The following is a 72,089-nucleotide window of genomic DNA, read 5'->3' on the forward strand; positions in this document are numbered from 1 at the left end:
TTTACAAATAAAGGGCCTGCAATGGCAAAGAAAACCATAGCAAACTTTCATTCTTCAGCTTTGACATTCCTTCTTGAGATGTCTAAATTTGAATGAGATCTATACATAATCCTTGTGTTTCTAGGTCACAGATTGAAGTAAGACTAAAGTGACTGATGGCCCGTATGAAACCTTTGTGCAATAAGAAAGCGGTGCCATTTTTCAAGACACTTTACTTCCATCATAAGATGCAGATTTTTTTTTTTTAATCTGTGGCAGCCTTCAGTAAATCAAATTTAGAATGACAGGGCTGCATGTAGCATTTGACTTTAAGTCATCAGGCAGAATCACAAGAAAGGTAACCTCTTTCCTTTCCTGTGGGGGTGATTTTTGTGCATTTCTTGGAAGTCACTAAAGGACTTCAACCTCAATCTCCTTTCCATCCCAGATTTGACCATGACACTCCCACTCATTTGCTTATAGCCAGTGAAGGTAGCTCTTGGTTCCTAGAAAGCCAAAATATGCTTGATCTTACATCTATTATCCAGCAAAGGGAAATTTTTGTAATAGAACGGATGTGAGGATCAAAAAAGAATCCACAGGAAATGTGGCATTTTATCATTAAAGGTTATTAAGCTACATTTTGCCAAACCAACATGACAGCTTTGAATCAGGCTTATTGTGATTTTTCTATTGATTAAATATTGGTAAGTGAATGAAATTAAGAAATGTCTACAGTACAAAATAATTTATAATTGACATCCAATTTCCTTAATTCAAGACATTTATTCCCTTCATATTCATGAAGGTCTGGTATCTGTAAGATTACTGATCACTTCCTTTCTTCTTAAACCTTTGTTACCCCCTTTTCCCTTCAGGCCACCAATCTCTCTTACTTTTCCTTGTTTATCTCAATTCTCTACTTCAGTTTTATCCTATATGTACATTTCCCTACCATTCTATTTTTGCATCTCTTCTCAAAATATATATTGTCCCAGGGCTGCCTTTACCATCTGCATAACCTCAACTAATTGCTTTACGACTCCAAGTTTGCATCCCTCCCTGAAATGCAAGTTTATAATTCTTACTGGACAGTTCCATCTAGATGTTGCATAAGCATCTCTGATTCAAGCCCGATTTCTCCCCTGATCAATACTCCTCTTCATCTGTATTGCTTATCTCAGTGGTTAGCAGTAAGCAAATGAAAATCTTATGTTTACCCTGGTGACCTCTCTCTCATTGCCACTCACCTTCCATATTCGGTTATGCCCATGTTCTGTTGAATGTCCTTATTGTCTTTTTCCATCCCCTTAGTTCCATCCCCAATGACAAATAGTTCAAGCATTCATATTTCCTAATCTAGACTATGAAAATATTAAATAACCACAACCTTTCTTATTTGTCCCCATAATTCTGCTAAAGTGATTTTTCCAAGACATACAACTTATTATATTATTTCTCTGATAAAGCCATTAAAACCTCCTTAAAGGATGCTTGGGAGGCTCAGTCAGTAAAGTATCTGACTTTGGCTCAGGTCATGAGTTTGGCTCTCATTCATGAGTTCGAGCCCCGCATTGGGCTCTGTGCTGACAGCTCAGAGCCTGCAGCCTGCTTCGGATTCTGTGTCTCCATCTCTTTCTGCCTCTCTCTCTCTCTCTCTCTCTCTCTCTCTCTCTCTCTCTCTCTCAAAAAACTCCTTAAAATGATATAAATATCTGTGATCTGGTCCCTGACTGTCTTCCTAGAATGATATCTCCTATCAGTTTGTGCCAAATCACTGTTATGTGTACACATGCAAATGCAACATTATGATGCAGTTTGTTAAACCACGTGATGATTTTAGTTTCCAAGAACATTATTTTAATCTCTATGCCATTTATATTGTTTATTTTCTGTCTCTTTTACTCACACAAAACTCCCTCCACAAAAGTGAACTCACTTATGAATATTAAATCTTAAATAAAATACCACCAAATTAAAGCAAGGAATGTGTTAAACAGTAACAACAGTGAAAAAGGAGGCATTGATACCAAGAGGAAAATAAAGATGGCTTATATTTTTAAAAACAATTAACATCATATAATAGGTCAAAAGAAAAATACAGGTGTAATTCTAAAAGACATTTGATAAGATTTAATATTCTTTATTAGCAAATAAATTGGCAAATATATTACTGTTACCTATATATTTCATTACTATTTCACCTACTAACCTGTAACTTAAAAAAGGCATATATTTTTCATTATCTCTGTGTTTATCTAGTAGATAGCTGTCACTTAATATTTCTGAGGTAGCTAATAAGTACATGGGAAGACACCCAACATCATTAATCATCAGGGGAATTCAAATCAAAATCACAATGAGATAGAACCTCACATCTATTAGAATCTATCACCAAAAAGAAAACAAATAACAAGTGTTTTCAAGGATGTGAAAAAAAAGGCAACCCTCATGCACTGTTGTTGAGAATGTAAATCGGTGCAGCCATTATGGCAAACAGTATGGAGGTTCCTCAAAAATTAAAAATAGATATACCACCTTTGGGTGTTTATCCAAAGAAAATGAAAACACTAATGAAAAGATATATGCATCCTTATGTTTATTATAGCATTATTTGCAATAGCCAAGGTATTTAAACAACCTAAATGTCCACTGATGAATGAATAGATAAAGAAAATATGGTAAATATACACAATGGAATAGTATTTAGCCATTAATAAGAAGGAACTCTCACCATTTGCAACAACATGAATGGACTTTGAGGGTATTACACCAAGTGAAATAAGTCAGACAAAAATTACAAATACCATGTTTTCTTATTTATATGTAGAATCTAAAATTTTTTTTTTTTAAATGAACCACAGGTTGGTGGTTGCCTAAGGCAGAGCTAGGGGAGGACACAACTGACTGGTGAAAGGGGTGAAAGGTGCAATTTTTTAGTTATAAAATGAATAAGTCATGAGGATATAATGCACAGCATAGTTACTATAGCTAATAATACTGTATTGCTTATTTGAAATAAGCTAAGACAGTGGATCTTGAAAGTTCTTACCACAAGAAAAAAAAATGTGTCACTATGTATGATGACAAACTTACTGTGGTAATCATTTTGCAGCATACAATTATTAAATCACTACATTGTACACCTGAAACAAACAATGGTGTCAATTACACAATCAATCAATCAACCAATCAATAGTATTTCTGGTGAATAAATACCTAACAAAATGTTAATTGAATTTATGATTCAATTTATTAGAAACAAATATAATTTTAACAAGGCTTGCCACATACTTTTCATATTACACACTAAAATACATTCTAGAGAAAGAATTTAAATGTCATAATTAAAAAACAATAAATGCACACACGATGAATATGTGCCATTAAAATGGGGAAGATGTTAGGGTGCTTGGGTGGCTCAGTCAGTTAAGCATCTAACTCTTGATTTCAGCTCAGGTCATGATTTCATGAGTTTGAACCCTGCATCGGGCTCTGTGCTGACAGTGCAGAGCATGCTTGGGATTCTATCTCTACCTCTATCTCTGCCCCTATCCTACTTGCTCTCTCTCTCAAAATAAATAAATAAACTTAAAAAAAAATTTTTTAGTCGGGAAGATGTTTATAAGCATAAAGGTAATGGAAGAAGTCACAAAAGAGAGGAATATTATATTTGACCATGTGAAAGCTCAAGGTATAATTACTAAAAAAAACAAAACAAACAAGAACACAAAAGGAAAAACAAAAAATAAAAAGTATGTAAAACTAAGGAAAAATATTTTCTCTGCAAATACTAAAAAGGCTAGATACCTTGCATATATAAATCATTCAAACAAATAATAAAAGCTGGACAAATACTCAAAGATAACAATAGAAAATTCACAAAAGAAGTATTTTAAGAAAATAAAATGTGAAAAGTTCAACTGCAATGATCATTGGTTTAATTAATATTTCTTGAAAACCGGCACGTTCCAGACCTGTGATGACAACATTATGTCAGTATTCCACTGCTGTGAAACTGGCATTAAGCAGACCAACAAAAACCTATGTAGTATTCCAAGCGACAATAAGAAACAGAAAGCATTGACTTTTGAAGAGAGATGGATTGTTATCCAACATGGTGTAAACAGGGTAGACATCCCGAATAAGGTGTGTGCCTGTTATCAATTTCTTGCCTCTCAGCTCTAAGTCCATCATCCTTTGCTCTCCACTGTGCTACTCTACCTCATCCCAGTCTGTTCCTTCCTTGGGTGCTCTGCCTCAGACTGAAAAGTAGACAGATATTGCTTTTTTATTATTATTATTTCACATTTATATAGCGTGATATCCTTTATTTATCTCTCATTCTTAAAGCAAATGACAAATCTACTTTTCAAGGATGGAATCTTGCTGTTACTGAGAATATCTTCAATGTTATACTTCGACTCCAAAAACAGAAATGTTCCATACAATAGCAGCAAATACTGTGGTTTTTAAGGTGATTGCACTAATGCAGGTGCACTCATTTGCTTATGCTTGCCATAAAATGAAATTACTGCCTGTGACATCTTGTGATTCAAAAAGTTGGAGACTCAAGCCATTTACATGACTTCTGGTGATAACTCTTTTAAGGCTGTCCAAAAGCAAATTAACTGATATATGATGCTATTTACTGAAAGAGAAAAAGAAAAGCAAGAAGAAAAAGAAACATCCTTCACTGTCTTTCATTCATTGCATCAATTATGTACACAAAGCAGCATCTTTATCATTTGGTCTCTCCAGACAAAATACATTTTCTCTCTGTAGTTCATTCTGACCACTTCAAATGTTGCTATCATCAACATCTCTTGCTTCTCTCTATATCTCACATATCTGCTTCTGAATGGGGCAAATCATCAGGCAAAGAAGCCAACCAACTGTGTCATCTCAATGACTCCTTGTAGATGCTTTTGAAACATCTTAACTATTTCAAGGCATTAGCATTTCTTCATCTTCCTTGTAATTCTCAAGGTCGCTCTTGATGGAGTCCTATGCATTAGTACAAAAAGCAGCTTAAGATCTTCTAGCTTTCTCTTCTCATTTTATATTCCCAGGACTCCATATCAAAATATCTAAGAGGTCTGGGGCACCTGGGTGACTTAGTTAAGTGTCCTTCTCTTGATCTCAGCTCAGGTCTTGATCTCAGGATTGGTCCTGATTTCCAAGCCTCATGTTGGGCTCTGTGCTGGGCATGAAGCCTACTTAAAAATTACATACATACATACATACATACATACATACATACATACATAAAGTCTATGAAGTCTAAGCAATTAATAAGGATAGACATATTGAGTTTTCTCAGCTTATTCTTGTGACCAAACTGTATAGGATGAAGCTGTTTATTGTCCTAACTTTCTGCAGGGCAGATGATAAGATCATCACATTGGAACTGGTTGCTTAACATCTTCCAACTATTTTTTTATTGTAAGTATAGGCCTGACGCTTAGGCCTTCCTGAATATTTTCATCTGTACACTCCTTGATGTACTGCCTCAGAGGGAGTGGAGGGGCACTCACTGGCTCTGGTTCACCCATTGTGGAACAGCCTAAACCCCAGCTCTCCTCCCCAGGGAGGCCAAGGCCCCTACCAACATCTGACTCTGGCCTTCTCCTCCAAAAAGAAGCGACTGGTGCTTTTTAAAAATTCCTTTCTTTTACTCACATTCCACTGGTGCTTTTTAAAAATTCCTTTCTTTTACTCACATTCCACCTCTAGTCTATCAGTAAATCATGTTGGCTTTCCCTGCAAAATCATTCTCAGTTTAATCCATTTTCTTCCATTTCCACTGCTATAAACCTACAAGAAGCCATTATCATCTCATGGCCTGTTACTGAAATAAACCTCTACCTGGTCTCTGCTTTCATCCTTGTCCTCCACCTCCTGATTCATTCTTTATATGGCAGTTGATGAGGGAGTATCCCCCATCCCAACCCTGCCATGGAATATGTGTGATATTCCTCGGACACTCCTGGCTACCCAAGAACAAAGAAAAGGGGTTTAGTTGCTTGCCAGGGTGATGTGGGAAACTTAGGCAAATGAAAAATTAATTCCCTTACTGCTGATAGCCCATTGACAAGTCCTTGAAACCAGCAGAGTGACCTCTCTCTAAAAGCCCAGTTGCCTCAATGAGGACACTTTGCTAGGGGCAAAAGAGAATCTTAGCTTAACAGTATCCCAACCTCGAGGATCCTGTAAGTCTACTTCCTTTATCTCAACTGCCCCGAGATATAGGCTGGCAATCATACTCCAAGCTTATGGCCCCCTGATATACTTCTGAAGGGTCTCATGACTGAGGTTTTATTAAATGGTAATAAACGGCATTTCCCTACCAACAGCTAGCCCCTCAAGGTCCTAGAAACCTTGCTTCTAAAATACCTTAAAGACTTACTCTATCTCTGACCCCCTCCCAATCTGGGGGTTTATAATGAGTTACCTGTCATGACCCCAGTGCAGCGCTTCCTGCCCATGGGTCCTGACCCCGTGCTTTAATGAAAGCACCTTTTTGCACCAAAGACGTATTTAAGAATTCTTTCTTGGCTGTCGGCTCCAGACCACCCCACCATCACCCCAAAACTTCATCTGCAGTTATACCTCAAATTAGTTAATATCGTGCTATTCCACTTTCAACAGTTTCTCTTATTTTATAGGATAAATCAAGCCTTTCTTCTTTCCTTCATCTACCATGCTTTCTTCTTCAAACTTAGGTCTGAGCATAATGACCAAAGCCCAGAATAAAAATATTTTATTGCAACTTAAATCAGTTAGGCATTTTATTCAAATTATAGCAGCATTTTTTTTATGGAATTCTAAATATCCAAACAATAAAGCTTCATGAGATCAAGAATGAGAGGTAAATTTGAAAAGGCTTGTTAAAAGTGTCAGCCATTAAATTTCTGAATAATCACATTTTATAGTAATCAAATTATTAACTTGGAATTATTTCAATAATTGCAAAGAATTTCAATAATTATTTGAACTTTAAGAAGATACAGTATGTATCAGGGCAGGTAGTGCTGGGAATAGGAAAGTGATATGTGCTCAAGAGTAGACAGTGCATTGTTCCAAAATATCACTTTCTCAGTGTATATTTGCCTTCTTTTTGGCCTTTCCCCTTTTTCTCTTTAGTTCTTTTCCTCATATATTTTTTCCTTTTCTTTGTTACTTAATGACAGGATTGTGACAATAGAGTCTCAAGCTTTTGTCACTAAATTTAGTCACTCCTCCAATAGTTAAGGCTTCCTTACTCTGTGCCAAGCACTGCCTGGGAGCAGGGCCCACGTGGTTTATAAGCACTCTTTTGAATGATGTCAGGCACATACGGACCACCATAGTCATCAATTCATTCATGAATTAATTTGATCAGTAATAATTGCTGATTATAGAAGTCTCTTTAAACTTAAAAAATAATTGCTAATTCTGCATTAATAATTATTATTATTTTTTATTTTAAAGAGATTTCTGTCTACATGAAAGTAGCTTAATAAATCTTGTTGCTATGACCAAGCATCATCTCTTATTGGTTTTCAGTTTACCTGCAGAACTGGAAGTTTCAGATGAAAGTAAGGAGTAGCAATTTATGATCACGGGGAATGGGGCACCACCAGGTAGGAGGTTTATAGTCTTAGGGTCAGGGGGCACCATGGGTATACAAAGAAAAACGAATGGCATGCAATTGTTGGGTTAATGCCAATAGGAGAGGCAAAAGAGTGTCAGCTCTCACTCATCCTAGTCCTCCACCTCTCCTTTATTCCTCCAACTATCTATCTTTATCTCGACCTCTATGCAATTCCATGTCTCTCATTTTTCTCTTCTGTCAGCCCAAGGCAAAGCTTGGAATTATTGTCAACTCACCTAGATATCTTCTTGTTTAACATTTATTGTATTGCTTTTTTTTAAATTTTTAACCTTTATTATTGAAAGACAGAGAGACACAGAGCATGAGCAGGGGAGGGGTAGAGAGAGGGCAAGACACAGAATCTGAAGTAGGCTCCAGGCTCTGAGCTGTCAGCACAGAGCCCGACACGGGGCTCAAACTCACAAACTGTGAGATCATGACCTGAGCTGAAGGCAGTCGCCTAACCCACTGAGCCACCCAGGTGCCCCTATTTTATTGCTTTTTAACTTCAGGCAATTAACCAAAGGGCAATTTACAAAAAAATATAAAGACTATAGAAACAATAGGGCAAATTCCTACTGTCACAATTTTTTTTTTTCATTTTCTTCTAGGCTTTTTGCACTCGATTTCCCTTTCCTTTCTATAATGCGAATTCTCTCCCTGCAACTTTCTTGTCAAAGCATTACACAAGTGTAAAAATAAACAAATTGTTTAAAGATTGCAAGTCTCAACTCCAGATGTACAATTTGGCATCCAGACTGAGGTAAATTCAACCCTGGGAAGCAGTCATGTTTTAAACTTCTTTGTATCTCATGTTAGGGAGTTAGGAGTTTATAATCTTTTCTAGAAGGAACTTCAAAAGAAGCTTTGTATAGAACCAAATTATCTTAGCAATATGGAACATAGTGGGGTGCCCGGGGTGGCTTAGTAGGTTAAGCATCTGACTCTTGATTTCAGCTCAGGTCATGGGGACTGGGACTCTCAGATCATGGGATTGGGATTTTCTCTCTCTCCTTCTCTCTCTGCCCCTCTCCCACTCTCTCTTTCTCTCAAAATAAATAAATAAACATTTTTAAAAAGAATAAGGAATATAGGTATGTCACTTAACTCCTCAGTTTTTTCATACTTAAATAAATAGGGTTTGGACTTCATAATTAATATAATAGTCACAGGTTGGGGAAGAAAATTATTCTTATTCCCTCAGCGTTCTTCTAGCTAGTCTGAGAATTGACATGAGACAGATTAACAGCAATAAAGAACAAAATTTAATTATATGTACACAGAGGCCTAATAATGGAATTGAGACCTAAAGAAATGGCCAAGGCATGCAGTTTTGATATATTTTAGACCAAGAAACAATAAATCTGTGAGAAATTGACAGAGTAAAGGTAATTTATGTTGGGAGCTTGGATTGGCAAAAAATCTAAATAGCATTTGAGCTGCAGTAGTAAATTAGTACAAGTACGTGGTTTATCAATACGAGCTTCTCAACTCTGAATTCTCCATCTACGTGATAAGGATGTCTCTTTATCTCTGGTACTGGAATAGTTCCTTTGACATGGAGACAAAGGGGCTTTCTGGAGACAAAGAGGCTGTCAGAGTGTTCTTTCTTCTTGTACCGGCTGTTTCTTCAGTATCTTTTAATTCAGAATAATCAATATGCCAAGTGGTGCCCTTGGGGGCTGCTCGCCTGTGGCCTCTACATACATGATGCTCTCATCATCTACTAAGATGAAAACTGACTCCACACAGCATTGCCCAGATCAGCCTTAAAAGCAACAGTCAACCCTGGACAACATTATAAAAAGGGAGCTATTTATATGTAGTGTTTTGTTTTGTTTTTTAACCAGTACTCTCTGTATCATTTCAGCTGTGTATAAATCTTTCCCTCTAATATCTGACATTTAGGGGTTTTGTATTACAAGGGATAAAACATGAAACCACTTTACAATATAACCTAATATCCTCTATAAAGAAGCCAACAATATTCACTTACACTAACAGTTTTGGTACTATGTTTCCTCTACATTTTACATTTATTTGCATTTTATTTCTTCCTTCTCTCCTTTTCTATGTCACTAGACATTAATTGAACCGATGCTATAAGACAGAGAGTATGGTATGTGCTGTGAACACGAGGATAAATGAAATGGTTTCTGCCCTAATACTGCTTGTATCCTTTAAGAAAGACAGGGTTATCAGTTAATGATAATAAAATGTGAAGGAAAGACTGAGTTGGGGGTGTGTTTAGAAACATAGAGGGTGGGGTTTACTAACTATCTAGGAATCCTGGAGAGGTTTCACAAAGAACACCACATTTAATACTGAAGGGTATGAGAGACATTGTTTACCCGTCAAAGAAAGATTGTGTTCTAAGGAGTTAAGGAAGCATTGCCATCAGGGATAAATAAAACAGACTTTGATGAGTTTAAAGCAAAGTTTTTTTTTAATTTTTTTTAACGTTTATTTATTTTTGAGACAGAGAGAGACAGAGCATGAACGGGGGAGGGGCAGAGAGAGAGGGAGACACAGAATCGGAAGCAGGCTCCAGGCTCTGAGCCATCAGCCCAGAGCCCGACGCAGGGCTGGAACTCACCGACCGTGAGATCGTGACCTGAGCTGAACTCGGACGCTTAACCGACTGAGCCACCCAGGCACTCCTAAAACAAAGTTTTTAATACTTGCTGCCAAAGGGACTGCCTGCTGGTCTCCCAACATTATAGGGCCAAATATAAGTTGGATGTATATATCCTTGGTTGAAGAAATCTTAAAAATTTGAAGGTAGAAATTACTATGAGAAATTTGAGGAGTAATCAATCGCTTGGGGCAGTGATTAGGCAGACTAATTAAGGAAAGGACTGATAAAAAAGGCCAGAGTCACTAGGCTCAACCCCTCCCCGGGGACTCAAACCATTTGCACAAGAATAGGTAAAATGGTCGGGGGTGGAGAACATAAGTTTCCAGGACTCCTTGACCACAGAAGTCCCAGGAACTGTGGTCTCCAAGCCCATTGGGGAAGCCCTGACTAGAACTATAATTAGACTGATTGGTTGATAAGATTATGAAAATAAGAATGTTTAAGCAAGTTTTATATAAGGAAGCTGTGTCTCCTTTGCGTGCATGTATTAAGGGAATGGATATTCTGTCATACTGGGGAACAATCCCCTGACCTAGTATTGTAAAACCAAAACTTGTTGAAGTCCTAAAGAAAGACACATTTAGGAATGTAAGGTTTGATGGAATTAAGGTAAATGTTTGCAGAAGAATTGACAAGTTTGAACTGGCTTTATGTGAAGTGGTTGTATATCTTCTACCTTATTATATTATGGAGATGGAGACTGTATCTGACTGGAGAATATTCCCCCGTCTAGTATTATAAAACAGAAGACATGTAAATTAGCCCTTCAAATGATGTTTATTGGACATGCTAAATGAAAATGAGTAAGATTACCCAAGCCCACACAGTGTGGAATAATACCTGGAACAAGGGTAGATACAAATTCTCTGTGTGATAGCTTTATATGGAACCTCGACATTAATTTAGAACAAATGCCCATGAGCACCTTCCAGGGATGGCCACTGGGCTTTGAATTAGAGAATTTCCACTTGAGTGGCATTTACTACCTTGCTATCAGGCATTAATGGAAGCTACCCCAATGACTGAAAACGAAAGCAATTTTGAAATCTGAAATAGCCATGTCTAGGATGATGTTGGAGAAACGCTCTAATGGGGATGGCAGTACCCAGAAAGTTCCATAATAATATGGAAATCGTTTATATGTAATCTTGCTGTGAGGAGAATGCAAGAGAGATACTCGTGGGCAGGAAGCTTCTTTTCTCCAGGATGGACTCTGGAATTGTGTGAGACGAACTTCTGGATTCTTTTCTTGCTTAGGCAATGTCTATAAGAGCTCTGGACTGACAAAGAGCTTCTTTGTTTGTGGCTGGCAGTTCCCAAGTGAATGAACAACAACATCTTGTTTGTAAATCCACCACTCTGATTGAAGAAGGTAAGAAAGGTCAGCTTGGTGTGCTGTTTTCCTAGTGGTGATAGAAGAACTGAACACTGGGAAAAGACCATATGTTTGGGTTTTTACTGACTCATGGGCAGTGGTCAGTGGGATGGCCATATGGCTGGGCAGAGGGGCAATGGAAACCTGGCCTATTAAAGGGATGACCTTACGGAGCATGGCTCTATGGAAATTAGTGGAGTGTGTTAAAGCAGGACATGTGGATGCCCATTAGAAGAACTACTTTCTAGGTTTGGAAAGTGACTGGAATTGACAGAAGATATACAACACGCTCCCCTGAGGCAGCAATGTGGGTCCTTGAAATAAGTGGATATGGGGGTATGGCAGTAGTACAGAGATGGGCTAAATCTAATTAGAGTCCTCTTGCTTCCCTGAGACACCACATGGCAATAAGAACTGTTCTGTCTGCTAACAAGAGAGGCAGAGACTGCAGATGGCTATGTGGCAGATACCCTTGTGGGAAGGCCCTGATCATAGCTGGCGAATCAGACTGCTACTGGTAGCCTTGAGGGCTACAAATGGATTTTGACAGGAATAGATACTGGCTCAGCGTTGGGCTTTGCTGACCCAGTGGACAGAAAGAACCAAACAAAAGATATCACACCAGATGTAATGGCCAACTGTCATTTCCTTAGACCAAAGACCACACGTTACAGTCCATGAAATCCAACAATAGACAGAGAGCTATCCTCCACAGAGTGGTAGTTAGAGAATTGGAGTGAGCAATTAAAACACTGCTTTTCTAAAATAAGAGATACCAACAAAGTGCTGGTTTACACACCTTCACAAGTTGTGCGCTCACTAAAAAGTACCCCACCGTATTTGATTTTTTTTTCTGGTAGATCTGGGGAGGTACGGGTGGGGAAGGATGCTAGTATGACAATGCAAATCTTTCCAAAGCTGGGAGGACTCCAGTATAACAATCATAGTTTTTAAATCTTCTTCCCCACATCACCTCAACATTTTCCCCCACTACCTCATGTATTGGTCACAGGACCAGGGTTGCAACCACAAATGTTGGAAACAGGGATGATTCATAAGAAAGAAATGAGTATGTGGGTTATGTAATGAGGGAAATTCATTATTACATTAACACCTTGGAAGAGGTTCAGAGCAAGAGATGATATTTTCCTTTATCAGACGCCTGAAAGGGTAAGCCATATTATGACTGAGACCACTTTTGCTTTTGGAACCTGACAAGGTGGAATGGAAGCCTGCAAACCTGAGTGGTCTTGCCCTAGGCATTTCCATAAGATATGATGATGAACTGGAATAGTGATTAATGACTGAATGAGATTCTAGTAATATGCCAGTATCTTTTGGGTTTTATGACTGTTTTTGCTCTAAGGGATCTTTTCTCAAAGACTAGGAGGTGGACTGTGGTATTCTGATTTATAATAAGAAATATGTATTTGATATTCAACCTCTCCCTGGCACAGGTCTGCTCAAACCCTTGGAATTTCTGAAGGGATGAGAGAAATACATGTATCTTGTTGTGTTAATGAGGTGACTTTGGGACTACACCTAAGGATAGGGGCTACTGCTAATGGAGTTATGTGATTAAAAGGTTGGAACTTTCAGTCTCACACCCAACCTCCAGGAAGGGAGAAGGGTTAGTGAATGGCCATTGCTTTTATCAACCATCCCTATGTAACAAAGCCTCCACGAAACCCCAAAAAGACAGGGTTCAGAGAGCTTCTCAGTTGATGAGCTTGTGGCACAGAGAGCATGGAAACTCCCTGTCCTTCCCTCATACCTTGCCCTATGCAGCTCTTACATATGACTGTTCCTGAGTTATATCCTTCTATAATAAACCAGCGATATGATGAGTAAAATGTTCCCCTGAATTCTGTGAGCTGTTGTAGCAAATAAATTGAATCTGTGGAGGGAGTCCTTGGAACATTCAATCTACAACTGGTGGTCAGAGAAAGGTGTTAACATGGGCTTGCATTCAGCATTTGAAGTGAAAGGTAGTCTTGTGTCACTGAGTCCATAATCTGTGGAATCTGATGCAATCTCCTGTAGATAGGGTCAGAATGGAGTTGAATTGTAGGACACATAGCTAATGTTCAAGAATTGCTTATTGGTGTGAAAACCCCACCACCATATTGGAATTGGGTGCAGAACATTCAAACTGCTTAGATGTTGGTCACTGCATTAGATTTTCCCTGAAATATTTCCCCACCCCAACCCTGCCAATCTCTCTCTCTCTCTCTTTCTCTCTCTCTCTCTCTCTCTCTCTCTCACACACACACACACTTGCACACAAACACATCTCTCATTCTTTTAACCCTTACTTACTTGCTATTACTATTATTGCTAAATTATATAATAAAATGTTTTGTTTGTTAATTGTCTTTCCCACCAAAAGTACCATGAGGAGATCATCTCTGTTTTAGTTCACATTACATCCTGAGCACCTTGGCTTATGACCAGTTTTTGAAAGAATGAATGAGGGAATGAATGGATGAATAAATTTATTGCATTCAAATCTCCTTCCATGACTTTCTAAAGATCATGGAAAAAGTAGGTTTATATTTGCACAAAACTAATAAAAACGGTTCTCCATTTTGCCTTTAAATTACCTTTATATACGTTCAATAATAAGCCCCAGCTTTAGTAAATATGCACTGAAATACAGGACTTGTACATATACTCCTGTGATAAGATAACTGAAATACAAATGCACAGAAAAGTAGAAGTCTCACTAGCTTTTTTATTATGCATCTTCTCAACCAATAGATCCTAAAGCTACCAGATTATACATAGTTTGGGAAGTATTTTTAATACTAAGGAAAGATCCTCACACAAAATGGTGGCAAACAACTAATGATTAATATTTTTAGATACCATATAATGAAGTCATATGAATAAACCATAGGTAGTTAAATTATTATTCAACTTAGTCACCCTTCCACATGATTTTTGTCTTTTTATTTTAACCTAAATATAGCTAAAAATGCTAGACTGACCAATTTTTGGTTCAGTTGTTTGTTTCTAACCAAGATAGTCATTGCATCCATATGTGAATGAATGAATGAATAAAAATGGATCCCAGTTTCCATTTTGTATTGATACATCAATCCAAAATTAATCCTAGATCTCCAAAGCAGTCTCTTATGTGTTTTGTCAGGACCACTAAAAATGTGTGGAGTAGATAAAATAAAAACTAACGTCTACTAACAACCTACTTTGCACCAATCATTATAATAGACCACTCTTATTTTACAATGTAAATAAATGAAATGAAATGAAAGTAAATGAAATGAAAGTACAATGTAAGTATAAACTTATTAATGATAAAGTGAAGCTCAGAAAATTATGTAATTTGCTCAAGTTGTTCAAAAGTTGTTATTTTAAAAGAGTTCTAATTCCAGAGGTCTTTCCTCTTTATAAGGTTATCATGATTTGTCAGAAGGGAAAATAGTGCACAAACTAGAGAAATGACTTATCCTGAATGACAAGAAGGGTCAGTAATAAAATGAACAGACATTTGCTTTTCCCCATTGAGTTTAATTCTTTACCCATATGTGTACAAAAATTTCATACTTAGCTATCTTATATAGGACATAAACTTTGAATAGTTTTTCTAATAGCATTCTCCTATAAATGCAATGACCCACATTTATAAGATGGTTGGGGTTATGTATTCATCCTATGTCACAGGAAAAGTCAAAGGTAACTAAAACTTGTAGAATTTAGTTTCATCTTTATATTCTAAAACTCAGAGCTAAGTAGCCCCCTAACAAAGCACATTCTCTCACCATCCTCAGATTCTAGCAAAGAGGAAAGTTAGTATTTGTAGAGCAAGGGAATTTTAATTGAGCATTTTTTTTTTTTTTTTAGGATGGTCCAGCAAGGGACAGAATGGTTGGCTTTACTTGAATATTACTAAAGAGTGTCCCTGGTAATACTAAGCATTACCAAATCAATCTGCCATCATGGTTATAGCCAAAGATAAAAAATACAAAAGTCATCTGAGATGGAAGAGATCAGAAAAAGATCAATTCTTCCTCAATCCCAAGATGTGCAGAGGCATACCTCTCTAATTACCTCACAAGGGACTCAGAACCATTAACCATCTTCCCCTCCAAACACTGCCCCCTCACTCCCTGTTCTGCCCTCACCAAACAGGTAGGAACAAAGGGAAAAGACAAGATGTAAGCACAACCTTTGCTCCTATGGCATTATCATTGTAAACAGTATGAGAAGAGAAGATTCTCAACTATGCTTTAAAAAACTTAACAAATATTTTGAAAAGAATTCAATGTCACTGTAATGCTGTTTTTATTTTACATGCAGTTTCAAATTAGGAATCTCTTCTGCTAAATATAGTTTCATAAGTGGAAAATGATCAGTTCTTACTAACTTTCCAGAGGATCCAAAGGAATTTTATACTGAAATAAAGATAACATGAATACATCTCTATAGATGATTAGAGCTAATATTGGAATCATAACAAGGAAAATATTAGTCAAATGTTTCATCAAATTTATTGTTTAAATAATTCTAGTGGTAATACATGGAGGTTTAGGGAAGAATATAAATTTTATTTTCTTCAAAAAGAATAAAAAATTATTTCCTTCAAGTTGTATACTGAATTTATTTTGCTATTTCATTTTTTTCTAGGAAGATTATTTAAAAGACTATTTTTATTTTTATTTAATATTTATTTGTTTGCTTATTTATTGATTTATATTTGGGAGAGAGAGAGAGCACATGAGTTGGGGAGAGCGGCAGATGGACAGTGAAAGAGAGAGAGAGAGGGAGAGAGAGAGAGTCCCAAGCAGGCTCCACGTTCAGTATAGAACCTGAAGTGGGGCTCCATCCACCACCCTGGGATCATGACATGAGCTAAAATCAAGAGTCAGATGCTCAACCAACTGAACCACCCAGGCACTGCAAAGATATATTTATTTTTAAAGGATAAGATTAAGGTCATTAAATATTCAAAATTATAAATAGCTAAGATACTTTTTTTTTAAGTATTCTTTTTTTTTAAATTTATTTATTTTGAGAGTGAGAGAGACACTAAAATACTTCTTTGTGGTACACATCAAAATCAAATTTTTAAAAAAATTTTTAATGTTTATTTGAGAGATAGAGAGACAGAGCATGAGTGAGGGAGGGTTTGAGAGACAGGGAGACACAGAATCCCAAGCAAGCCCCAGGCTCTGAGCTGTCAGCACAGAGCCCGATGCGGCTTGAACTCATAAACCATGAGATCATGACCTGAGCCAAAGTCAGATGCTTAACCAACTGAGCCACCCAGGCGCCCTTCAAAATCAAAATTCTTATAGTAAAACACAATTCTGTCAACTAAACAAATAACCTTGGGAGAAAAACAAAAGCATTAAAAAAAAAATAGGCAACAACATCATAAAACCTTCACAAAGAAGCTGACATATTTTAGAGTTAGTTATAATTTGCTGTTATATTTGTGGTAACAAATATACTTTCATGGGTCATGTAGAGTTTTAACAATGAAATTAAAAGATGTTCTTTAAAAGCAACTAGATTTCATAAATGTTTTCACATTTGGGACAGTATAATCTGAACACTGAAGGTTTTGATACCACATTTATGAGTGAAATGCACAACACAGTAATTATATTAAAAATATCTGACTTGCAGAAGTGATGATCCACTCCAGTTCAAAATCCCAATATTACAATGCCCCCCAAAACATAGTTATTCTGTTGAGTTCAATTTTTTGTTATACAAACTGTGCTTTTATTTAAAGAGAATTGCAGAGGGAAAAAATGAAAGCAGAAAGAAAAAGAACATGGGAAAGGAAGAAAAAAAATAGCCAGAACTAAACATTTCTTTTATTGAAATGAAAACATTTTTTAAATGAGTTGCCATGATGATGGGTCACAGATGAACAGTGAACCGTGAAACCATCCCAACAGGATCTTAAAATATTCAAATTTAAAATGGTGGTACCAGAAATTTTTTTGTTTTTAATTAGGAAAGCCAACCTAGATGCAAAATTCATATTGCAAAATTCTTTTTAATTTTTGATTTCCCTATCCCCTGCACTACTGGCACTGATGGTTTTTCCTAAGGTGAGACAGTGGTTTGTTGAAAGATTTTGTTTGCTCTGGAAAAATTCTAAACTGAAAGAGCTGAGTGAGAGCAGCAGCGGCTCCCCTGGCATTACCTTGGGTTATAAAGTGAAGGAGACATTAATGCAAGCCCTGAAAGGTGCTGGAAGCAGAGTAGTCATTAATAAAAATTATATCCAGAAAGTGACAGAAGGTGCTTTATTTTCCAGCCTGAGACAGGAGAATAGTTAAAAGGAAGAGGTGGTGAATTAATTATTTGCAAATGCTAGATGCTATATGTCATGTTAAGTATTTTAACGTTATGTTTTTGATCACAAGATATCTCATAACCTTCATTAATGTTGAAGTCATAGTGAGAAAATAACTTTTTTATTATTTTTTATGTTTATTGATTTATTCTTGAGAGAGAGAGAGCATGAACAGGGGAGGGGTAGACAGAGAGGGAGAGAGAGAGAAAAAGAGAGAGAGAGAGAGAGAGAACAGGGGAGGGGCAGAAAGAGAATCCCAAGCAGGCCCCGTGTTGTCAGTGCAGAGCCCAACGGGGTACTCAAACTCAGGAACTGTGAGATCTTGACATGAGCTGAAGTCAGATGCTTAACTGACTGAGCCACCCAGGCACCCCAGAGGAAATAACTTTTTCAACGTTTTTATTTATTTTTGGGACAGAGAGAGACAGAGCATGAACAGGGGAGGGGCAGAGAGAGAGGGAGACACAGAATCGGAAACAGGCTCCAGGCTCTGAGCCATCAGCTCAGAGCCTGATGCGGGGCTCGAACTCACGGACCGCGAGATCGTGACCTGGCTGAAGTCGGACGCTTAACCGACTGCGCCACCCAGGCGCCCCGGAAATAACTTTTTTAAATTGTGGCAAAATATACATAACATAAAACTTACCACTTAGTCATTTTTAGGTATACAATTCGGCAGCATTAAATTACATTCACATTGTTGTACAATCAGCACCAGTATCCAGATCCACAACTTTTTTCAGTTTTTTTGCAAGCTGAAACTTTATAACCATTAAACAATAACTCTCTATTCCTCCTTCTCCCGGCTTTTCCAACCATCATCCTATTTTTTGTCTTTTATGTATTTGACCACTCAATGTACCTCCTATAAATGGAATCATACAACATCTGTCCTTTTGTGTCTGGCCTATTTCACTCAGAATGTTGTCCTCAAGGTTCATCCATGTTGTAGCATCTATCAGAATTTCATTCTTTTTTAAGGTTATAGTCATTTTGTTTATCCATTCATCCATGAGTGGATATTTGGTTGCTTCTTCTCCCTTCTGGTATTGTGAATAATGCTGCCATGAACATTAATACACAAATATTTGTTCTAGTCTCTGCTTTCAGTTATTTTGGGTTTATACCCAGAAGTAGAATTGATGGATTGTATGATAACAATATATTTATCCTCTTAATTTTCAACTTAAATTGGAGGTAACTGTAGATTTTCCTTGGTTGAGAAAAGATCAGCTCATGAATATCCATTCGCTAGTCATAAGTCTCACAAATGGACTTTTAAAATATCAATGAATAGTACAGACAAGACTTCTTTATATGCCAGGTCTGTGCTCACTGTCTGATTTTTACCGGACAGAAATTATTAGGAGCATTTCCTTTTTCCACATCACTCTCCTATTTTTTCCCAAATACTTGACTCTCCATTTATTTATTTATTTATAATTTTTGAGATAGAGTGCAAGCAGGGAGGGGCAGAGAGAGAGGGAGAAAGAGAATTCCAGAGCCTGATGTGGGCTCGAATCCACAAACTGTGTAAGATCATGACCTGAGCTGTAATCAAGAGCTGGATGCTTAACCAACTGAGCCACCAAGGCACCCCTTGACTCCTCTTTAATAGCAGCTACAATCCAAAAGAAAATGCTCAAAAAAAAAACAAAAAACTTTCCATTGTGATGATATTCCATTTACCTACCTAACAGTACAGAAGATGATATAGATCTATTTTTCTGAGACAATACCATCTATCATTCCATTAATGATGATTCAGTTACATTGTAACTGAAGAGGTCTGTCATCAACATACTCATGAACCAATAATGTCTGCAGTTCTCTGTCTAAATATTAAATAATAGCTCCACATGTTTACCTATTTGTATAATAGGTGAATTTTGTTACAGGATTGGAAATTAGATAATGAGTCGGTATACTTCAAGGCACAGAATTTTTCCAAAGTTATAAGTATCCCAAAGCTAGGTAAGGTACATCAAGGTTTTTAAATATCTTTTATTTGTCTTCAAGATTTAAGTTCTAAGGTCTTTTATCTATTCCATTAATGAGAAATAAAAATTCCTTTTGAGCTAGTTTTCAAAGATTTTAACTGTCTTTTATATCCCTTCTGATCTCTATGACCCAACAATATATTAAAATAATGTTTTTAGTTTCCTTATTAGTGTAAAAATAATGCATAGTAGTTTTAGAAAATTTGGAAAATAGAAAAGTGTAAAGAATCACATTGATAAATTATACACAATTTTAGAGTGCAGAAAAGCTCTCAACGAGCAATAAACCTCCAAAGGGAAAACTGATCTTTATGGGTGAAAAGTTGTTAAAAGGAACAGTGTTTTGGATTAATTGAATGCACTTGAGTCTCTTTGTTTATAGTATATATTTGTAAATTTCTCATTTCTTCCTGCTTCCTGCCTTTATCCACTGGTGCCCTGATAAAAAGCAGTCATTATAAGCCACGATATTCTTTTTTTAAAGTTTATTGATTGATTTTGAGAGAAAGAGGGAAAACATGAGTGGGGAAGGGGCAGAGAGGGAGAGAGAGAGAGAGAGAGAGAGAGAGAGAGAGAGAATTCCAAGCAGGCTCTATGCTCAGTGCAAGCCTGACGCAGGGGCTTGATCTCATGACTATGAGATCATGACCTGAACCAAAATCAAGAGTCCGTCGCTTAATCGACTGAGCCACCCACGCACTCCTATACACCACAATATTCTTTAAAAACTATCTTTATCATGTATATTCAACATCAAGAAATACATTGCTTAAAATGTCTTTTATTAAAATGGTTGGCTAGTTCATGATGAGCAGTGGCCATAAACTAGAGGCGAGTTTCAGAACACGTTCAGTGCAATGACATTCTGTTGGTAAATGGCATCATCTCCATACTAGCAGCATTTACAGATTCACTAATGTGAGAAAGAATCAAATTACAACAGAGCCAAGAATCAAGAAGTCATGGAAAGTTAAGAGTGTCAGACCAAAGTGTCCTAATAAATGGGTCAAGTAGTTAAAGATTAAGTGAGCTAATCTTTAAAGCTGGGAACTAAGATAAAAAATGAAATCATATAAGGATATTTAACCTGAGGCTTCCATTTAGTAGATGTAAAATTGGATTTGAATTGGATCAGAGAGAAATACTCTTAGGGTAATGGTATTACATCAGGCAGAAGTCACTGTAAATAGAGAGACTGCCCTAGCCAAAAGCACAATCCAATGCCAGTTTGACAGGGAGTTCCCACAGAAACTCAAACATGAACAGAAATTGCCAAGTTATTACACCCAGACAACACCAGCTGATTATGCTTTTCTCACATGCAAAATGGTTGAGAAATAAATACTGAATGCAAAAACTCTTTAAAATGTTGATAAGTAGCCACTTAATCTCTTGTTTAGCTTAAAGTGACTTTTTTCCCTGAGACGTGTGTGTTTATAGATATGCAATCTCATGATTCTGACTGGTAAAAATGTCCTAAATCCACTGACAGATCCAAAAACCCATTGCAGTTTGGTCAGGGGATCCTAATGTGAATGTGTATTTCCTACACACATTCTTAAATTTATTAAGGAGGAGCAAAATCACATGCTCTAGCTTTTCTTTCAATATGTAAGAAGGCTTCAGTGAATGTTTTGAGTGAATAGTGAGATTAAAGAACAGTACAGAGAAGATATGGAACCATCAAGGTGTTTAGTTGCAAACTACAGAAACTAAATTTTTTCTAAGGAGAAAAGGGATTCATTGCAAGAGTACCAAGCAGCTCACAAAATTAACTAATGGCTGGAGACTTAAAGGTCAGGAAACAAGCCCCATCAAAGCAAGTTGATTCACGGGCAGAGGACACCTTGGGAACATCCTAGTTATTCTGGTTAGAAAACCACCATTATTGCTGTTCACAAATAGCCTCCAGGGTGTCGCTTCCCATACATTTTGCATAACTGTCCCCAAATTCTCTAAATTCCAGATATGAGGATCCAATTGATGATTCCCAGGCTTAAACTGACAAAGGGGGGTTGGCGAGAATTTGAAATATCCATCCCAACTTGCGTTTCCACAGTGAGAACCAAGGTCTTTAAAAATTCCCTCAAAATAGTCTTGGATGTTCATGGCCAAAAATGACAATAAGAGAAATAGTTATATTTATGTGTCCATATTATGTCCCAGACTTTGTTTTGAGTCTTTCATATGCACTACATTTTGAATCCTCATTATAACTTTTTTATGTCTCTGTGAAGTAATTATTATCTGCATTTGTTAGAAAACAAAACTGATCATAGAATTTGACTTACCCAAGTTCATATACCAAGTACACATTGTACCTGGGATAAGAAGCCAGGCAGGCTGGATTCAAGGTCTGCATACTAAGAACTAATCTATATTACTACATGCCCCAAAATGCTTTCAAACATCTCCTTTCCCAGCTGGTTGTAATGCCTAAAGTTTCAAAGCATAGTTTTTATCCTTTGGGCTGTAATCTTCTAATAAGAATTTTTAGTGATCCTTTATTAATATATCAAAACATATGGTTCATCTATACTATGAAATATTTCTTAACATCTCAAGAAATAAAGAGGGGGCAGCTGAGTGGTTCAGTTGATTGATCAACTTTGACTCAGGTTCATGAGTTTGAGCCCTATATCGGGCTCATTGCTGTCAGCATAGATCCTACTTTGGATCCTCTGTCACCCTCTCTTTCTTCCCCTCCCCTTCTTGTTCTCTCTCTCTCTCTCAAAAATAAATACTTAAAAAAAAATAAAGGAGAATACCATCAGTGGTATTATAATAGTGTTGTATGGTGACAGATGAGAGTTATACTGGTGGTGAACACCACATAACATACAGAGTTGTTGAATCACTAGGTTGTATACCTGAAATGAATGTACTATTGTGTGCCAATTATGCTTCAATTAAAAATAAATTAAAAAATAAAGAGGTAAAACTCATACTTCAAGACATATGGTTTTTTGTTTTCTTTTGTTTTTATGGTTAAGTTTTTAATCAAAGAGTATTGGGGTGTTTGGGTGACTCAGTCAGTTGAGCATCCAATGCTTGATTTCAGCTCAAGTCATGATCATAGGGTCGTGGCATTGAGCCCTGTGTGGAGCTGCATGCTGAACATGGAAACTGCTTAAGATTCTCTCTCTCCACCTCTGCCCCTCTATCCTGCTCTCACTTTTTCTCTCTCTCTCTCTCAAATTAAAGAAAAAAGTATTATATTTTGATGGTGATATTAAGAAAATAAGACTTATGTATATAAAAACATATTTATATGTAAATATAAAAACATTTATATATATAAAGGAGGCCAGAAAGATGAACATGAAACTATTGATATGGGAGTGGGGGTGAACGGGTAGATGTTCATTTTTACTTTATGTAGTTCCATGCAGTATGAATCATTTTCAAAAGGGCAAATTTGTTTATAGCTTTTATAATTTAAAAACTAAAATATATAACATAAATATATAATATAAATGTACATACATATATACATATACAATAGTTTATATTTCTATGAAGGGAAGCACTTTTTCTAGGATGTGATAATACATGAGAGACCAGGTAGAAGACACCCAAGATTGGTTGGTGAGTCAAAGAAAAAGAACAACAGTTTCAGAGTCAGACAGACTTGCATTTTTAATTTGGGTCCTGGAATTTTCTAAATGGTATTAGACTTCAGAAGTCATTTTGTTTTTTGGTTTTTCTATTTGTACAATGATAATAAGAAACAAACCTACCTTGCTGGAATGTTTTAAGGATTATAATTAGCATGTGTAAAGAGCCTGGCAGGTATCAGGTGCCAGTAGATGTTAAAAAGGCCACCAAACACTTACTCTAAAGACGCATTAGTGCCTGAAGCTCAGCAAGCTGAGACACGTTGATAAAATGTGGTGGGGAGAGAGACCAAGTTCTGGAAGGGAAAAAAAAAAAAAAGAAAGAAAAAGGCCTGTTGTATTTTTGGAGAAGATCTTCGGTTTCAACTTTATCTTTGAAAAACAGCTTGCTCAAGGCCATGCCTGGTTTCTATGACTTCCCTTTCATTTAAGCTGTATACTCCCTTGGGCCCAACGGCCAGCATACTAATAGGGTGGGATCTCCCTGGAACCCAGATGCAAATTTCTGTCCCCTGCCTTCCTCCTCTATCTCCTCCTTCTCTTTTGTTCTTTATATTAATTTTGTACAGTGGGATAGCAGCTACCACACTCATTTTATTAATGAATTTAGGGAAACATGTTTGGGATCTAATCCTTTCTTGGCAAGACTGTGGAGAATGAATATTTTTAAACATTAAAACTCTTCTCTACCTTAACCAAGTAACGGTGGTTAACATCATCAGTAATAAAACATATCAATATCATGTACTCTCTGATATAAAAGGATGAGAAGAGCATTTCCCCTCTGTAGTAGTTAACCCTAAAGTCCATAACCCCAAGCTAATCATGAGCAAACATCAGAAAAACCCAAGTTGAAGAGCATCCTACCAAAGAGCTGACCAGTGCTCCTCAAAACCATCAAGATCAAGCAAGACAAGGAGCAACTGAGAAACTGTCACAGATTGCAGGAGACCGAGAAGCCATGACGACTAAATGCAACATGGATCCTGGATCAAACCCTGGAACAGAAACAGGACAGGACACTAGTGATAATGTCTGGAGTTTAGTTAATATTTTACCAGTGGTCATTTCCTGGTTGTAGTCAGTATACTATGATTATGTTAAATATTAACATTAGAAGAAGCAGGATGAAAGGTAATAAGGAACTCTCTGTTATCTTTGCAAGTCTTTTGTAAACATAAAATCATTCAATATAAATGATTTAAAAATCTTTTCTGATTCCTAATGTTGATAGGATATCACCATTTTGATGACTTTATTATTTAAATAGTATCTTCATTTTTACAATTTATTGTACTTTGATACAGATGTTTCAAATTTTTCTAAGAAAAAAAAAACCTGCCCCATACATTTGTCACCTTGATAGCTCTTTAATAACCTAGATTTCTCATCTCTTTATGATTTATAAAGTGCCTTCATATATGCTCTCTCACCTAGTCTTTACAACAGCTGCTTAAGATGGATGAGAATTCCCACTGCCACATTAAGGACGAAAAAAAAAAAAATAGTGACAGAGACAGTTTAAGAGATCCATTTTTTTGGTATATGAGTTAGTGACAAAGCCTTGTCAAGAACCTGGATCAGTGCAATTCAATAACACTTAAAAAATTACCTGATAAGCAAAGAATCTTAATAGACATTACTTCAGGTAGTAATTACAAATGGCCAAAAAGACATGAAAAGATGTTCAACATTGTTCATCCTGAGGAAAATGCAAAACAAAACCACAATGACATACCGCTTCATACCTGCTAGATCAAAAAGTCAGATAACAGCAAATGTTGGTGAGGATGTAGAGAAATCAGAACCCTCATACACTGCTGGTAGAAATATCAAATGGTACAGCCACTTTGGAAAACAGTCTTGAAGTCCCTCAAACTAATCATGGAATTATCATGTGACCTAGAAATGCCACCCCTCAAAGTATACCCCAAAAGAAATGAAAACATGTTTACACCAAAAACTAGTACATGACTGTTCATAGCAGCATTATTCAGAATAGCCATAAGTTGGAAACAATCAAAATCTCTGTCGGTGGAAAAACAGATAAACAAAATATGGGATAGCCATACAATGGAATATGAATTGGTCATGGGAAGGAATGAAGTACTGAAATATGCTGTAGCATAAGTGAACCTTGAAAATATTGTGCTAAGAAAAGAAGCCAGTCACAAAAGTCTTCACACTATGATTCCACTCATATGAAAGTCTAGAATAGGGAAATCAATAGAGACAGAAAGTAGATTGGTGGTTGCTTGGAGCTGGAAACAGAGTGTGGAGATAAAAGAGTGATTGCTAAAAGTGTATGGGATTCTTTCTGAGGTGATAAATTGTTCTAAAATTGTGGTGATGGTTGTTTGGTGAATATACTAAAAACTATTAAATTGTACACTTTTCTGGGGGAGGGGGAGAGCACACACACACATGAGAGTGAGCAGGGGAGAGGGAGGGGGCAGAGAGAGAGGGAGAGAGAAAGAACCCCAAGCGGGCTCCACAATCAGCAAGGAGACTGATTCAGGACTGCATCCCACCACACTGGGATCATGACCTGAGCCAAAACCAACAGTCAGACATTTAACCAACTGAGCCACCTAGGCACCCCAAGTTGTACACTTTAAATCAGTGAATTGTGTGGAATATGAATTATATTGCAATGAAGCTGTTTAAATAAATTAAAAGTTTAAAAAAGGTCAGGCCAGACATAAAAAAATGAATAAAATGTCTGTCTTCTCTTACGAGGTTCAAATCTAGTAGAGGAGAGGAAAGATAATAGCAAATACTCATGTTAAAGCTGTTGCCCTGGACCTAATTCTTAAACCAGGATTTTTTTTTCCCCCACCACATAATATAAGTCATCCAGTTAGGTAGGTCAGGCACTTTTCAAACCAGGGAAGCACTTTACATACTATATGTAAGATCCATTTCTTCAATCTAACACCAGACCAAGAGAACAGTAAAAGGAGGAGACACTAGTCATGCACTTAATGAAAAGCTTATCAACAATAATCTTGGAACTTTTACATCTGCATCCCACCTTTGCTATAGGCAAGATCTCTCACTCTGAACATTCGGGAAATGTGAATAGCAAAGAGTGACCCACTCAAAAGGGGGATGTGTTTATAGAATGTCAATGATGGCTCAACACTTTTACGTGATAACAATCAGATTTGAAGATTCTTTGTGCCTGACCATACGTTGATGATGAGATTTGTCCATTTAATATGTGGGGGGAGGGGGGGAGGAGTAATTCATGTTAGTGATCCCCAATCTTTCCAGAGAAAAACTACATTAAGTAAACATGTAAACAAATTTAAAAATATGTAATATGGACTATAAATGTATATATAGCATTCCCCAAAGAATAGAGATGTAGCTTCCATATCTTTTGACTTGGAAAGTACCTAAGACCCATTTTTTTCTCAGTCTATGAAGTTTGAAGTTCATGTTGATTTTAATATTCTACAAAAAAGTCACTACATCTTAAGGACAAAGTTTGGGGGCATCTACTGAATAACTATATGCAAATACAAAACATTCTCTGTCATCTAAATCTATCCTGGTTGGGAAAAAGAGTGCTCCAAGTAAGAAGTTTGATATCTATCTTAATTTGATAGCACTTTCTAAATTGAAATAAATTGTAGAATAAAATACAATAAGCAAAAAACAGAGCTAAAATAAAAAATCCTTTCTTTGATATTTCAGATGTTTTTTTGATATTTTCAGTACCTTGAGACCAGTGTGAACATAAATTATCTTACATAAAAAAACCAAAATGGAATAGCTGAAAGAAGGGAAATTTAGGATATTTCTCAAACCTTTATTTGGCCTTCTCTGCCTTCTACCTGCTGTGTAACAGTGAGCAAGTTGTATAAACTCTATGGGCCTCAAATTTATCATTTCTATAGAGTTCTTTTCTAACCTGGCAAAATTTCATTTACTGTTTTTGCTAGTGATCATCACTTCATAGACTCTCTAGCTATTATGTATTATGCAAAGCTGGTCATATGAGGGGGTATGGAATCAAATTGTCTAAGAAGTACATGGTCTCCTAGGAAGATTTTGACTAATATTCCTCTATTTCCTGGGATTCAGAGTTAAGGAGATTTATTGTTATAAACGAAGGTGTCTGTGAGAATTGCCAAGAACAAGAAATGATAAGGAGACTCGTGGGGCACCTTGGTGGCTCAGTCAGTTAAGCATCCTCTCGATTTCGTCTCAGGTCATGATCTCACAGTTTGTGAGTTCAAGCCTCGAGTTGGGCCCCTCAATGACAGCTTGGAGACTGTTTGGGATTCTCTCTCTCTCTCTCTCTCTCTCTCTCTCCTCCTGCTTGTACAAGCTCCTTCTCTCTCTCAAAATAAATAAACTTAAAAAAAAAAAGGAAATGATAAGGAGACTCATAAGGTAAAATTACATTGAAGAAAAGAGGAAGTAAGATCTAAGTTGGAACAGACATTTTTAACCTGGGGCCTCAGGAATAGAATTCATGTTCATACATTTGAATAGGGAAAAATGCATTTAACTGATTTTAGTATTTCCATTGTAAATATACAATGCGGTTTTATGATTTTGTGACCAATAGAAATCACAGATAGTTTTCTCTCATATTATACTTTTTCTAAATATCTTAAAATGAGTAACAATTAATAACACTCATTACTCTTATTTTTAAATTATATTAGTTAGTAGAAATGCCACTGAATCTGCTTGCTTTGTGAATTATAAAGAAGTGTATACATCAGACTTTTGGATTTTATTATATTTTGATTATATATTTATTATATTTTATTATATTTTGATCAACAAATTTCAGTGTAACTAGTTTCCTTAGTAATTCTATGTATTTTATTTTGTACCTTTAAGAAATATTTTGAGAAGAGATCCAGAGGCTTCAACAAGCTGTTCAAAGTGTCCATAGCACTAAGACATGTTACGCACCCCTGGCTTAAAAGCCTAAGCTCTTGGACAGCTACTTTGGGTATGCTGGGGCTCACTCCTCTGGTCCTATAACCCAACTCAGTGGTAGTGTTCTAGGAAATAATACTGAACACAGTCATGCAGGCTATGAGAAACCCATAGAGGAGAGCACAGGGCCCCCCAGCAATAGCCTTAAAAAGGTGGAAAGAGCCTTTATGGGAATGAGAAGAACGTTTTCTTTTTTTTTTTTTAATTTTTTTTTTCCAACGTTTATTTATTTTTAAGACAGAGAGAGACAGAGCATGAACGGGGGAGGGGCAGAGAGAGAGGGAGACACAGAATCGGAAACAGGCTCCAGGCTCTGAGCCATCAGCCCAGAGCCCGACGCGGGGCTCGAACTCCCGGACCGCGAGATCGTGACCTGGCTGAAGTCGGACGCTTAACCGACTGCGCCACCCAGGCGCCCCGAACGTTTTCTTTATTAGATACCATGTGGTAGCAAAAAATGTTCCAATCTGCACTTGGGAAGAGAAGCTGAACTGACCGTCTCATTAGATGAAAAAAAGCCCACGGTCTCTTTTGGGAAATAAAACATTAGAGAAGCGCCACAAGGCAGTCACTGGACTTCATATCAGTGTGGCAGTTGGGTGCCTGAGTAACAATTTAAATATTTTAACTCAGTAGAGAAAGTTATAATTGTGAAATAGAGAAATATATCCAATTGTGGTGGGACCCAATGCAGTGGATAAATAGGCACCTAACTGAGTCGAGAATACAGAAAATGCTGAAAACCTTTTAGCACTTTCGTCTTCCAATGTCCTCCTGTTGTGGATCCACATAAACGGAGAGAGAGAATATTTAAGAGCAGTAGTGGTCCTGTTTCAATCAGTTTTTGCTAACAAAAACAACAAAACTCAAATTAAAGTTCTTAATAATAACTGTTATCCCATTTTACATGTATTCAGGAATTAAGATAAAGAAATTATGTCACTTTTCTAAAGCCGCACAGCAAGTTAAGGATCAACCTAGGATGAGGACAGGGCTTACGCATTAAAGAGAGTTGTCTCCAGTCATTTACACTAATCCTAATCTCCAGCCTGTTCTCTTTGTGGTTAAACCCTGTCAGGAGAGACTTTTCTAAAAGCTGTCATGACATATGGGGCGCCTGGGTGGCGCAGTCGGTTAAGCCTCCGACTTCAGCCAGGTCACGATCTCGCGGTCCGGGTCACGATCTCGGGGTCCGTGAGTTCAAGCCCCGCGTCAGGCTCTGGGCTCATGGCTCAGAGCCTGGAGCCTGTTTCCGATTCTGTGTCTCCCTCTCTCTCTGCCCCTCCCCTGTTCATGCTCTGTCTCTCTCTGTCCCAAAAATAAATAAAAACGTTGAAAAGAAAATTAAAAAAAAAAAAAAGCTGTTATGACATTTAAGGTCACGCTACTTTGGGCCTTGTTTCCATATACGCCTGATCTTTGGTCTTTCCATGTGTCATGGTTTGAGCTCGACCCTCAGTTTTGCTCAAGCCGCAGAGATCCTGATGATGAGCCCTTACTGACTAGAATATTAAGAGCAAATAGCAATAGTGTAGTCTAACTGTTGGGAATTCTATATATCCACAAATGCAGTTTGTTAGGGTAAGGTTGTCCCTATCTCCCTCCCTCACACCACCTGGACTGCCTTCTGAGTTTTCTTCCTCCTTCAAAATTTCTTCTAATTTAATTAACTCAACTGATATTTATGGATTGTCCACTGTGTGCTTGGCACAGTATTGACTCTGGAAAACAAATAATGGGTTAAGGAGACAATAGCTTTTGTCCTCAGGGAGCAACAGGGCCGTGGGGGAGATAGCCATTTTTAAAATGTAATAAAAAAAAACAAACACTACGGAAGCATAGCACACAAAACCCACTATAAGAAGTGCCATGAAAGAGAAGATCACAATTTAATGAGATCTACTGGTGAGAACCTGGGCTCAAATGGGAGATTGAGGAAGGCTTTGTTGAGAAAGTAACTTTTTATCTGAGAACTGAAGGCTGATAAGTGTGAGGTATGGGGAAAAAATATGTGAAAAGGATGTTCCATTTAGAGCAGTTTGAGCAAAGAGCTAAAAGAAAAAAATAACTATTTTCCCAGATTGTATGTGATTCAGCTTATTTCAGTGCAAAGGTTCAGAAGATGGGCAACAGTTCTGAACTCCTCAATGGCCAATACTCCAATATAGCTACTATATTATCATTTTTAAATAGTTTAAAGCCACATTGCTTTATGGTATTGTTTAGCTCTTCTCACAATTTATACTTTGTTACTTGGTTTTTTACAACCTGGTGTATAGTTCATCAACATAAATACTTTGCATTAATGATTTGCTTGAGTTCTCATGAATGCTCTTTGGGCCTCTCAAAAACCAGAAATCGAAGTGTGGAATAGACACATGTATTCCCATAGCTAAGTATGTGAACCCACTCCTGCTGTACCAGCCTATAAGGAACAATGGACATGGCCACTTCCCAAATCTCTGGATTGTAGATTTATAAGATGTCAAAATCACTTAGTCCTAATATCTCATGTTCTCTTGTAGACAAACAGAGCAGAAAAACAAAAACAAAACAAAAAATAAACTTGCTGCTTTCTTTCGTAAACATTTGTTGTGACATACGATTTGGCCTAGCAGTCATTTGCACTTATATTCTGAATAGAATCTTTTGACAATGGGACTCACCAAAGGAATTTTATTTTACTGCTAGCCCTAAGTTCTCAAAGTTCTCGATACTGCTACAAGAACAATTTCAGGATAGAGTCAAGAACTATCATGGTATTTTTTAATTGCTTGGCATCTTATGCTAATCATTCTATCTGTATTATTAATAAAGCCTATTTTTTTTAATTTTTAAAAAGTTTATTCATTTTTCAGAGACAGCGCATGAGCAGGGGAGGGGCAGAGAGAGGGAGACACAGAATCTGAAACAGGCTCCAGGCTCTGAGCTGTCAGCGCAGAGCCCGCCGCGGGGCTTGAATTCACAAACTGCAAGATCCTGACCTGAGCCAAAGTCGGACGCTCAACCAGCTGAGCCACCCACGTGCCCCAAACCTATTTATTTTTTAATGTCCTCATCAATATCATTTTATGTGCTAGTGGTCTTAGCCCAAGACCAAATAAATTGCTGCCTTATGTATGTTCCCTAATACTTTTATAACCACTATTATATTACCTGTTTTTATACAATCATTTGCTTATATTTCTGGAAGTTAATAGACCCATTCTATATTCTTTTAGTTCTATGTCTCCTACAGAGCCTAGCTCAGTGCCTGCCATACAATAAGCACTGAAGAAGTAAATAAGATTCTAGACACTTCTGTGCAATAGATCATTTCCTTCACCTGGCTTCTTCCAATCTACATTGTATGTTATTCAAACTAGCATTCAGAATAATCTGATTACAGAGCATAATTCTCCCCAAGAAGTGGGGGTGTTTTCATCAGTCTTGCCCATTTTTTTTCTTGCAATGTCATTGGAGTGAGTTGAACAGACAGCCTGATTCCACACAGAGAGCAGTCTTATCAACCTCCCACAGCCTGTGAAGCCCTCAGTGTGCCTCTGTCCTTTTCCACAAACATGAAGCTCAAATTCCCTGTGGTGGCCATCGTCTTGGAGGTTGCCATGATTATTTTATTTGGATACTTTGTCGAGTATGAAACGGAGCAGATCAATCTCCAGCAACCCAACACCACCAACTCAACAAAAGTGGACAGATTTCTTGAGTTACATTCTCGTGAGTAGGCAATCTACTTCTTATTATACATTTTGGGGTTTTTAGAATGTGAACCCATTTGGGGGACTTAGAATGTGAACTCTTTGAATTCTGTAACCACTTGAGTGCCACATTGGAACACCCTATAGAACTTATGATACTTATGAGTGCTGAGGGTATTATTATAAGTTTGTGCTGAAGTATCTGGCCCATGGCAATGGTCTCTGTAGTTAATGTGTTTGGACAGAATCTGAGACTATTAAAATATCAGCACAAGAAGGCAAAAATTAAAATAATTGGTCAATCTTTTGCGTTAACTATATCTGCTAAATGACATTAATTTTCCCTTAAATTGATCCCTAGTTTTGTAAGGTATAAAAATATCACCCACCACCCCACAAAAATACATTCACAACAACAGAGTCAAAAGTAATTTTCAAGGAGAGAGTAGAAGCAAAGTGAAGTATTGAGAAGGGAACATGGATTTCATGTGGGGGCCCTAAGGTATAAGAAGTGGTATTATCAATGGTATAGGAAGTAAATGGATGTACTCTGGGTTTTATAATGCTCTAAAAGGAAAGTAATTTGTTCCTTAGCAATGGGAAGCAAGTGTGAGCACCTAACATATTTTGAAAGCAGAATCCTTCCTCCGGAATGGTTGCTGATGAAAAGAAGGTATATAGTTTCAAGTTTGACAGGGAAGGCTATGAAATAGTTAATATAACGTTAATAACTACTGTTAACTGACTGCCTATTATGAGCCAGGCATATTCATTACATCATTAACCAGGCAGGGAGGTGATAATATATCCCTATTATATACATTGTATTTTTTTAATAAGGCACACATAAATTTTATATTAATTTATTAATGATTAAATCTATTAATTTATTAAATGTTTAAAATAGTAGCAATGCTTATTAAAGTTCTATAGTATATGTCTAAGCTTTTTAAAGACTATATGACATTCATTCCCTCATTGCTACATTTTTTGAGGAAGTTTATATAACGGGGAGTATTCTCATGCAGACATTATGACCTACCACTGCTAAATGACTCAGCCATATTACCGCCGGATAAAATACTTTGTGGAATAGCCCTAAAAGCTACATGATTATGGTTAAACATACATATTTTTTGTTCTACATTTTCTACATTTTTCCTTACATTTCAAATTGACTCACACAAAACTTAGGTGACAGCGTAAGTCATTAGAGAGAAGATTATTTAACATTCACTTATTAAGAAATGTTCAAGTCAGACCCTTGGGGGTACCTGCCTCATACTGTGTGAATTGCACCAAGTGGGGGGATTCCAGTATGGGGAAGGCTCTGCTTCTGCATGAGGAAGTCAACGTGTGTTACAACAGTTCTCAGATGCGGTGTGGCAAAAGTTATGAGTTTTTCACAAATAGGTGAAGCAGAATATTAATTTATATTTTAAGTAAAGTCAATTAGATATGAGTTTATTCATTGCTTGCATCCTGCTATGCTTTTCTGCCTAGTGGGGCAATACATGGTGTCACACAGCCCATCCCAAGGCACAGCCACGGAAGTCTGTGGCACATCTGAATATCATGTTTCATGTCCTGAATGATTCCATAGACACTCATTTGAGAAACAAGCTGCACTCTATGATTTTTTGGCCTTCATGGCTCCTAGCAAAGTATTGGTCACACTGCTGAAGCAAATAATTTGACAAGGAGTGAAGTTCTACTGTGACTGTCTGCTAATCCTTGTTAACATACAGACAGAGCAGAGAAAAGGAGAGTTTAAGGAGAAGGCCCTTTGAGGCCTGTCAGCATTTTATTAGAGATTCTGCAGACACACATCTTTAATATCTATGGGACATTAAAGCCATGTCCATGATCGTTTTCTACTCTGTTACATTAAAATCCATTGGTCTCTCTTGCACTTTTTTTTTTTTTATAATTTTTTTTTTGTTTTGAGAGACAGAGAGAGACATAGCATGAGTGGGGGAGGGGCAGAGAGAGGGAGACACAGAATCTGAAGCAGCCTCCAGGCTCTGAGCTGTCAGCACAGAGCCCGACGCGGGGCTCAAACTCACGAACTCTGAGATCATGACCTGAGCTGAAGTCAGACGCTTAACCTTAACCGACTGAGCCACCCAGGTGCCCCTCTCTTGCACTTTCAGTAGAGCTTTTACCAAGGTGAGATCTTGTTATAGTGTGCATCAATCATTTGAAAAATACTCATTCACAGTTATGCAAATATTCCAAACATGGACATACTTCATCATATAATAACAGAAGAGGATACTTGTTAATATTACCAACAGTCTCACCAGAAAACCCTTGAGAACTATCAGGAAGCTGATAAGCTCATAGTGGCAGACACAAACTCTGAAATTCTAAATTTTTTTTAAGTCAAAATGTATCCCTGGCAACAAATACTGTCGATTCTTTTCACTGAAAGGACAGCCTCCCCTCATTCATTTTTTAGACGATGTCAATACCTGTCTGAAAAACCATAGTTTATGTCAGTCTTTATTTCAAGTAAAAATAGAGTTCCATAAAAAAAAATTGCTCATTCAGTTGGTACTCAAACAATAACAAAAGTGCCATTTTTCTGAGATGACCACATGTCTCAGCAGTGCTTTATGTACAATTGCATTTCAGCACACTCTCATACAGAATAGGAAAAGGACACGTAGAAGGAGTTCAGTAGTGAAATTAATAATTTTTGCTGCTTCATAAAAGAATTCCTAATTAAAACCTGCATTTTTGGGGTGCCTGCGTGGCTCAGTCAGTTGAGCATCTGATTCTTGATTTCACCTCAGGTCATGATGCCAGGATCAGGGTCAAGTCCTCCACCCCCCTCCCACCCCTGTCAGGCTCCACTGAGTGTATGGCCTGCTTAGGATTCTGTCTCTCTCTTTCCCTCTCCCTCTCTCCCCCTCTTCCCTGCTCCCCTACTTGCACACTCTCTCTCTTAGAAAGAAAGAAAGAAAGAAAGAAAGAAAGAAAGAAAGAAACCTACTTTTTTTCCTGCAAGTGAGTGGTCATTAAGAATACCATGAGGTGGGTGATGGGTATTGAGGAGGGCACTTTTGGGATGAGCACTGGGTGTTGCATGGAAACCAACTTGACAATAAATTTCATATATTGAAAAAAAAAAAAGAATACCATGAGAAGGGGTGCCTGGGTAGCTCAGTCAGAGTCTGACTTCAGCTCAGGTCATGATCTCAGAGCTCATGAGTTCAAGCCCCACATCAGGCTCTGTGCTGACAGCTCAGAGCCTGGAGGCTGCTTCAGATTCTGTGTCTCCCTCTCTCTCTGTCCCACTCATGCTCTGTCTCTCTTTGTCTATCAAAAACAAATAAACATTAAAATTTTTAAAAAAAAATAAAAAAGAATCCCACGACAACCAGCACACTTTGATGCCACTGCTTTCACCCAGGCTAAAGTGCCTGTAGTTTTACGTATATTTATTTCACCTTCTCTGGAAATATTAGCGCACACACACACAAAAAACAAATTACACTGTAGAATTATCATGAAAATAGTTTTCACCTCTCAGATTCCCTAAAAGTGTCTCCAAAACCCCCAGATGTCTGCAGATCACGCTTTGAGAACCACTGAAGATATAGGTAAACTGACAAAGGATGTACACAGCACTAGACATTATTTTATGAATTTCAATACCAGTAATGGATTAAGTACAATGATTTATTTTTAAAAATCTACATTTAAGAATTTGTTTCTATATTTACTCAGATACTATTCAGTTCATTTATTACCAAAAGATTCAGCAAATCTAGATATGTTATAGGCAAAGAGTAACTAATTTGTGCAGTGTAAATGATTCCTAAAGAATTGCTTGCTGTTACTCTAAGTGTTACCTGGAATTGTTACTATTCCTGAATTAACATACTGTCTGTAGTTTGTAACCTAACAGTAAGATATCAGCCTCCAGTAGAACCCTATGTGTTGCCTTTGATTGAATAGTTTTTGTGTACTGGAAAGGACTGGAAGCGATGGGCACAAATAAAACCCAAACCCTAGAAGTTAAATACCATTCCCCACTCAGAGGCGCACTGGAGAAATTGTTGGTTCAAGGTCAGGGCGAAGAAAGACAAGGTAAGCCAAGGGTGTAACAGCTAATGGGAGGATGCCAAAAGAACACAGGATCCTGTTTGAAGCAGCACCAACTAGACAAGTTGGAGATAAATAGAGAGTTAAAAATAATAATCAGATGGTAATAGTAACTCATTGAAATAAAGATAAAGGAGCCAATGAACCCATAGAAATATTCCCCAAAGCAGGCAAGGGGAGAAAGAGGAAACTCTTCCTCACAAAAGAATGCCAACTAATTAATACAAAAGGAATAATAGATATAGAAAATTATAATTTTAAAATTAAAAATGTAGTAATTGATTCCAGCAAGACTCTTCAAGGAATGCAAGAACCACTACGTAAAGTTACTGGAGAACACACATTTGAAAGAATTGCCCCACAGACTACTTATCCTTTACAGGGCATAAGGTACATTTATGGTGAAGAGATCTGGCAGAACAGTCTTAACCACGTGGTCAAATTTACCATCACCAATAATAGGACAAAATTTATGCGCCACCAGGTGTGGTACAATGGGAAGTACACAGCACTATCTGTAGAATATTCTTCCCAGAATATTTAGTCTCATTCTAATTATGGCGAAACAGTCAAACAAATCCAAATTGTGGGACATTCTATGTAAAAGACAGAACACCACCACCAATAAAAAGCATGTGGGAGAACCGATCAAAATTAAAGAAAAATAAAGACACATGACAAAAAAAACAAAAAAAAAATGAATGACAGTTGAATGTATAATGAGTTAAAAATCCTATAAAAGAACAATTTGGGTATAGTTGGGGAAATTTGAATATAGATACTGTATTAGATAATATTATTGTATTGATGTCTTACTTCTTGGATGTGAGGATGGTGTTATGGTTATTTAGGAAACTCATTCTAAAGAGGTTGGGGACAAAATGTCATCCTACTTTCAAATGGCTTAGGAAAATGTGTATATATATCTTATGAGAGAGAGAGAGAACAAATATAGAAAATAGGAACAACTGATAAATCTAGGTGAATAGTACATAGATGTTCATTGTACTATTTTTCTAAATATTTGAAATATGTGAAATTAAAATATTTGGGAGGTGGGGAGTAAAGATGCCACCCTAAGGATACCTTCTTCTCAGAAAACATGAGTTCAGAATATAATCCCAGTGGTTCCAAGGACTGGAACTCTAGAAGAGCAAAAAAGTTACATGCCTGGCAAACACCATGCCAGCCCTTAACCATTAAAAAACAAAACAAAACAAGAAAGCCACCAGTTCTAATTGGCCAGCTGAACAATTTTCACCACTTGATCGAGAAAAACAATTTTTCTGAATAAGGTCCTGATGGTCCCAGTCAGACAAATTCTCAATGGTCCTTACCAGTGATCCATTTATTCCTGCTTATCTGAGGCATTTCCTGAAAAGGTACAGGTGCCAGACTTTCTGCTGGGGTCTGTTAGCCACATCATGATTACTGCCTTCACACTTGGATTCACTTTCTCTTGAAAGAGTGCCTAATTGGCAGTGCTTGCTCAATACTCTATTTGAATAAATGGCATGCGAGCACATAGAATCACAAAACAAACACATAAGCAAAGAAAATAAAATAAGGGAGGGTATTCACCATGTTATAGCTGTGACCAGTAACACTGTGCAGACGATCTGGTTCTTGAAGGGTGTATAGAAGTTTGTCAGGTAAAGAAGTGTTGGGTTTGGGATGGAGAGGACATTCGAGGCAACAGCCATATGTAGGAAATAGAAGGAAAGGAGGGGTCTGATTCATTCATTTGGTGCTAGTGGTGGTAGAAAGTGAGTTGGAATCATCGGTTGTATTTTAAACATGTTGAGTTATCAGAGCTTGCAAGATATCCTAACACAAGATAAAGGTGGATGTAAAACAGAACAAAAATATCAGACATTGTCACATTTACTGGGGAGACAAAAATCACACTCTACTAAGAATATGTGATTCAGACAAGTCTTGGCAATTCTTAAAACCTGTTGGAAGACTTTACAAAAGTTCAATCTCCTTTTCTTCTACAGAGAATACTTTTTTCCTTTGATGGCCTTCTTACAACATAGAACTAATCTCATGGCCCTCCCTCCAGTCCCCACCCACAAAATCTTAGAGCAGGATAAAAGGTAATACATAATCCTAATTGTTTATAGCTCTTTCTTATCCATACTTTTTATACAGAATCATGATGTCAAGAGTTTTCACAACTTTGTGAGCTCTCTATAGCAACTTAAATAATAGATGAGGTTCTTAAGCCCCCTTGTGGCGAAAAGCAAGAATAAGCTTTGAGGGGAAAAAAACCATCTGAGCACACAGTTAATATATATGGTCACTTAATACTTCAAAAACCAAACAGGTTCATGTTAGTTGACCACTGCCCATCAACAGGTCTTGTAAAGCCCCAATCCCAAAGTTGTCTGGGTATATATGAGATGAGGGTGGTCAGCCAAAACGCTGGCATAGGTGAAATAGTCATCAATCTGCCTTATCCAACTAGGACTGCACAGCATTCTTCTCTCTGGTGCAGGCTACTCCAGGAAAAGGCTGTGACCTTGACAAGAATATTTTCCAGAGAGAATTGAGAGCTTAAGACTCTCATGTAGCAGGACTCCCTACATCTAGGGAAATGGAAAAATAAGTTATCCATTTCTAAAGGAGGTATCTGAGCAGCGTATCACAGCATATCCTACAGCAGACAAACCTGAGTGTCATCGTCTCCCAACCTCAAACACACTGTCTCCTGAACCTAATGGTAGGACAGAGGTAGAAAGAGCCAAAGGGTAGTAACATGTATCTGAGAGCCTGGAAGGCCAACACTCTGCCTTCATTATTTTTCTGTTAATCCCTACAGTGCTCAATGCATAGAGGAATTGGTGGAGTCAGGCCTGGATTCAAATTTTAAGCCCACCCTTCAGACGAATTAATTGGATTCTAACATCAGTTTCCTCTGAGATATGTTTTTTAGGAATGTCCTCTCTCATGCCTATTTTCACTTAAACCCCTGGCCACAATGATTAATATTAATCCAACATTTAAATGTTTTCTTTTTGTCTCTCTGTTTTTATATTTGTGCCCAATTTGACCTCAGTTTGCTTTGTGTATCTATTAGGTTGAACCACAAGAAATTGCCAATACTTTAATCATTTTCATTGATAATTTTAATGTAAAAATTTCCATTTCATGGGATTCAACCAAATGCATGTCTCGCTAATGAAGCTACCCCTTTCTTGAGGGAAAAGCCTATGTTTCCACTATCTCATATTTGATCATATGTTTTATTTGTTTTTGATCCTATGTTTTATTTATATAGTGCTCTACTGCACACTCCTTCCCACACAGGTTATCTCACACAGAGTTCCTCTGTGAAACAGGGCCTTTTCAGTATTGCAGATGAAAATACTGAAGCTCAGAGAGAGTAAGTGACTTGCCCAAGGTCACACAATCATGTAATAGAACTGGGGGACCTTAGCTTACATTTCCAAACACTAAGTAAAGTATTTGCTCCTCGAGAGGATACAGCACTTTTTTTTTTTTTTTTTTGCTTTGGCTTAGAAAGTGCTAACAAAGACATTATCATACTGGACTTCAACAATAATCTGGTACTATTATACAGATTTGATCATTGGAGACTGAAGCTCATTCATTTAGTCATTATTGCCTCTTATCTTATAGGCAGATTTTTATGCCAAATCCTGGAGAGCAAAAGATGACTATGTTCTAATCCCTTCAGTCAAGAAACTCAAAATCTGGTGCAGGAGATAAACACCTCATCAAGGAACTCTTACAGGGTGATGCATGCCAAATATATGCTAACACAGTGTGGCAAATGTTAAAGTTGAAGTATGTACAGAATGCTGTGTGGAAGAGGAAATATTAGTTTTCCCTGGGAGTACTAGGAAGGTCTGCAAGAGGGGGTGATGTTTGCATTGTTCTGTGCAAAGTTTTCCTCAGGTAGAAAGGAATGGAAAACTCTTCAGGGAGAGGCACACGGGTATGAGAGCACATAGTATTCCAAGAAAAACTTGAATAGTTACCCAAGGTCATCATGATTGGTAAGGAGCCAAGCTGGCACTGAGACCCAGCCTTTGGCTGCCCAGTTAATGGTGTCTCTTTGCAGTGTTTTACGTAAAGGATGTAAAATTTAATAAATGGGGTATTTCATGATGTTAACATTTTCTTAATTTTCCCTTTACGCAGAATTTTTTCCGCTACTTTTTTTTTTTTTTTTTTGCAGTGTTCCAAGATGTACATGTAATGATATTTGTTGGGTTTGGCTTCCTCATGACCTTCCTGAAAAATTATGGCTTCAGTAGTGTGGGCATCAATCTACTCATTGCTGCTTTGGGCCTCCAATGGGGCACTTTTATGTGGGGGATCGTGCACAACCATGGACAGAAAATTCACATTGGAATCAAAAAGTGAGCATCCCTTATTTTTCAACCATTGTGTTTTCAGAGCAATTGTTTCTCTGCTTAGTCTCTTGTCAGTAAGCCTCTGAACCAGCTGGCACATTGTCCCCCTTAGACAAGAGAAGAATATTGGGATCCTAGGATGTGAATCAACACCTTGCTGTACTGAGCAGGGTCATACATTCGTGTCTATATCTTCTCCAGTTTGACTTTAAAGATAAGATAAATCCCCTTTCATAAAAACATTATTCCTTCCATCTCAGCTACAGGGGGCAAAAATCCTCCATTAGCTACTTTTTTATATTTACATTTTGAAAGGTAAACACTGTAGAAAGTAATTCATTTATCAGATCAACAAAAATAAAGGAAAACCTCAGTGAGATCAAGAACAGGTAGGTCAAAATAAAGGAAACATTGGAACAGCTAGAGAGCATGGAAGATAGAAAGTGGAGTGTGTGAAAGGGTGCCTGGGAGGAGTGCCTGATGGGAAGCAGTAGGGGAGCAGGACTTGCACTCTGGATAAAATGGTGCTATAGTAAATCCCAACTCTGTGTTTTATGTTGGGTGTGCCTTATTCTTCAATGTATTCTTTCCTTTTTTCCCTTAGCATGATAAATGGAGACCTCAGTACAGCCACAGTCTTGATTTCTTTTGGAGCTGTCCTGGGAAAAATAAGTCCAACCCAAATGCTGGCCATGACAATACTAGAAATTGCTGCCTTTGTTGGCAATGAATATCTGGTTGGTGAGATATTTAAGGTAAGGATTAGAGGATTTATACTTACTAGCTTTGGACATCAGTTCTGGTTACACCTAATGGATGTCCACTCTACATAGGGACAAACATCAGTGAGCATGATAGCACAGCAAGTATAATTACACCCATCACTTATTCAAGTGCCTATCATAAACCAGGAGTCTCATCAACATTGTCTCCTTTCACTGTCACCGCCACACTATAACCTGGGTATTATTATTTGTTACAAATTACAACTAATCATCACAGATACTGAAAAACTGTCCCACATATGGATTTAAACCCAGATTTTTCTAACTCCACAACTCTATTTATTACATTATATTTCCTATCAATGATCAATTCCTATTTATATTTCAACTACTAGGTGACCTTGCCCTTCCTAAGACATTTGTTAAAGCCTAAATTTTTCCCCTACCTTTAAAAGTTCATTGATTCCCCCTAAGAACAGTTAATAGAATACTTCTGGGCACTCTCCAGTACTGAACATTTAATTCAACAGCAAATAATTTTTTAAATTTTTATTTAAATTCCAGTTAGGGTGGCTCAGTTGGTTGAGCGTCTGACTCTTGATTTTGACTCAGGTCATGGAATCAAGCTCTGTGTCAGGCTTTGCACTGCGCATGGAACCTGTTTAGGATTCTCTGTCTCTTTTCCTCCCTCTGCTCCCTCCCCTGCTCGTGCTCTCTCTCTCTCCCTAAAATAAAAACAACAACAACAACAAAAACCACAAAACAAAACAAAACAAAACTCCAGTTGTTTAACATATAGTATAATTTTAGTTCCAGGTATACAATATAGTGATTCAACACTTCTGTACAACACCTGGTGCTCATCAGCAAATGCTCTTCTTAATCCCCATCAGTTATTTAACCCATCCCCTCCATCCAACTCCCCTCTCAACAGAAAATATTTTTGACAACTTTCCAGGTGTCATGTGATTGTGATGACAGACAAAACAGTGAAGGTCCCTGTCTTTATAGGGTTTACAGTCCAGTGAGAGAGACAGACATCAAATAGATAATCATGCATGACCCACTCACCTATAGGCACATGCATACACACACACATACACAAATATTATTATAAATTGCAATACATGCTATGAAAAATAAGTAGAGGGGGCTATGAGACAGCATAACTGGAAGACCTAATTTAGTGGAATCAAGGAAGACCTCTCTGAGGAAGTGACAGTTAAACTGGACCTGAAAGGTACATAGGAGTTTATCAACTATGAAAGTCTTACATAAATTAATAAATGTGTATCATTTTCCTACCTTAATTGTACTTAATAAGTATAATAAGAGCTAAGCAGCAGGTTTGGCACTCTAAACTTTCCCCCTAGGAACAGGAGAATGTAGAAAATTTGGTCAAATTCATACAGTGTCCTCAAGAGGGAACTAAATAGATTGCTTCAAGTGAATCTTGGACCTTATCTGGCTTTCATGTCATCATATAACAGAATGAAAACATATGGGGAAGACTCAGGCTTTTTAAAGCTTCAAGTCTTTGAATTGCAATGAAATGAGCTTTAACTATAATGTCAAATGAATGCAAAAACCTGTTTGTTTGTTTTTTTTGAAACAAGTGCAGTGCATAGTTATTTCACTAAGAATTCCCTAACCTGGAGAAGTAACCTAAAATGAATGGAGTGTCCACAAAGACCTACCACTTTACAAACATGGTCTCACTAAGTCTCACCATAGCTATATTAGCTGAGTAATATTTCCCACTTTACAGAAGCAGAGATCCAGAGAAATATGGTAATTTGTCTAAAGTCACATCGCAAGGAAGTACCTGACCTAGGATTGAAAGTCAGTTCTGCGTGTCTCCAAAGCCTGTATTTTTTTAAATTTCATTATCCTGTTTTATCCTCCTTTCATTGACTTATATTTTCTTCTAATTTTTTAAAAATTATTGTTTAACCAATGAAGCAGTCCTTTCATTGACTTTCCTCCCGAAGTGAGACTCAATCTCACCTCTAATAACGTGCATGTTTTGGTCCTCAGGCCTCTGACATCGGAGCATCAATGACCATCCATGCTTTTGGGGCATACTTTGGCTTGGCGGTAGCAGGCATCCTGTATCAGCCAAGCTTGAGAAAGGGGCACGAGATGGAGAAGTCTGCGTACCACTCAGATCTGTTTGCCATGATTGGTGAGTAGAGGTGGACTCGCCTGATTCAGTTCCCAAGGCAAACTGCCTCCCTGCGACTGTCTTCCATTTCCAGAATTAATATCCCTTTTTGTGGTTCCCGGCAGGAACTCTTTTCCTGTGGATGTTTTGGCCCAGCTTTAATTCAGTCATCGCTGAAACTGGAGAGAAACAGTACATGGCCATCGTAAATACATACTTCTCTCTTGTCGCCTGTGTGCTCACAGCCTATGCATTTTCCAGCCTTGTTGAAAAGAGAGGCAGGCTTGATATGGTAAGGGCAGATTAACCACCATGGAAGTTTCGCTAAGTGATGTTGACGATTGCTCGGATGCGCAGGTCATGTCTGCATCGCTGCTGGGCCGCCGCAGGAAATCACAACACGGCAAACCTTGCAGAATATTTTGAAAAGAACATGCATTTGTTTCTTCATCAAATTTGTGTTGTGGCAAATCAAAAAAACTGTCCTCAAGGAACTGACAGTCTATTAGGGAATATAGTCATGCAAAAATCAAAGATTTGAGACATATTTCTTTAATGATAGAGTTGACTGTCTCCAAGGTCTTAGAAAATTTTCCTTAGAAACAGGACTTGCCAAAAGTAGAAAAAGAGAATGAGGGAGGAGGAGGGTGCAAGTTGATTCTGTTTTCCTAAGCTGCAAATGTCCCTCTCAAAGGAACAACAACTAATGACAAGGTAGGATCCTGAGTAGGACCCTGGAAAAGGAAAAGGACACTAATGGGAATATTGGTGAAATTCAAATAAGACTATTAATAGTACTCTATCAATGCTAATTTCTTGGTTTCATGATTATGTAAGATGTTAACATTAGGGGAAACTGGGTGAGGGATATATGGAAACTGCAGTACTTTTGCAACTATTACATGAGTCTAAAATTACTTCAAAACAAAACATTTTTTAAGATCCTCCCAAGTTGGTCTCTTGAGTTTTTGACCTATGAGCTAGAGAAATGTCAGTCAAGGAGTAATCTGCACATCAGCGGCTCTTCTTTTCCAGCTTCAGGGAAGAAAAGGATATTGTAATTTCTTCAGGCATAGCTAAGGACATGGATTTCAATGCTGTACAAATTGCTTAATGAAAGAAAATTAAAAACAAAAGAAAAGAAAAAAAACACACACGCACAGCTCAGTCCTGCTCTTTTAAAACACTGATGAACTTTCCTCCTTAGGCAGATCAGTGAGAAGATAATCTTTCTGATGAATTCTGGTAAAAGGAAATTGGTCACTCTTTCCACCATATTTAAAGGTTCTCAGCACGGTGACACATGTGAAAGCTGTTGTCTTTCATGTACAATGTGCACATTTTGGTGTCTCTATATTCCTCGAGTGTTGGAATATCATGGACTCCGCAAAGCACACAGCAACCACAGACCTCTTTTGGTTCATGATAACCACAAATGCATCCCCCAAACTGAATAAATAGATATAACACTGCTAGAATAATTGCACTACACTCCCAAGCCTCCCACTACAACCTCTTTTGTTTTTCCTCAAGTCCCTCCCCAAACTTGTCTCACTAACCAGATCACTCAGGCACTACCAAGGAACCCCAGCAAGAAAGGTATCAAACAGCTGCTTGGAAGAAAGGCCTTCTGTAATTACAAAGAACCCTATTTTTAGAAAAGAATCCATAGCCCTTTGAACTGAAGAATGTGCCATGGAGTCCATCCAACCCTGGATACATTCCTTCATTCCTTCTGAAGTCTCCTTCGTTCAGCTCACTCCATTCGTGTTTCTGTGCTCCATGCAGGTTCACATTCAGAACGCAACCCTTGCTGGAGGAGTTGCTGTGGGCACCTGTGCAGACATGAAGATCCACCCGTATGGTTCTATGATCATTGGGAGCATTGCAGGAATTGTCTCTGTGTTTGGGTTCAAGTTCCTGACTGTAAGTATGACAAGTGCTCTTAGTCAGACTTTGATCTGCACCATCATCTTCTGACATCCCACCAATAGAGAAAAGCTGGGAAAATTCCTTTCATCAGCATCTCTCCTTATTTCAGGGTCATTTCCCTTCCTGTCAGAAATACCACTCACATTTCCGTGTACAATGGTTTCTGCTGTCCTCTGACTTCTTCTGTGTACCAGGAAAGAATTTGATATCAATTATTTATAAATTAGTGTGAATTGAATGTTAAGTACTTGTGTTACTTTCTTCAGAGCAGTTCCATTCAAGTTTTTGTTGTTGATGACGTTTGTTTGTTTTTGCATAATGAAGGACTGTGTGTCCTTTGAAGGGGATTTTGGATATCAGTAGGTAAGAAGGAGGAAGAGTTAAAATCACTCACTTCAAATCCATCTACTAAAAACTCACATGAGTAGTTTTGCCACCAATGTATTCAGACTCTTTGACTTAAGTGGGATTTAGATACGGATGTCAAACTGGGCTATAGTAACATTTTCCTGCCTTATCACTGCCTTCAGTTATAAAACTCTGTATGTCTAACAAAATAACAAAACTTCCTCCTTTTACAATTTTAGCCATTTTTTACCACTAAACTGAGGATCCATGATACATGTGGTGTTCATAACCTGCATGGCTTACCTGGTGTGGTAGGAGGCCTCGCAAGCATTGTGGCGATAGCCTTGGGAGCATCTAAGACGTGAGTTAAAGAATGGGTTTTCCTGCACCCTGAGGTTGATGTTTTTTTTTTTTTTTTTTGCTTTTGGTTTTGGTTTTGGTTATCTGTTTATTTTGAGAGAGAGAGAGTGAGCAGGGGAAGGGCAGAGAGAGAGACAGACAGAGGGAGAGAGAGAATCCCAAGCAGACTCTGTGCTGTCAGTGCAGAGCCTGACTTGGGACTTGACTTCACGAACCATGAGATCATGACCTGAGCCAAAATCAAGAGTCAGACACTTAACTGACTGAGCCACCCAGGTTTTCCAGGTCTGATGTTTTATCTCACTCTTGGAGGAATCTGGTAATGAGACAGCTTTTACTTTACCAATCCAGTCCATAGTTCGTAAGTATTGTCCTTACTGAAGCAAAAGAGACACAATTGAGAGAATAGAATTGTAAGGGAAGATGGTCTTAACTTAATGTTATTAACATTGGTTGGTTGGTTGGTTGGTTGTTTTTACTTAACAGTGTTATTTTAAATTTTTCTACCATAGGCAAGTGTCTTCTAGCAAATTTGGCAATTTGATAATCACAGTCAGAATACAGTAGGCTTGCTCTTTTAGTTGCTCTCACCAAAATGAAGGAGGGGGCATCTGCGATGAGCTGAGCTGCCATTTCATATAATCAACACATAGAAAAATGAATTCACATAATGTAGAAAGCAGCTGGATCTGGAGAATCAGGAAGACTGGCATATGGCTCAGGCTTTGCTATTGACTAATTATGGGGCCTTACAACTCACTCAGCCTCTGTGGTTCTCAATTTCCTCTTCTATAAAATGAGAGAATCATAGTATTTAGTCTCTAAGATCTCTTCAACTCTAAACAGACCTAGATTCTTCCCAAAAGGGGCATAGGGTTTAAATGGCTGGAGGAAGAACAATTATCAGTCAAATCCAAGACAGTAAAAGTGATGTCATAAGCCATCAGTTGTCACTTTTAGGCAACAAGATTGGAACAGTTTGATATGAATGTTATCGATGCAAAACAGGTAGGAAGATCACACAGTCCGGATCACTCAGAGATTAAGTAAGGAAGAATCAAAATGCTCAATTTTTAAAGCCAATTGAAAGCATGAAGATAAGGTGAATATGTTTGAAAATGTATCAAAGTGACTCCTGACTAGAGCTGAATAATTTGAAAAGAAAAATTTCTTTAATTTTAACAGATTAAAATTCAACTCTGTTGAGACCAGTAATGACAAATATTTGAAAAATTAGTTTAATCACATTTACTACTCAACAGAAATTTGCTTCTACTTTCATGTGTATAGTTGACCCCTTTCTTCTGTTTGTTTTCTTTTTTTGCCCCTTTTGAAAATTTGGAGAACAACCCCAGAATTATCCATATTTTTTTGCAGTTCTCTCCAGGACCTAACATCTGTGGAGACTAAATGCAAACATATTTTAATGCAAATCAAACATGATAAACGCATGAGTCCATGAGCTCAACTCCTAAATGCTATAATGTATAAACACTGCAAACACTCTTAAGATGTCGCTCATGATTAGACATAAAGGAATTCTTGAGCATCATGCTTGTACCAGTTCCATGGATGTAATAAAACAAGACTATCTGGCTCTCACAGGCTGGGTCTTGCTGGGTGGCCAAATTTGGGGAAGGTTCCATGGTTGAGAGTCTAGTGCTTCGGTATTCAGGTTTGGCAACCACTTCTCAACGTACTCAGGGGGATTTGGTGGTGGGGGGAGAGGGGAAAGCAGAGGGGTTGGATGATGAGCCTTGGAAGGTCTATTCACGTGGGTGAAATCCACATACATCTTTCCTGGGTGAAATTCACATACATCTCACACACCAGACAAAATATTTTGGCCAAGACCCAAGACTATTTACTCAGATGTTTCTATTCAGAATATTAAAATGCAAATCAGGTTTCTTGGTAAGCATTGAATAAGAAGTAAGTATTCTTAATGTTTATTTACTTTTGAAAGAGAGAGAGAGAGAGACCAAGCATGAGTGAGGTAAGGGCAGAGAGAGAGGGAGACACAGAATCTGAAGCAGGCTCCAGGGTCCATGCTGTCAGCACAGAGCCTGATGTGGGGCTCGAACTCACGAACTGTGAGATCATGACCTGAGCTGAAGTTGGATGCTTAGCCAGCTGAGCCACCCAGGTGTCCCAGAAGTAAGTATTCTTAAGGGACATCTGCGAACATTATGGCAGCCTAATTCTAATAATGCTCTTAATGTTTATTTTCCAAGCCCATGTAATCTTGGAAATCTTTTCATCAAAAAATATTTTTTAATACCTTGGAAAAGATTTTGGCAAGTTCTGATAAAATTAACAGGCAGTTTACAAAAGAAAAACATCAAATGAATAAATATATATTAAATATTCAACCTCACTAGTAATCAAAGAAATGCAAATTAACACAAGTTACTAATTTTTCAGTTACCAAATTGAAAGATTAAATGAATGATGATACTGAATGGTGGCTAAAGTAGAATAATGGGGATTTTAATTATGCATTTTTCTATTTGGAAAAGCCCTTAAGAAGTATATAATTTTTTACTAATAATTTCATTTTACTAATAATTTCATTTCTAATTATTTTAGGGAAATTATTGGACAAATTCATAAGCATTTCATAAGAGGATGTGTTCTCATGGCATTTTTAAAAATATGAAACATTGGAAACAACCCAAGTATCTAAACTATAGAGCTATAATTACAGTACATTTTTACAGTGTAGTACTTGGTAGCAATTGAAATTATGATCCAGGTCTACATTTACTGACATCAAAAGGCACTGAAGATTTAATGGCAAAATCAGTTTTATTTTTTTTTAAGTTTATTTATTTATTTTGAGAGAGAGAGAGCATTCACACACACATGTGAGCAGGGAAGGGGCAGAGTGAGAGGGAGAGAAGAATCCCAAGCAGGCTCACTGCTGTCAGAAGGGAGCCCAACATGGGGCTTGATTCCATGAATTGTGAAATCATGACCTGAGCTGAAATCCAGAGTTGGATACTTAATAGACTGAGCAACCCAAGTGTCCTGGGAAAATCAATATTACAACATGATTGCATTTTGTAAAAATATATGTTTATATTTTACATTTTTATTGTGACTAAGATTTGAGGGAAATTAAATTTTTTTCTTCATGTTCTGGATTAATGGTTTCTCATGTTTTTACAATGGTCTCATATTTTTACAATGGTCATGTTTTTTTTTTTATATAGTAGAAAAAATTTAAACACTTCAAATGAAGAGAAAAAATGAAATCTGAGTTTAGTGCCTTCTGTCCTTTGGATGATGATGAAACACCAAGATACTCTCATTTTCCAAATGTTTACTTTCCCATAAACACTCATTCAGTCCTTCAACAGCTATTTATGAATTTCCTGCTAAGAGTGAGGTACTGTGCTAAAAGGATATTCACACTCCTCGTCCTTTTGTCACTCATATAACAACCTTATGCACTTCAATAGCTTTTTATTACATTCTTCCATTCCCAAATATTATGAGGTATTTTTTTTACTAATTTTATTTTAAGGTAACTACATCTAAGATGACTTACAGAGTTTTTTTTTTTTACTGTATTCAATGAGTTGTCTCTATGATATATGCTAAAATTAACTTTTCTGATTTTATTGATTTTTTTCAAACTTTTCTTTTTTAGTTTATTTATTTTGAGGGAGGGAGGGAGAGAGAAAGAGAGAAAGAGAAGGGGAAGCACAGAGATAGAAGGAAAGAGAGAATCCTAAGCAGGCTCCTTGATGTCAGCACTGAGCCGAATGAGGGATTCCAACTCACCAACCATGAGATCATTACCTGAGCTGAAACCAAGAGTTAGATCTTAACCCACTGAGCCACCCAGGAGCCCCTGATTATTGATTTTTTAAATTTAATTACAATTGTTTCTTTTGGGATGGGGTGGGGAAAGATGGAAACTCATGTTGTACATTATTCCATCCTCAGTGCCTAAAAGAGAATGTAGCACAGAGTGAGTACTCAATAAATATTTGTTGAATGAATTGGATTGAGGATCAAAACCTGGTACTATATTTTTAGAAAATATTAAACTCTTTCTAAGTTAGATCTTTTCATCCCTCCTAAAGGGAAAGGTAATTTTTCTTATGTGCTTATAAGGACTTTTTAACATTGCTCAAGAATTTCAAAGAAAATGAAAATAGGAAATAAAAAAAAATTGTAACAAACATTTGTTTGCTGGTGTAATGCTGCCCTCTGACCTGAAGATGGCTAGCATCCATTCCCTCAGGAAATGAGATTTGCTAGTTGGTAGCCTGGAAAAACAACATTCTTCTTTTCTTTTGTCTTCCTAGGTCTACCATGGCCATGCAGGCAGCTGCTCTAGGTTCTTCCATCGGAACGGCAGTTGTTGGAGGGCTGATCACAGGTTAAAATGAAAAGAAAACACTCCCATGTACCTCATTCTATCCGCATAATAGATAATAAACATATCAAGTGGTAAATTTGAAAATGTTCTAAACTCTGACAGTAAAGTAATCGTGAATCATATAAGCTCAAGGGGATGATTGTATAACTAGAAATATATATATATTTATATATATATATATAAACATTTAAGATTTTATTTTTTTCAGTAATCTTTACAACCAGCCTGGGGCTCAAACTCAATCCTGAGACTCAGAGTCTCTACTGACAGGTAGAGCCAGGCAGGTGCCCCTTATCTCACTATTTTTATTACCTATGCAAATAGGTTTTCCTCTTCAGCATCATAATGTGACTTTTTTTCTCCCTCTTCTCACAGGTTTAATTCTCAAGTTCATTGTCCGTGGACAACCATCTGAGAGGAACTTCTTTGATGATTCTGTTTATTGGGAGGTACTGAACAGTGTTCTTTTTTTTTTTTTTTTAATTTAAACTAGGTAGTTAACACACAGTACAATATTGGTTTTAGAAGCAGAATTCAGTGATTCATCACTTATATACAACACCCAGTGCTCATCACAAGTGCTCTCCTTAATGCCCATCACCCATCTAGCCCATTTCCCACCCACCTTCCTGCAAAACCCTTAGTTTGTTCTTTATCCTTAAAAGTCTTTTATGGTTTCCTTTTCTTCTCTTCCCCTCTCCCTAACTGCCCTCACCTTCCCATAGTTCCATGCTGCCTCAATGGATAGGGCATGTGACCCTTGATCAAGGAGTTGTGAGTCCAAGCTCCACATTGGGCAGAGGTCTCATTTACCAAACAAAGAAGTCAGCCAGATTCAATATAACTTAAAAAAAAATGCATGTTGTTTCTTCATTATTTAATTGTGGAACCTGTTTTTAAGAAATCAAGAATTTACCCTCTTAGGAAGACTTACACACACAAGTTTTTATTCCTAAATGTGATGATCCAATGATTGGATAACTGAAGTTTGTTTGTTTTTTTAAATTTTTTTTTACTGTTTATTTATTTTTGAGACAGAGAGAGACAGAGCATGAACGGGGGAGGGTCAGAGAGAGAGGGAGACACAGAATCTGAAACAGGCTCCAGGCTCTGAGCTGTAAGCACAGAGCCCGACACAGGGCTCGAACTCACTGACTTCGAGATCATGACCTGAGCCGAAGTCAGACCCCTAACAGACTGAGCCACCCAGGCGCCCCTGGATAACTGAAGTTTATCCCAACGGTTTAATAAAAACTATGGTGGGGTTTACATTTCTTACTTTTTTCTTTATAAAAGTTGATATTTTGAATAAGATACCAGGAAGATGAGTTTTGGTTTCCACTATTGGTTAAACTGCCTGAAAATTTTTTTTTTTAATTTTTTTTTTTTCAACATTTATTTATTATTTTTGGGACAGAGAGAGACAGAGCATGAACGGGGGAGGGGCAGAGAGAGAGGGAGACACAGAATCGGAAACAGGCTCCAGGCTCTGAGCCATCAGCCCAGAGCCCGACGCGGGGCTCGAACTCACGGACCGCGAGATCGTGACCTGGCTGAAGTCGGACGCTTAACCGACTGCGCCACCCAGGCGCCCCGAAAATTTTTAATAGTAGGATTTTTGAGACTCCCAAAATGCTGCTCTTAGGAAGAATCAACCAAATTTAGACTTTCCTTCTTGATTTCTTCCTCATGGAATTCAGGAATAAAATCTAGGAAAGCTATCTTGCTCCCTGCTACAGTGTTCTAATTAAGGATGTAAGTGATGACTATATTAGTGAACGTTTTGTTCAACAGAAGCCTAAATGTCTGTCTGGCATCCTTTTGATAAAATTGGATAAACTGCCTATTTATAGAGAGAACTTGAGACAATGTGTCCAGGCAGATAAAATCAGAAGTTATGGTCTTTTCCGAAGCAGAAAGGACATGAAGAAAAGACAGAATATAGTTGGCCAATATCCTTTGCTCCTCTGAGAGCAGTAAACAGCTCCTCATAAAAATAATACGAATCCTGAACAGTGGCATTAGATTCTATACAATATATAAGAGTGGTCAAAAGCAGGTAGAATATGGAAGGTCAAAGAATCTCATGAGAGGTTTTACGAATAACAAAACATCAGCCCCCTTCTATCCTCCAGTGTCTACTCATTACTCCATTCACATTTCCCCCAAATTATTTCCTGCAAAGCTGAAGAGTGATAGATATTTTGATGTCTTCAGTGGGACTTTCAGGGATAACAGGTTTGGGAAAAAGAATGCAGTCAGGGTGAGTGGGATAAATGTTTTTGTTCTTTTATTTTTCCCCAATGCAAACAATTTTTATCCCCAATTCTTTGTAAGCTTGGATAATAATTACAGAATATACCTCTGTTTCAGTACTAACCTCTGAGAGCCCAAAGTGAAAGAAATTAGTGCCCTAACCTTGTTTTCTTTAAATGTCCTCAAGGTCAGCAAACAAGACAATCATCAGCACATGTGACAACCACAACCATCCGGAACCTAAAGACCAAACACCTCCTGTGCCCCAGCTTCCTTTTCCATTATCTAGAATCGTGTTTAAATTTTTTAAAGGCAGCATCCAACGAGAACATTGAACAGAATGGATAGGTCCTGAGCCCCAAATGTCCACTGTAAAAATTCTTCACACAGACTGGTGCTATCTCTTGATACTCAATGATTCTTTAGTTGGAAGGATGTGGCTTATGAAACAGATGTTCAAATGGATTCTCTTTAGGACTCCCAGACTACTTCTGCCAGTGGGTTGGTATAGGGTGAAATTCCATGTATACTCTTGTATATATTTTTTTCCAATAGAGGTAAATTTACAAAGAAATCAACACACTCTGATTATGTAAGATTCTTAATATGCATACTATGTCTTCAATCCCAAAATTGTAAAACTGAAGCCAATAATATAATCTATAATAAATCTATATAAGAAATATGAAAGAAAAGTATTGTGTAAAGCAAGAATATAATTGTTTTGGTGGTGCTTTTTGATTTAAAAATAGTCTAGTTAGTAATGTTATGTCTTTGCTTGAATTCTTGTCCTAAATTCCTTTTGCATGTTTACTATTTGCATCAAGAGCTCAAATGCTATCTGACCAAAGTCTATTTTGTATAAAATTCCAATAAATTAAATGTTATTTTATTATAAATTAAAACATTGTCTTTGGCTCTCCTTTCTTTGGTGTTTGGAATTCATTTTAGTAACAACCACACACACACACACGCACACACACTCTCCTCATATTTAATCCATATTCAATTCAAATAAGTTATTACTATATATTTACTATAAAATAATCAAGTTAATGTCTCACATTATAGGGTAGTTTTTAAAGAACTAAGTTTTAGAAAAGGTAACTTACATAGTCATATAAAACCATTATTCTTTATAGGCTTTTTAAGATTTTCCTTCTGTTTCTGGAGTCCTGGAATCTTCTCAAAATGTGTCTTAGTATCAGGGAGGAAATAAGCCCCTGGCATAATTAACAAAACCTCAGTTACTAGGTACTAGAACTTAAAACTTACAAGTAACGGTGAATTAATTAATATTTTATTCCACGGGACAAATAGTATAGTTTATTTATAGATCCTAAATATTTTAGGTGACTTTTTCAAAATATACATCCAAGTCTCTTTCACATGGGTTTTTGAAGTGTGCTTACATTATAAAGTCCACTATCTCCACTCTTGCTGATCATCACAAGGAATCATCTTCATTACCCAATGTCCAGAGACCCCCTCATTTCCTGCTGATCATAAGGCAAAACTCAGAGGGGAGGAGCCAAGATGGCGGAACAGCATGGACGTTTTTTGTGTGTCTTGAGTCCATGAAATACAGCCAGACCAACACTAAACCATCCTGCACACCTAGAAAACTGATCTGAGGATTAACACAACAATCTGCACAACCTGAACCACAGAATTCAGCAGGTACACGGCGCTGAGAGGCGAACTGGGGGAGAGAGAAGCTGCCAAGGGCAGGGAGCCACTTTTGCGTGCGGGGGGGGGGGTGGAGAGGCGGAGAATACGGGAAAAGCACACACCCCCCCCCGCAAAAGCAGCTGGAGAGAAAGTAGAAAAGTGGAAACAGTCTCAGGGACTGAACTAAAAAGGGAAAAAGGAGAAAGGAGAGAGTTTAAATTCCATTAAGACTGTAAACAGGGGGAGTGCAGAGTCTGAAACTCCGCAGCACAATACCTGGCGGTGCTCTGTGGGAAGGGCGAATCCCAGCAGCAGAGTGCAGTCCGGGGTCTTCAGGCCAAATGGGGAGAGGCGGTTCCCCTGCTGGGAGGACACCTGGTAGAGGCTGTGTGGGTCCCCTAAAGGCAAGGCCCCAGTGGACCCAGGAGAACAACCACATTCACTGGTGCTGGAACAAAGTCGTTAAGGGTGAAACCTGGTGCCAGATATGTGTTGAGATTTTCCATAATCCCTGAAACACTGCTGCTACACTATCTCGCAAACTTTTTCTGGAGTGGGCTGGCACCCGGTTGCAGTCTCTGGGCACCGGTAGCAGCACGGTCCTGCAAACATTCCTGAGTGCGGCCGGCACCCGGCCATTGCTCCATGAGACCCTCCTGCAGAGGGGCAGAATGGGTCAAAGCCGCAGTCCCTCAGAAGTAAGGGGCCGGGAAAAATAGCCGCATCTGAGACAAAACTCGGGAGGGAGGTGCTGCCTGGGGCTTGGTCACAGACCGTGTAAAAGCGGGAAGTGGACGGAAGCCGAAGACAAAGGACGGGTGCATGATTGCTGATCCAGGGGACAAAGTTCCCATACTAGACAACGGGTAGCTGGGTAACACCATTGTCTTACTCCCGCACATGCGCGTATGCACACACAAGCACCACAACCATCCACCCCAGTAAGCTAAGCAGCGCCATCTAGTGGAGAACGGAGCCACTACACTAGCCCAACTAGGCCAACCTTGCTCTTCAGGAACACAAGTCTCTCCGCCCGCTTAGTGTATGGACTATAAAGTGCTTCATAGTTTTACTCCCAGGGGAAAATGAAGTAATTTCAGTTGTATTTCAGTCTGTTGGCTGGTCCGTCTATTCACTTGTCTTTTTTTTCTTTTTTATCTTTTTCATTTTGTTTCTTTTCATGAATGCAGAAAGAGAAAAAATTCATTTTTATTTTCAATTTTTATTAAAAATATTTTTCTTTAATTTTTTTCTACTATATTTTTTACTGTTGTGAAAACTTTTTCAAATTCTATTTTACTTCCATCATTTCATTTTAGTCTACTTCAGTGTATTCATTTTTTTCAAATTATGAAACGATTTCCTTTTTTTTTCTTGCCCCTTTTTTCTCTAATCTATCAAGCCCCTTTCAACACCCAGACCAAAACACACCTAGGATCTAGCATCATTTATTCGATTTTGTGTGTGTGTGTGTGTGTGTCTGTGTGTTTGTTTCTAATTTATTAATTTATAATTTTTTTAATTTTAATATTTTTTAATTTTAATTTTTTTACTGCATTAATTCCTTTTCTCTCTTCAAAATGACAAAATGAAGGAATTCACCCCAAATAGAAGAGTAGGAAGACACGACATCCAGGGATTTAACCAACACAGATACTAGAAAGATGTCTGAAGCAGAATTTAGAATCACAATAATAAGAATACTAGCTGAAGTCGAAAATAGATTAGAATCCATTTCTGTGGAGACAAAAGTAGTAAAAGCTAGTCAGGATGAAATAAAAAATGCTGTGACTGAGCTGCAATTTCAAATGGAGGTCACGGAGGCAAGGATGGATGAGGCAGAACACAGAATCAGTGATACAGAGGACAAACTTGTGGAGAATAATGAAGCAGAAAAAAAGAGGGAGATTAAGGCAAAAGAGCACTATTTAAGAATTAGAGAAATCAATGACTCATTAAAAAGGAACATCAGGGGCGCCTGGGTGGCTCAGTCGGTTAAGTGTCCGACTTCAGCTCAGGTCATGATCTCACGGTCCGTGAGTCCGTGAGTTCGAGCCCCACGTCGGGCTCTGGGTTAATGGCTCAGAGCCTGGAGCCTGCTTCCGATTCTGTGTCTCCCTCTCTCTCTGCCCCTCCCCCGTTCATGCTGTGTCTCTCTCTGTCTCAAAAATAAATAAACGTTAAAAAAAAAATTTAAAAAAAAAGGAACAACATCAGAACCATAGGAGTCCCAGAAGAGGAAGAGAGAGAAATAGGGGTAGAAGTGTTATGTGAGCAAATCATAGAAGAAAACTTTCCTAACCCAGGGAAAGACACAGACATCAAATTCCAGGAAGCACAGAGGACTCCCATTAGATTCAACAAAAACCAACCACCAACAAGGCATGTCATAGTCAAATTCACAAAATACCGAGGCAAGTAGAGAATCATGAAAGCAGCAAGGGAAAAAAAGTCCCTAACCTACAAGGGAAGACAGATCAGGTTTGCAGCACACCTATCCACAGAAACTTGGCAGGCCAGAAAGGAGTGGCAGGATATATTCAGTGTGCTGAATCAGAAAAATATGCAGCCAAGAACTCTTTATCCAGCTAGGCTGTCATAGAAGGACAGATAAACAGTTTCCCAGACAAACAAAAACTAGAGGAGTTTGTGACCACTAAACCAGCCCTGCAAGAAATTTTAAGGGGGACTCTCTGAGGGGAGAAAAGATGAAAACACATGCGCATGCACACACACACAACACCCAAAAAAAAAAAAAAAAAAAAAAGCAACAAAGACTAGAAAGGACCAGAGAATACCACCAGAAACTCCAACTCTACAAGCCATATAATGGCAATAAATTAATATCTTTCAGTACTCACTCTAAATATCAATGGACTAAATGCTCCTATCAAAAGACATAGGGTAACAGAATGCATAAGAAAACAAGATGCATCTATATGCTGTTTACAAGAGACCCACTTTAGACCTAAAGACACCTTCAGATTGAAAGTAAGGGGATGGAGAACGAACAAAAGAAAGCCAGAGTAGCCACACTTAGACAATAAGGACTTTAAAATAAAGACTGTATCAAGAGATGCAGAAAGGCATTATATCATAATTAAGGGGTCTATCCACCAATAATACCTAATTGTAAACATTTATGCCCAAATGTGGTAGCACTCAAATATATAAATCAATTAAGTACAAACATAAAGAAACTCATTGATAGTAATACCTTAATAGTAGGGGACTTCAACACCCCACTCACAGCAATGGACAGATCATCTAATCAAAAACTCAACAAGGAAACAATGACTTTGAATGACACTGGACCAGATGGACTTAACAGATATATTCAGAACATTTCATCCTAAACCAGTGGAATATACATTCTTCTCCAGTGCACATGGAACGTTCTCCAGAAAACACCACATACTGGGACACAAATCAGCCCTCAACAAGTACATAATGATAGAGATCATACTGTGAATATTTTCAGACCACAATGCTATGAAACTCGAAATCAACCACAAGAAAAAAATTTTTAAAGTAACAAATACTTGGAGACTAAAGAGCATCCCACTAAAGAATAAATGGGCTAAATAAGAAGTTAAAGATGAAATTAAAAAGTTCATGTAAGCCAATTAAAACCATAACACCACAACCCAAAACCTCTGGGACGCAGCAAAGGCGGTCATAAGAGGAAAGTATATAGCAAGCCAGGCCTTCCTAAAGAAGGAAGAAAGATCTCAGATACACAACCTAACCTTACGCCTTAAGGAGCTGGAAAAAGAACAGCCAATGAAACCCATAACCAGCAGAAGACAGGAAATAATAAAGATTAGAGCAGAGATTAATGCTATTGAAACCAAAAGAACAGTAGAACAGATCAATGAAACCAGAAGCTAGTTCTTTGAAAGAATTAACAAAATTGATAAACCACTAGCCAGTTTGATCAAGAAGAAAAAGGAAAGGACCCAAATAAATAAAATCAAGGAATGAAAGAGGAGAGATCACAACCAACACAACAGAAATAAAAACAATAAGAGAATATTATGAGCAATTATATGCCAATAGAATGGGTATCTGGAAGAAATGGACAAATTCCTAGAAGCATATACACTACTAAAACTGAAACAGGAAGATAAAGAAAATTTGAACAGACCCATAACCAGTAAGGAAATTGAATTAGTAATCAAAAATCTCCTAAAAAATAAGAGTCCAAGGCCAGATGGCTTTCCAGGGGAATTCTACCAAACATTTAAGGAAGAGTTAACACCTATTCTCTGGAAGCTGTTCCAAAAAATAGAAATGGAAGGAAAACTTCCAAACTCTTACTAGGAAGCCAGCATTACCTTGATTCCAAAACCAGGCAAAGACACACTAAAAAGGAGAACTATAGACTAATTTCCCTGATGAACATGGATGTAAAAATCCTCAATAAGATACTAGCCTACCAGATCCAATAATACATTAAAAGAATTATTCACCACGACCAAGTGGAATTTATACCTGGGATGCAGGGCTGATTCAATATCCACAAAACAATCAATGTGATTCATCACATCAATAAAAGAAAGGACAAGAACTGTATGATCCTCTCAATAGATGCAGAGAAAGCATTTGACAAAATACAGCATCCTTTCTTGATAAAAACCCTCAAGAAAGTAGGGAGAGAAGGAGTATACCTTGAGATCATAAAAGCCATGTATGAAAGACCCACTGCTAATATCATCCTCAATGGGGAAAAACTGACAGCTTTCCCCCTAAGGTCAGGAACAAGACAGGGATGTCCACTCTTGCCATTGTTATTCAACATAGTATTGGAAGTCTTAGCCTCTGCAATCAGACAACACAAAGAAATAAAAGGCATCCAAATCGGCCAGGAGGAGGTCAAACTTTTACTCTTCACAGATGACGTGAAACTCTATATGGAAAACCCAAAAGATTCCACCAAAAAACTGCTAGAACTGATTCATGAATTCAGCAAAGTTGCAGGATATAATATCAATGCACAGAAATCAGCTGCATTCCTATATACCAACAATGAAGCAACAAAAGGAGAAATCAAGGAATCAATCCCATTTACAATTGCACCAAAAACCATAAAATATCTAGGAATAAATCTAACCAAAGAGGTGAAAAATATATACTAAAAACTATAGAAAGCTTATGAAGAAATTGAAGAAGACACAAAAAAAAATGGAAAAAGATTCCATACTCCTGGATAGAAAGAACAAATATTGTTAAAATGTCAAACTACCCCAAGCAATCTACATATTCAGTGCAATCCCTATCAAAGTAACACCAGCATTCTTCACAGAGCTAGAACAAACAATCCTAAAATTTGTATGGAACCAGAAAAGACCCTGAATAGCCAAAGCAATCTTGAAAAAGAAAACCAAAGCAGGAGGCATCACAATCCCAGACTTCAAGCTATACTACAAAGCTGTAATCATCAAGACAGTATAGTACTGGCACAATAACAGACACTCAGATCAATGGAACAGAATAGAGAACCCAGAAATGGACCCACAAACGTATGGCCAACTCATCTTTGACAAAGAAGGAAAGAATATCCAATGGAATAAAGACAGTCTCTTCAGCAAGTGGTGCTGGGAAAACTGGACAGCGACATGCAGAAGAATAAACCTGGACCACTCTCTTACACCATACATAAAAATAAACTCAAAATGGTTGAAAGACCTAAATGTAAGACACGAAGCCATCATAATCCTCGAGGAGAAAACAGTCAAAAACCTCTTTGATCTTGGCCGCAGCAACTTCTTATTCAACACGTCTCCGGAGGCAAGGGAAACAAAAGCAAAAATGAACTACTGGGACCTCATCAAAATAAAAAGCTTCTGCACAGTGAAGGAAACAATCAGCAAAACTAAAAGGCAACCAACAGAATGGGAGAAGATATTTGCAAATGACATATCAAATAAAGGGTTAGTATACAAAATCTATAAAGAACTTATCAAACTCAACACCCCAAAAAAAACAAATAATCCAGTGAAGAAATGGGCAAAAGACATGAATAGACACTTCTCCAAAGAAGATATCCAGATGGCCAATGGACACATGAAAAAATGCTCAACATAACTCATCATCAGGGAAATACAAATCAAAACCACAATGAGATACCACCTCACACCTGTCAGAATGGCTAACATTAACATCTCAGGCAACAACAGAGGTTGGTGAGGATGTGGAGAAAGAGGATCTCTTTTGCATTGCTGGTGGGATTGCAAGCTGGTGCAGCCACTCTGGAAAATGGTCTGGAGGTTCCTCAAAAAATTAAAAATAGAACTACCCTATGACCCAGCAATTGCACTACTAGGTATTTATCCAAGGGATATAGGTATGTTGTTTCAAAAGGACACATGCACCCCAATGTTTACAGCAGCACTATCAATAATAGCCGAAGTATGGAAAGAGCCCAGATGTCCATTGATGGATGAATGGATAATGAAGATGTGTGATATATGTGTATACACACACACACACACACACACACACACACACACACACACACTATGGAGTATTACTCAGCAATCAAAAAGAAAGAAATCTTGCCATTTACAACTACATGGATTGAACTAGAGGGTATTATGCTAAGCGAAATTAGTCAGAGAAAGACAAACATCATATGACTTCACTCATGTGAGGACTTTAATACACAGAACAGATGAACATAAGAGAAGGGAAGCAAAAATAATATAAAAACAGGGAGTGGGACAAAACATAAGAGACTCTTAACAATGGAGAACAAACAGAGGGTTACTGGAGGGGTTGTGGGAGGGGGGATGGGCTAAATGGGTAAGGGGCAATAAGGAAACTACTCCTGAAATCATTGTTGCACTATATTGCTAACTAATTTGGATGTACATTAAAGAAATAAAATTAATTAAAAAAATAAGGCAAAACTCAGAGGGTCTTGAGTATACATAAGTATTTTTTTAAGTCTATAATTTTTATGTGCTTAGAAACAGGGTTATGATGGCCACCAGCCCTTAGCTTATGAGCACTTTCTCCTTGCCTTTCTTCAATGATCTTCTTACAACCGGTAGTTTTATTTTAAAATTCTGAGTTCATGGCCTTTTTTCACAGTAGAATATGTCCTTTTTTATCCATCTTGCCTAGAATTTGGTGAAGCATTTTAATTTGAAGATTTGAGTCTTCTGCTTAGATAAACTTCCTTCTACTACTTAATGTCTTCCTCTTCTCCATCTGTTTTTTTTTGTTTTTGTTTTTGTTTTTGTTTTTTGTCTAGCACTCCTGTTATTCACACAGAAAGTCCACTGGATGGGGTGCCTGGGCGGGTCAGTTGGTTAAGCATCTGACTGTTGATTTCAGCTCAGGTCATGATCTCATGGTTCAGTGAGATCAAGGCCTGTATTAAGCCCTGCATCGGGCTTCGTACTGACAGCACATAGCCTGCTTAGGAGTCTCTCTCTCCCTCTCTCTCTGCCTCTCCTGTCCTCAAAAGTAAATATTTTTTTTAAAAGTCTATTGGGTCTGTTATCCAAATCTATTATCTTGCCCATTTTTATATCATTGGTTTTAACAGAGATTCTGTGCTCTTTCCATTTGTCTGCTGGTTTGTTTGTTTGCAAATCATCATCCGTTTTTATAGATGTGACAAAGGGGTGTGTGTGTGTGTGTGTGTGTGTGTGTGTGTGTGTGTGTGTGTATGTGCATGCTATGCTTAAATATCCTTAATTGTTCTTACAATTTTGTTTATTGGGAAATGGGGTGCATTTTTGTTCAAGATCAAGTTCAAAGTCTAACTTAGCTCTGTCAATATTTAAATAACATTTTTATACCATTTTGTATCTCTCCCAGAAAAACACTTCCGATATCAAATAATACTATTTATATTAATTGACTGATTTGTACTAATTGGCTGTTTTTTAAGCTCTACCTAGCTGATTGGTTTCAGGAAGTTTTTGTTATTCTTTGTTCTTATCTAAGTCTGAAAGACTGGTTTATAATTTTTAACTGCAATTTCAGGCAGTTTGGGGAAAGCAGAGATATTTTCAGGCTTCCCAAGCCCTTGTTTCCACAGTCTTTAATTGTCTATTGCATAAGATAGGAGAGCTCTGCTGATCTAAGCGAGGACTTCTATAATAGCTTTATTTTGTTAGAAGCCTCTTATTTTGTGTATCTCTTGATTCTCTTCATTCTGTGTTCTGACACCCCTTTGGTTGGCTGTTTATTTTGTTTGTCTATTCCCTGGGGGGTGAAGTTTCAGTTGCTGAGGTACCTTGGGTAGCAACAATCTCGAAAATGAAGGGAGGAAGAGCAATCTGGCAAAAATACATTAGAGATTTGCCAGATGGTGAACACATACTCCCCCTGATTAGAGCCTGAACAAAGCTTCTTTGTTCCTCAGTCTTTTCACCAGTCAATGCTTAATGTTCTAGACCAGTGTCAGAAGGAACTCAATGCATCTGCTAAGCATTCCTGCACCTCATGGGGGACCAGTGAGACCCACTGTCATCTCAGGAATGCTCAGTCAGGAAGATAAATTCCCTGGGAATTCACAAGTCTCTGCAAACCAGTAGTTCACAAATCCTTACCCCTTGGGTCTCTGCCAACTGCCTCCAAACTTTCATCCAACACAAAGGAGGGAGATTCTCTATCAGCTTTTTTTTCTCCAAGGTCTTACATCATCCAGTTAAACAGCAGACCTGGTTACTACTCAGCTCAGGACAAGTCCTATCTATAGTTTGGTTAGAGATGTAGGATGAAAGGTGCCTGGCTGGCTGGCTCAGTTGGCAGAGCATGTGACTCTTGATCTCAGGGTCATGAGTTCAAGCCTCATGTTAGGCAAGGAGCCTACATAAAAAAAAAAAAGAGGGGCCCCTGGGTGGCGCTGACTTTGGCTCAGGTCATGATCTAACGGCTCATGAGTTCAAGCCCCATGTTGGGCTCTGTGCTGACATCTCAGCACCTGGAGCCTGCTTTGGATTCTGTCTCCCTCACTCTTTGACCTTCCACTGCTCATGCTCTGTCGTTCTGTCTCTCTGGCTCTCTGTGTCTCTGTCTCTCTCAAATATAAATAAACATTTAAGAAGTTTTTTAATTAAAAAAAAAGATGTATGATGAAATCAGGAGGGACACACTCAAGCAACCATCTTCCCACTTAAATAAGGTATAAAGGTGTGATTCCATGTACTTGACAATTTGGTAATGTTACATTTGCCTTTTGAAGATGAAAAAGTAAACTCTTAAGAGCTGATGCTTCTCATTTTGTTCTTTATAACCCACATATCTTGAGAAAGCGCATGTTTAAGTGATGTTTGTTCAGTGGATAAATGAATAAATAATTGAATAAATGAACAAATGAGTAAAATCAGTCTCAAAAAAGCAAGGGAATTTTTATTATTTATCCTGTTACTCATTTATTCAGTAATAATTTGTGGAGCAATTGCTATGCGCCAGACTCTATAAATCTGTAAATACAAAGTCATATAAGACAAAGTCCTTGACCTCAAGGGAAAAAAAATATCTATCTATTGCCTATCTATCTATCTATCTATCTATCTATCTATCCATCCATCCACCTATATCAACCAGGAATATAGCTAGTGGATCAGTGATAGACTAAAGTGTGAAGAGAGCTAGAATGGTAGCATACACAGAGTGTCATAAATAAGAGAGAGGAACATAAATAAAATTCAAGGAAAACTTGCCAGAAAAAAATGCATTAAAAAAGCATACAATTAGGCAAAGAGTGATTTAAGACTCAACTCTATTGAAATAAAGCCAAAACTCTTTCCCCTGGAGAGTACTTTGTTTATGAAATGAAAGATTAGAAGTCTGCTCAATCAATTCTTTCTTCTTCTTTTTGAAGATAGAAGTTATTTGTGTGTGGGGGGGGGGAGAGGGGTGTTTACATGTATGTGAGTTGGTGGGATAGGTCAGCTGGAGAGAGTAGCAAATGAGGGGAGTTAACAAACTCATGAACTGTCAGATCTCTCTAACCTGTACCTTATTTCCTAAATCACCCACCTCTATCTTGTCTACTCCTAAACCTATGTTCTGTCCATTTGGGGGGCACAGAATCCAGTCTTTTCTAACTAATAACCTTAGCTCTTATCGTGGTCTTATTTCAATGTGTATTCACCAGAAATCTCTCAGAATAATATCTACCCCAGTGTTGTCCAACCAAAATGAGAGCAGCTATGGGAGCCTCCAACCAGTGCATCTTGTCCTTGTTAACCAGACATAGACAGTTCCTGTAGGAGACCTCATTTGACAATAAGTACTGATCTGCCAGGCCCACTTTTGGACAAAGTCCTTTTTGGGGGAGTGCCCATGAGTAATCCAGGTCTTGAATTTAATTCGTACTTAGTCTTTCACTATTTCAGTATCTTTGGAAAAGTATTTTAGTTTTCTGCATCTCTTTACTCACCTACTAAAAGATATAGTACCAACTCTGTGGAGTTATTTTGAGGATGAATAGTGACATTTTGACACTTAGGGGCACTTAAGAAAAATTAGAAGAAAATTAAATCATCTTAATATTCTTTAAAATTGTTAAGGAATTTACATTAACAGAAGCTTTTACATAAATTATCCAATTTTGCTCTTGCAATGGCCCTCTGGGTTAGGTATTATCACTGAGGAAGCTGAAATTTTGGCCAAGGGAGCTGAGGTTCAAACATAGATCTTGTAACTTCAAATACTGATTTTTTACAAACAACTCCAAATGCTTCCTCTGAAAATTAAGTCGTAAAAGCACAGAGAAGTGAATGTTTCATGGTGGAATTTCAAGCATTAGTAAAAAGATTGTGGGAGAGATTTTGGCATCACATAGCCAGCAGCTTACCCCAGCATCGAGTGAATTCCATCAGACCTAGGGAAGAGGGTCTTAGACATGAGCATTCTGCCACAGCTGCCTGAATCATGAAGACTGTGGGGATATTTTAACCTCCAGCATCTAGAATTTGTATAGAATCCTCCTAAGAACCCATTTATAGCAATTTAAAAAATCAGAATTTATTATCCTTCAAATTTTGTCCATTTCCTGATTTCCATATATGCATTAGATAAAATGATGTATGATGTGGAAGACACTTTTCTGGTCACGAGGGATATCAGTACTTACCTTGAAAAGGAGCCATTCTTGCATTCTCTTTTCTACACATGGTATAATTTCAAGAACCAGAGCAATATTGGTCAGTAAAAATAAATAAAACCCAAACAAATGCCTGATCTGTTCCCCTGGTCAAGTTTAAATATCTATGCTCCAAAGCATTGAACTAGGCCGAGACTTGCATCTTGCTTAATCAATTTTTTATGAAAACCCATTGAGTGCCTGCAGGTCATAATCTCACCGTTCGTGAGTTTGAGCCCCGAGTTGGGCCAGAGCTGACAGAGTGGAGCCTGCTTGGGATTCTTTCTCTCCATCTCTCTCTGCTTCTTCCCTGTGCACTCTCTCTCTCTCTCTCTCTCTCTCTCTCAAAATAAAAAAATAAAGAAAGAAAAAAATAATGTAAATTACACACACACACACACACACACACACACACACACACAGGGGAGCACCTGGCATGATAGCCAGCACTCAGGCAGTTAGTTCTGGAGACAAAAGTTTCAAGTCCCATCTTATTTCTGTCTTTCAGTAATTAAAGCTCCCATCTACTCCAAAGAGTTTGTTTGGATATGAAAGTCAATACGTTTTTAACAAAAGATTTATTCTTGGGGCACCTGGGTTGCTCAGTTGGTTAAGTATCCCACTTTCGCTCAGGTCATGATCTCACAGCTGGTGGGTCCGAGCTCCATGTTGGGCTCTTTGCTGACAATTCAGAGCCTGGAGTCTGCTTAGGATTCTGTGTCTCTGCCTTGCTCTGCCTCGCTCTGCCCCTCCCTGGAGCTCTCTCTCTCAAAAATAAATAAACATTTAAAAAATTAAAAATTAAAAAAAAGATTTATTCTAAAAAGCCTAGCTGATATTTTTGTCAATTTTTCATCAACATAACTCTGAATGTCCACTTTCTGCACATTTTATTTTATTATCCTCCTGAAATGAAATCTATTAAAGTAGGACCAAATGTCCTCAGAAAATATTTGGATATTTTGCTCTCTACCTCCTTGAAATAAAGAGACTTCTGTAAGTTTTTGAAATATTTTTTATTTTGAAACAATCTGAAGCTTTCAGAAAAAGAAGTACAGTACAAAAAACTGTCTTTTCTGGAACCATCTAAGTTTCTGACTTCATTGTCCCTGTATAGTTCCTATAAACAAATATTCTCTAAACCAAACCACAACCATCAAAACTAGGGAAATAGCTTTGCCAAATTATGACCATTGTCAGCTTGAGCTCCTGTACCAAAATACACCAGGCAGCTTAAACAACAGAAGTTTATTTTCTCACAGTTCTGGAAGCAGGAAAGTCCAAGATCGAAGTGTCAGCCTATCTGGTTCCTGGTGAACATTCTCTTCCTGTATTATAGATGTCTGCCTTCTCTCTGTGTCCTCACATGGCTTTTCCTAGGTGTGGGGAGAGAGAGAGAGAGAGAAAGAGAGAGATCCCTTTCTCTTCTTTTAGGGTCACCATTCCTATCAGATTAAGACCCTGACTTTTGACCTCATGTAACCTTAACTATCTGCTAAAAGCCCTATCTCCAAATACAGTCACATTGGGGGTTAGGGCTTCAACATATAAATTTGGTGTCAGGGTTCGGGGGATACACATAGCAACTATCAAATCCTGAACCCTCCCCATTCAAGTTTCACCAAATGTCCTAATGATATCCTTTGTAGCAAAAGAATGCAGCTCAGAATCACATTTTGCATTTACTTGTTATTTCTGTCTAATCCCTCTATCTGTAACAGTTCCTCAGTCTGACTTTCATGACCTTGCCACTTTTGAAAATTATAGGCCATTTGTTTTGTAGAATGCCCCCAATTCGGGTCTGCCTGAAGTTTCCTAATGGCTAGATTCAAGTTATACAACTTTTACAGCAGTATCACAAAAGTGAACTTACATACACTCATTTCATCCCATCAGGTAGAACTTGTTTTTGAGTTTGCTCTATTGCCAATGATCATTTGATCACTGATGAAGGTGGTACCTCTTTCTCCATTTTAAAGTTTCTTGTTCTTACTTTTGTCATTAATATTGTTTTGTAGGAAAACAATGTGATATGCCCCATTCCTTCTCAGTCTCTTAATTTTTATTTATTTATGTCAATAGAGACTCATGAATTCTTATTTTATTCAACTGTTTACATTAGAGTTATTACTTGTTGTAATGGTAAAATTGTCCCAGATTTGGCAGGTGGAAGACTACTCAGGCTGGTTCCTATGTCCTTCTGATGTGGTGCTTATCTTGTACTTGTCTGGCTCTAGCTCTTCAACCAGTCTTTTCTCCAAATCCTGGTTCCTTTTAGTGGTACAGAGAGTCCCCAGCTTATGATGGTTTGACTTATGATTTTTCAATTTTATTTTATTTATTAAAAATTTTTTTTTACATTTATTTATTTCTGATAGGCAGAGAGAGACAGATCACAAGTGGGGGAGGGGCATAGAGAGAAGGAGACACAGAATCCGAAGAATCCACAAACCGCGAGATCATGACCTGAGCCGAAGTCGGTCGCTCAACCGACTGAGCCACCCAGGCGCCCCTGATTTTTCAATTTTAAATGGTGTGAAAGCAATACACAGTCAGTAGAAACCATACTTTGACTTTGGAATTATGATCTTTCTGGAGCTAGTGATACACAGTCTGATCACCTCTCCTCATGCTGGGTAGCTACAGCGCAGCTCCCAGTCAGGTGTGGGATCCTGAGGGTGAACAACCAGTTATAACCACTCTCCAATTCTGTCCCCATGCAACTATTCTGTTTTTCACTTTCGATACAGAATTCCACAAGTTACAATGAGATATCGAACATTCTATTATAAAATAGGTTTTGTGTTAGATGATTGTGCCCAACGATAAGGCTACTGTATTTTGAGGACATTTTTGTTTGTTTTGGACAGAAAAAGTGTAAGGGAGAAAGGGGCAGAGAGAAGAGAGAGAGAGAAGTGGGGCTCACCTGGGCCTTGTGTTTTTACCTGAAGTGGGGCTGGGGCTCACCAGAAGTGGGGCTCATGCCCACCCAAAGTGGGGCTTATGCTCACCTTGATGTGGGACTCGAACTCACCAATTGTGAGATCACAACCTGAGCCAAAGTCAGATGCTTAACAACTGAGCCACCCAGGTGCTCTTGAGCACATTTAAGGCGGGTTAGGCTAAGCTGTGATGTTCAGTAGGTTAGGTGTATTAAGTGCCTTTTTTACCTACAATATTTTCAATTTACAGTGGGTTTATTGGAATGTGATCCCAGTGAAATTGAGGAAGATTTGCAGATTCTGAGATCTGAGAACTAAGTGTGCTCTTTGCTATTGGGGTGTTGCCTCTCCAATGTTCTCTCAGTGGTTGGAGATAGAGAATATCTATGTAAGCGTGTGTATGAATGTGTGCATTTGCACTATAAATGTTTCAATATGTATCTGTATCTATATGCAATGAGTTCTGCTTTAACATTTGTTTCATAATGTAATTTTGTTCCAGTACAACTGAAATATTAAGGAACAATTTGAGCATAGCATAAATTTTGTGTTTGTTTAGACATGATTTCCTTTGCAGGAAATACAAAATGAACACAGAAAACGGCACCCAGTTGAACCAACTGGGTTGCCCATAAAACACATGCATGTACACACACACACACACACACACACACACACACACACACCTTAATATCTACCATCTGCTTCAACTTACTTCATGTGCTACGGGCCATACTGGTTGCATCTGGTGTTACAACTTTCTGTCTGATTTCAAATGATTCTCCTTTCACTGCTTCACAATAACTCAGAAGCTGTAATCTTTTTCACACCCACTTCCACAAGCAAATTTCTGGTCCTTTTTAAGGACCACATATTCAGTATAGTGTTTCTGTATTTCTTAGCCATTTAACATGTGCAACTGTGCTATCATTTTTACTATGTTCCAGTCTTTTTTTTTTTTTTGAGAGAGAGAGAGAGTGAGAAAGAGAGAGAGAGAGAGAGAGAGCACAAGCATGGGAGGGGAAGAGAGAAAGGGTGAGAAAGAATCCCAAGCAGGCTCCCACTGTCAGCCAGAGCCCAACATGGGGCTCTATCCCATGATCAGAAAGATCATGACCTGAGCCGAGATCAACAGTTGGACACTTAACCGACTGAGCCAACCAGGTGCCCCTCCAATCTATTTTTTTTAAATATATCACTGATGAAGTATTTTCTCCAACCTTATTGTCCCATAAACTCTGTCTTTTCATTGTCTGATTTTGTATGACATGAAAATTTTTAGGTATGTGCATGTCATACTATAGCAGAATTGACTCTATTAAAGACTGTAAATTCACACAAACATCTCCCATTCCAATCCAACACTCCAGTTTATTCTAACTTTCTTGTCTTCTATTTTGGGAGCCCCTTTCTCTATCAGTGACAAACCTCGTGCCTCTTATCCTTAATATGGGTATTTAATTAATCAGGCCCCAGTACGTAACCAATCTCCCCTCACTACCATTGCCTCACTACCTGTGCAGATGGCCTTACCACCCACACTTCATCATCAGGGTTCTCCTTGCATAGATGCCAACTCACCCTTCGTTAGGTTATGACAACCCGCCCTGGACCACTTGTCCATGTGGTCCCTCTCTTCACTTTTCTTGGCTCTTATTCTTCCCCATGAGCAGCCCTCTTACATGGACACCTTTCTTATGTTGTACAGGCTCTCCAGCAATATGTGTTTGTCTGAACTGTTGAGTCACTCTCACCACCAGGTCTGGACATCTACCTTGTTCAGTCCCACTTATAGCTATAGAACTGAATTGTCCATTAAAAGAAGAAATGGAAAGGGGAAGAGGAAGAAAAAGAGTTGAGATTTTTCAGAAGAATAAAAAATAGTGACCTATCACCCTGCAATAATGTCTTCTGGACTTGCATTACGGAATTAGCGCTATTCCATTTTATTAAAGCCTTTTAATCTTACAGAAGGATCCAGGTATTATATCTGTATCAAGCCAGGACAAATTACTGTCATTCTTCTCCCAAAGTTCTAAAATGGAGCAAAATGGAGGAGGAAGTGATTGCAGAATATCACTGTATAAGCTGCTGCTTCAATACGTGGTGGATGTTTAGTTTGCTATGCATTAAGGACATTTTATTTTATCCTTGATTCCAAATGTGAAGTGACTTTTTAGTTCAGAGTGAGTTTTACATGCCCATGATGATGACATGGAACACAGTCTTACAGAGAAAATGTTGTAGAAAATGTTCCAGTTGTAGGGCCAAATGTTGTCTGCAGAGAAAATGCCCAGACCACACAGCAGTGAGCTGTACTATGGTGCTATTGCTTCCAACCTCCACCAAGAAAACATGTAACCAGCACTCAGTTAATAACAGGGAAGTAAAAACATATATAAATGAATTGATGGAAACCTCTCCACTTATTCTTTGAATAAATTCATGGAGAAAATTAAAAATCTCAGGGCAAGGTATCTTAAAGCAACATACAATTATGTGTAAGATGAGACACTTAGGAGCGAGCCACAGAAGGATCTCTAGGATCTGATCTAAGAAGAATCTAGTCCAGCTCAAAACTATTCTGTTAGAAGCACTTTTTTTTAATTTTTTTTTTAATTTTTGGGACAGAGAGAGACAGAGCATGAATGGGGGAGGGGCAGAGAGAGAGGGAGACACAGAATCAGAAACAGGCTCCAGGCTCCGAGCCATCAGCCCACAGCCTGACGCGGGGCTCGAACTCACGGACCGCGAGATCGTGACCTGGCTGAAGTCGGACGGTTAACCGACTGCGCCACCCAGGCGCCCCTAGAAGCACTTTTTAATAATTATAATCAATTCTTTATTCAGCAACAAATGAGAATTTACATCAGATCTCAAAACACACCCTTTTGAGTTTATTGGCCATAAGTATGTAAATTATAAATGTTTTACATTATGATTTGTAGATTCAGTCATCTCAGCAAGTCTTTTAGACATCTTCAAAATGTCCTGAGTAGATCCTTTTCAGATATCATTATATCACACATAATGTTCAGCTAAAAATGCATGTCTCTGGAGTGGGCAAAATCAGGTGCAATGGCCTTCTCATTGTTCTTAATCAATATACAGTAGAAGTTCTCTTTACTGACATTTACTGTACTCAACTCATGGAATTAAGCAAGCTGTCTAGTCTATTACGGTAATCATATTTTTCAAATAATTATATGTTACCAGCTTACTTTATAATTGTTTGAATGATCCAATTTTAGCAATTTACCAATATGAAGCCTTTCTAAAACAACCCAGTTCAACATTCACTCATGTTTAAGTGTACTTAAAGTGAGTGGTAATTTCTATGTTGAATTTATTAAAAGGTACAAAGTTTGAGAGTCCTCAAGAATACCCTCAGATTCAATAATTTGTTAAAAAGACTCACAGAATTTCAGAAAAAGCACTTATGCTCACA

The 72,089-nt window shown here is 37.9% G+C and overlaps 1 protein-coding gene, 1 non-coding gene and 1 pseudogene across 4 annotated transcripts; 2 read left to right on the top strand and 1 right to left on the bottom strand.

Annotated features, from left to right (window-relative positions):
• Nucleotides 1-4,672: 4,672 nt before the first annotated feature.
• On the bottom strand, nt 4,673-5,534 carry LOC124529165 (mediator of RNA polymerase II transcription subunit 7-like; annotated as a pseudogene).
• A 26,533-nt stretch (nt 5,535-32,067) lies between these two features.
• On the top strand, nt 32,068-53,823 carry RHAG (Rh associated glycoprotein). 3 transcript variants are annotated; one of them, XM_047102622.1, is made up of 12 exons: nt 32,175-32,261; nt 38,356-38,454; nt 40,001-40,116; nt 40,563-40,746; nt 41,345-41,495; nt 43,503-43,650; nt 43,755-43,921; nt 45,418-45,555; nt 46,149-46,270; nt 50,589-50,662; nt 51,038-51,111; nt 53,106-53,823. In XM_047102622.1, the coding sequence occupies exons 4-12, from the start codon at nt 40,583-40,585 to the stop codon at nt 53,136-53,138; spliced, it is 1,071 nt and encodes a 356-aa protein (XP_046958578.1). In that variant the 5' UTR covers nt 32,175-32,261; nt 38,356-38,454; nt 40,001-40,116; nt 40,563-40,582; the 3' UTR covers nt 53,139-53,823. The 3 variants fall into 3 exon arrangements, with proteins under 3 accessions (XP_046958576.1, XP_046958578.1, XP_046958577.1); XM_047102621.1 differs by lacking the exon at nt 40,001-40,116; XM_047102620.1 differs by lacking the exons at nt 38,356-38,454; nt 40,001-40,116 and having other exon boundaries at nt 32,068-32,261.
• A 9,513-nt stretch (nt 53,824-63,336) lies between these two features.
• On the top strand, nt 63,337-63,409 carry TRNAK-CUU (transfer RNA lysine (anticodon CUU)). The gene has a single exon. It is a non-coding gene; the product is annotated as a tRNA-Lys (tRNA).
• Nucleotides 63,410-72,089: the final 8,680 nt, after the last annotated feature.

The sequence above is a fragment of the Lynx rufus genome, unplaced genomic scaffold (genome assembly GCF_022079265.1).
Source record: "Lynx rufus isolate CCGP_SWC_20201006 ecotype Redwood Valley unplaced genomic scaffold, mLynRuf1.p SCAF_6, whole genome shotgun sequence".
NCBI lineage: Eukaryota > Metazoa > Chordata > Mammalia > Carnivora > Felidae > Lynx > Lynx rufus.

What these genes read in the sequence shown, in the direction of transcription:
- RHAG (XM_047102620.1), top strand. Translation starts at nt 32,105, where the DNA reads ATGAAGCTCAAATTCCCTGTGGTGGCCATCGTCTTGGAGGTTGCCATG. An exon ending in TGGTTGGTGAGATATTTAAG is followed by an intron (nt 41,496 to 43,502) that starts GTAAGGATTAGA and finishes TTTGGTCCTCAG; the next exon opens with GCCTCTGACATCGGAGCATC. An exon ending in ATGATTCTGTTTATTGGGAG is followed by an intron (nt 51,112 to 53,105) that starts GTACTGAACAGT and finishes AATGTCCTCAAG; the next exon opens with GTCAGCAAACAAGACAATCA.